General features: G+C 38.8%; 1 protein-coding gene across 2 annotated transcripts; it reads left to right on the top strand.

Annotated features, from left to right (window-relative positions):
* The first annotated feature begins 29,230 nt into the window (after positions 1–29,230).
* Positions 29,231–57,626, top strand: LOC143631931 (leucine-rich repeat receptor protein kinase HPCA1-like). 2 transcript variants are annotated; one of them, XM_077100546.1, is made up of 19 exons: positions 29,231–29,448; positions 29,518–29,635; positions 30,409–30,480; positions 30,562–30,636; positions 30,707–30,778; positions 31,577–31,738; positions 31,807–31,881; positions 32,370–32,441; positions 53,616–53,687; positions 53,767–53,835; positions 53,906–53,983; positions 54,371–54,442; positions 54,519–54,659; positions 55,017–55,498; positions 55,591–55,749; positions 55,969–56,105; positions 56,169–56,388; positions 56,676–56,911; positions 57,210–57,626. In XM_077100546.1, the coding sequence occupies exons 1-19, from the start codon at positions 29,370–29,372 to the stop codon at positions 57,624–57,626; spliced, it is 2,808 nt and encodes a 935-aa protein (XP_076956661.1). In that variant the 5' UTR covers positions 29,231–29,369. The 2 variants fall into 2 exon arrangements, with proteins under 2 accessions (XP_076956661.1, XP_076956660.1); XM_077100545.1 differs by having other exon boundaries at positions 29,231–29,635.
* The last annotated feature ends 14,463 nt before the right edge of the window (positions 57,627–72,089 follow it).

Here is a 72,089-nt window from a genome sequence, read left to right as displayed (position 1 = left end):
TTCTCACAAGCCTGGAGGGTTCTGGAAAAATATTGAAGCAATGATTAATACTAAACAAAGGTAACAAAAATAATCAAATCGCCAATAAAATGGATTTACATTAAATCGCCCCAAATTCGGTATCACTTTTCCCGCCATAATTTTGAGAGCTATAGACTTTCCAATTCCACTTGTTCCTGCCAACCAAGAAGTTGCCCGGGCATTGGGACAATCAACCTATAATTTGAAGTTTCAAAAGTCAGGTTGATCAAAAAACAGTTATTGTGCAAGATTTTAAAACTCTTGTGAATATTTAGTATGTCAAAAATACGAATTATATTATATATATATATATATATAACAATTGGTGTTTTGTATATGATGATATAGAGAAGGTTTTATACATTTTAACTTAGAAGTACAGTTCAAGCTACTTTCGAGTTTTGAATATAACGCGATTTGACTCATTTAACTCATTTATTTTCAAGCTGATTTTATATATTTACCCATTTGACCTGTTTTAAGTAGGCATGTAAACGAACCAAACGGGAAGTTCACTTATTCAATAAACAAACGAGCATTTGTTAACTTATGCTCATTTGTTTCATTATGTTCGTTAGTTTAATACTGTTTGTTCACATTCGTTAATATATACATTTAAGTGGTCACATAAAACTTGACAAAACAAAAAAAATACCAAATCTCAATAAATAAACGAAAATAATAATGTGTACATTTTCCTCTGTGGAGAGCAGCACGCAACCTAGAAAATAAATCCAAGTGGACCATCCTTCTTCTTTTTGTGTGACATTCTTTTAGTTCACCTAAATGCAACAATCAAAATAACAATTAGCTACGAACACACAAGATGTAAAAGCATTTCGATTGAAAAATGCAGATCGTTAAGTTGTCAAAAATAAACATATCATCAACTGCACATATTTGCGTGATGCAGATCGATATCGTTCCGTCTTAAACCATGTAAAAAGTATTGGGTCTTAAACATGAAGAACACTATATGATTGAATCGAACAACTTGATATTATTAATTTAGGCAATACATTATTGAAATTGTCATAAAGATCCTATGGAAACACCATAGTCAATGTCATGGAAACACAATACCTACATAATTTGCATATAAGTAGTCATAATGAGGTTTAGGAGATGGCGACAATGAATATATACAACAAATTTTAAATAAACTAACCGTCACGATCTGATACATATGACTCCGTGAAATTCTTGAGGCATCCTTTCATGAATTGTTACAAGCATCACCTATGCAAGTGAAAAAATAAATCTTGATATCCATGAAAAGTAAGTATTGCTTAAATATCTTTTAAAGTAAACATTCTTTCAACAATCCACACATAATAACATAGTAATAAAGCAAATTCGACATGAACTACACATTAAAATTATCTGTTAACTTCTTAAAAAATAATTAAAAATGTTTAAATACAAAACGAGCGATGAATCACTTTTAAAAAAATAACAAACCTGATTGTAAAGTCATTCGGTCCACGAAGGTGCTTTACAAATAGGAGAAACAAACCACTAACTCTGTCTCTATACTTAATCTGCAATAAAAAAGACTCATATGCCTAAAGTACCAAAAATATTCATGAGCAAAGTCTCACTGCAAAAAGAGTGGGGGGGGGGGGGGGGTCCTAAAACACAATTAAACCTAGAATTTAACAAACAAAAACCTTGCTGATTGGAATTTCAATTGTGAAATAAAGAAGATATATGACCTGCATTTGATATATTCTACAATCGTCCTACAAAATCACAATAATCTTCATCTATGGCAACATCCATTATTTCATGATAGCCAGGGAAGAAGAACACGTACGAGGCTTTCCGGATGCTATTGTAGGAGGCTGAAAATATCGGTCATACTTATTTCAAGTTATTTTAATTGCCAAGTGTTTTTTATTGAGATTGATTGGTGGTGTGAGGACACATTCAATGGAGGTTTACAAAAAGCCTCAATTGAAGTGGATAAAACCTATATTAATTAAATGATGGTAATAAAGAAGCTGGCCGGAGAAAAGCCCGTAACCGCAAGATTGAAGGGCGGTGAAAGAGTAATAAATATATTGGCGTCTCCTTTTTAGCTGTGTTAAATTACCATTTTGTCCATCTTATATGGTTTATATGTAATATAGATAATGATAATATATAACTAACAGTACGACATAATGCACATATGCATTTAATTATGCTATTTCCGAACCAATAATATTCATATTCAGATAGACAATGATACAGAGTCATTGTTAGACATCCTTTAACATGCTAAATATGATTAAACTTGTCCATGGTAAAATGTCTCAACATTTTCTAGATGCACTTTGATGGATTTATAAGCATATAATTACACATATACTCGAACTATAAGTCGAACAATAATCACACTATGTCAAGGCCTTTCAAAAAGAATTTTCTCTTTAAAAAATCATAAGTTTCTTTTTGTGATATGTACATCATTGTAAACTGTGATTATAATGACCTTTTAAGAGTGAAATTTTGATAAAAGTATGGCTAATTATATCCAACTTATCTCCCTCTTTTTCAAAATATCTCTTGAGTTGTGTCAAGCTCAATCCAAATAATTTAGTCCTTACGTAATAAGCATAAATCCATGCATTTACCAATCTATCATGGACTTCTTTCAACTTGACAAATGATGCATATGCATTCACTTTTCCAGATTTTTTGTTGCATAATTTGCTCATTAACACATCATTTTGTATCACATATAAAAAATCCATATTGTACAATTTATTTGTTTATTGAGATATTTTACTCATCACGTACATTCTCTTCTATGTGTATGCTTGTTGATGCAAATAATCAATTAATTTTTCAATTATTCAATTACCTTAGGAAACTCTTCAGAAGTTCCATTTATGTTCAACATATTCAATAATCGTAAAGTATTCAAATATGGCTCTATACACAACAATCATTGTTTTCTCGAGAACTTACTTTACATGATTTGAAAATTCAAATCCTTCATATATTTTCTTGTAAAATCTCAGTATCAATTGAATAACAAAATTTATTGGACGCATGTCAATTCTCTCTTTATATTACCAGACTGTTTAGTTATCGGAAAATCATTGCTTCCACAATTGGAGAATGTGTCTCCTCATATTTAATCATGGGTCTTTGCAAAATCCTTGTGCATCAATTTTGCCTTATATCACTTGATGAATTTTCATAACTCATTTACAAGACCCGTTTGTATCTAACACATTTTACAACTTTAGTTGTACGACTTCTGGTCCAAACAAACTTTCTGTTTTTTTAGAAAATTCAGCTCTGGTCTGTTTGCGTCTTTCCACTTTGGCCAAAACATTTTTCATAGACAGATTTAGAATCTTGATCATCATCATCATTTCAAGGGCTAATTATATATATAAATGAAAGTATAACGACGTCGACTTTATTTCGATTCCATATATCTTTATAGACATGATACAATATAATTTATTGAGAGCTCTTTGTTTTCAGGTACCTAAGGTTCTTTAAGAGCCATCATGTCTAATCTCATTCAAGAGACCTTTTATTAGCACCTCGACTTGACCATCTTCATTACTTGCTCCAATTACCGAGGAAATTTTACTTTTGAAATCGATTGGTCTACCATATTTTAGACGTGTTGTAGACTCATTATCAATATGTGATTGCCCTTCTGGGACACTAAGATCAATTGGAACATAAGTAGTTGGTTTATTTGACTTAATTAGTCACTCTTTTTAAGTCAGTGAACATGTCTGGTAATTGATTCGATAATCATTGCAAATGACTTATTCTTTGAGCTTCCGGTTCACATCATTTAATTTGAGGATTAATAATAATTCATTATAGCTCATATATCCAACTACTTTATATCTCCCCTAATGTCGGGAATGTTAATTCACTAAAGTGGAATAAGCCATAAACAAATATCTCACTAATGGCTCTAAGTATTTAATCATAGATAATATTTAATACTTAACATAAATTCTCAACTTCCTTTGTGGTCTCATCTTTGTGTTGTGGTGGATTAATTTCTATATATAATACACACCAAATATTTGATGATAATAATTGGTTCCTGACCAAAAACCAACTTTAATGGGTAGTAATTATTATAACTTATTGGCTTGATGTGAATTATGATATTGTATGTAATATACATGTACCCAAATGTAAACATGAATTGTTGCTCTTATAATCACTTGCTTTGAAATCAATTGTAGACGTTCAATAATTGTCTCACAACAAAAGCAATTTATTTGTGAACATAATCTGTTATACCCAAAAATAAATATGAAAGTCGAGAATATTGTGCTTGCTATCTCATTAGCTAAGCCACAAATCGCACAAACTTTAGGTTGTGAAATTGATAACTATTTAGACGATGCATCGATTTTGAAAACACTAAATGGTATCATGTTAGGATATGTGTATCATTTTCTCAAATCCATGACATTTAGGGATTCACACCCTCCTTCGGTTCGTAAATAATAATTCCCTTTGAGAGCAATATTGCATGTATTACTATGAGGAAGAATCTTTTGGTTCTTCAATAAATTTCACATCATTGGCTCGGTGTGGTCTAACAGGTCATGACATATAATTAATCAGGATCTATAAACTTCAGGTTTATGATCGAATATGTATTATGCTTCATCAATACAATTACATATATGAGAGAACATTGCGTTACCGTTTCAAACGGTCATGTTATACCGCTATTGTATCTTCGTATTTTGTTCTCTTGTATGATCAATCCATTTACCACTTTTGGTGGTTGTGATCTCGTTATTAACATGAATATAGTTAAATATCCGATGGTCAATCTTACCATTAACATGACTATCAATACAATATTATCAATGATCACAACGATCAGTACATGTCATATTCACTTCAATGAATGGAGTAAAATAAAAAAAAAACTTTTTTATCTCTGACACGTGATATGGAATTATCAAACATGTTATACTCTTTCAATAATATTGCTACTTCAAGATCATAATTGAGGTGCAACTTAGGGTATGTTTGGTATGACGTAATGGAATGGATGAGAGAATGGAATGGACATGGTAATAGAATAGAAAAAGGAATAAAATGAACCATTACTATTTCATTGTCATGTTTGGTTACCATGTAGGAATGTAATGATCATCCTTTTACCACCACCACTAGTAACAATAATAAATAGTATTAATAATATGAACATTCGTATTAACTCCTTTTTATTTTCCGAATAAAAATACTCGGAAAAATTTTGAATCACGTATGCGTGTTATGAAGCGTTGACTTGTAAAATACTTTTAATTATATTGATAATAACTCTAATATAAATAATGATAATATAATAAAATTAATAACAATAATATAACAACATGATAATGTAATAATGATTATAATATAATAATAATACAATAAATTGGATGTGGCTCGATAGAGCACTCATTCTACTAGTGAGAGGTAGAGGGTTCAAACCTCACTATCACCAATTTATATGGGAGATATGAGGGATGACCCTGGCTTGCCAGGGTTCGAGTCCTGATCTCACCCGGTTTTACCGGCTCCTCGCTGTCGTGACGTTTGGTGGGCGTGGGGTTGGGTTTTATCCGGTGAGTCCCTCAATATGTGGACCGCTAGGGGCTCCGTCCGTCCCGACTAGTGGCCGGCTTGGGCTACCTTTAGCCAATGGGGGCTGCGTACGGAGTACCCGACGTTACTTAGATGGCTGTTCAAAAATTAATAATAATAATTCAGGTATGATAATAATCATAATATTTTATTATTGTTGTTGTTGTTGATTCCATTCCTTGAAAGAATGAGAAAAAAAACACATACTCCTTAAAGAATGAAAATTCTATATTTGAAAGGAATTTCATTCATTATGGAATGGTTCATTCCATTACCACATGACAACCAAACATTGTTTTTTTTATATTTTTGAAATGACCCATTTCATTCCACCTCTCATTCCCTTCTACCAAACACTACATTACAGAAATTGCGACTAGTTTTTCCTCATAAATAATCTTCTCATAACATCAATTGAGAAGTAATTACATGTTTGAGTAATGCAAGATTATCGAGCTAATATGTATATCTTTCAATAATGATATTTAGGGAGTATGACACTCCAGGTGTCATATCAAGTATATATTTGTCATGAGAGTGTTTTGTACATAAATAAATAATGAAATACAGAGTACAAATAAACATATTGTCACATTGTACAATACATGATTATATAAGATGTCACCATATAAATGAGTTATAATAAACTTTATGAAACAAGATTTTTTTTATCACGTATAATCAAATATATATAGTTTATAGAAAAAATTACAAATTTTGTCCTTTTGAATTTGCTAAATTATGGAATTGGTCCTTTTTGGAAATGAGTTTCACTTTTTATCCTTTATTTGTATGTTTAGCTCGGTTTTAGTCCTTTACACTAACGGATGTTAAGTTTTTCAGTTAAATAATCATGTGCACTTCACACGAGTCATTTTAGTCTGTTCACCCTTTAAAGACTGTTTTTGTAATTAACACAACCTTCATCAATTCAAAATTTCAACATTCTTTTCAGGTTTTATAACACAATATTTACAATTTAAAACCCTTTTTCCCAAATATTTAGGGTTACCTCCTCACCATCGCCGCCACTTCCATCGCCGCCACCACAACTCTCCTACCACCCCACACACATGACCATCATACAACAAAAAGGGACTAGATGTGACACTCGTCAATTTCAGGTTAACTCCGTTAATCCAAACTCCGTCAATTCAAACTTAAGATCGAGTCTAGTTTCTGAAAAGTCCGAGTTTGTAATTTTTGGACGTATAAAAGTCGGTTTTTATTATTTTACAAAACTGTTGTGCAAGGCTGATTTGGGAGACCTGCTGTTAGGCTGTTGTGCGACAAAGATATCTCATAAACTACAAGACCAAATGGGTTGGTTCCACTTCTGGAAGAAAATACATTGAGTTAGTAACCTAACCCAATTGGTATTGCATTAATTGGATTTTTCATTAAACGGGAATAACAAATAACATTCTGTTGCGCATGATTTTGACTGCTGTGAGTTTTCTGTAATGTTTTGGTCTTTGTGAGTAAATTATGTGGAATAAAAATACAATAAAAATAGTTCTGGAAACCTAACTCATGTGTGCTTTTGTGAAGATTTTTGGTGAATTAATTGATATGTTATGATCTGTTGAATAGAGTAATCTTTTAAGTAGAATTCTGTCTTGATGAAACTAGCTGCTGAACTATATGAAAATACATGAAACGTGCTTGTTGCTAGATAATTGCTATGTTTTGACTAAATTGCCCTTGTGGGGAATAATTGCTAGTAATGTACACTATTAATACTTGACACGTAAGTAGTTGTTCACACTTGTAACGTATCACCAATGTGTTTGTTGAGACACACACAATTCACAAACGAAACACGAAACGTATTTTATGCATAGGTGTTATGTGCCGAGTCTAGAGACTCGATAATAGTTACAACACTCAGAAAATCTCATTGTTGTTTTAGAACGCTAGTGAGGATTTTCTGTGACGCGCATCACTTGGGTGACTTGTTTTGAATTCTTCGCAAACAGTGAGTTTCACGTCCCCTTTTAACTCTTTTAAACGCTTTTCACTTGAGGGAGAATACATACTCCGAAACGCTTTAGAATTTGTTATTAGATTATATATCACTTGTAAATGCTAAGTGGCAAACGAAACAACTGAAGTCCTTCACAACATCGAACCGTTTAGTATTGGATAATAGCGAGTCACTGTTGAGTAGTACTACTGGGTTTGACAAACCCCACCCAACGCTAAACTCGACTGGAGGTCGAGTGGGTGTAATCTTGGCTAACACATTACCATGGTCGGGATAGACCTGGTGGCAAGGCAATGGATAAACAGTCAGCTTTGGTGTCGAACACTTAGTAATACTTGCTTTATAGGCTAGCTACCTATAGATATATAATTGATTTAACATTATCTGGTAACACAAACGCAAAACGCAAAACGCAAACGCTTTATTTTATATAAACTTGTGAACTCACCAACCTCGTGTTGACACTTTTAGTATGTTATTCTCAGGTAGCCGAGGCGGGCGCGCGGTATAGGAACATGCATCATTGAACTCTAATGTTTTGCAAACTTGTTTTTCTTAAACTGTTATTAATTGGGTTTTAAGTCGTCCTGCGTGACGCAACACTTGGTTTATGAATTTACGCTTCCGCACTTATTTACACTTAAATGTTTTCGTGGTTTGAAAACTTTACTTATGGTTTGATTATAACTAATGATTCCGATCCTGTTAGTTCACACCCTCTGACGATAAAACTCCGTTAGTGGAATTTGAGGGTGTGACAGATTGGTATCAGAGCCATTGGTTATAGCGAACTAGAAATTGCATGCATACTAGACTATAACCGCAACGACCCATTAGTTATAATTATACGCACTGCATATATTTTGTTTAGTCTTTCGTTATCTCTATCTCTTTACCTTATTCACTCATGCGCGCGCATACACGACTTATCCTATAGGGATGTCGACGCCACCATCAACATCATCCGACCAGATGACTCATGCTCATGGAAAGGAACCGCAGCTACCTACCTCATCGCCACCCCGAGTAGTCCCGGAACTAGAAGCCCCTGCACCGAAGAGGTATCGCCTATCTGGAGGCATGTATGACGACGACGTTAGCTGGGATTGGTACCCGAGTCTGATCAGACGTATGGTCTATCGCGAACAAGTTCCCCCACTACCTCACCCGAGTCGTCCTGCTTACCCCCAACACCCTACCACCCATAACCGAACCTATAGAGCGTGTTCTCACAGCTGTTGTTTCCTGTTTAGAGCGTGACGCGGGTTTTATGTGCTCGGCGAGAGCGAACGTTTCCGGATTGATAAGAGATGGAACCGAGGCTATGGAGGAAATATCCCGCCTGACAGCGGCTATGAAGGAAGTGCAGGATACTAATGATCAGCAGATGAAGATTATGAGAAAAATGCAAGCAGAGATGATAGATTTGCAAGAGCAACTCCATGTGGCGAGAACCCGGACAGAGATAGCTCTAGAGCGTTGCGATCTCCTACAGACGCAAATTGCTCAGAACGCAGCAGAACCTGAGGAAGAACCTGAGGAGGAACCCGAAGAGGAACCGGAGGAAGAACCGGCTGAGCCAGAGGCACACTCAGAGGTGTCCTCAGACGATGACATCTAAGGATGATAACACCTAGATGGAGGGGTTGTCTCCATCCAAACTATTATTTTCTATGATTTTAAGGATTGGTTTTAAATACTTTGTAGCGAATACAATGGTTTTAATCATGAATTATTATTTGGATCATTATATGGTTGTGATGTGATGTTTGTTTCTTTTATTTTTTCCTTCTTACCTACCTTTTATTACATGTATGGTGTATTGCATATGAAACCGAGAATTCATGTCTAACATTTTATGCTGTGATTCTAGGAAATGGCTGGAAGAAACGCTGGGCACGGTCGCGGCAACATCAACTTAACCGCAGCAGAACTTCAAACCCTATTGAATGACCATGCGGCGGTAGCTCTAGCCGCACATGTTCAGAATCAAGCCGGAGTCCAGCTGGAACGTGTACTTTCAAGAACTACCTGGATTGCAAGCCCAATTCGTTTAAGGGCACTGAGGGAGGCATAGGTTTCCTGCGTTGGGCTGAGAAGGCCGATCAGCTTTCGAGATGTGTAACTGTCCACCCGCCAGTAGAGTCAAATTTGCTGCTGGAACACTGGAAGATTCTGCTCTCACTTGGTGGAACTCCAATGTGCTAATTCTTGGTTTGGAATTGGCGAACGCTATGAACTGGGAAGAGTTCAAGAATATGATGCGGGAAGAGTATTGTCCTGGAGAGGAAATCGCAAAGCTGGAATCTGAGTTTTGGTCGTTGATAATGGTGGGTTCCGAGATTGAAGCCTACACCACCCGTTCTCACGAGCTAGCAGTAATGTGTCCACGGATGGTAGACCCGCCGAGTAAGAGGATCGAGATGTATATCGATGGGCTGGTACCACAAATTCAGGGTATGGTGACGTCTTCCAAACCGGCTACAATTCAACAAGCGATCCGGTTGGCTCACAAACTGATGGAGCAGGCAGTGACCCAAGGTGCGTTACCACCTAGAGGTTCGACCTCTAAAACCCGTGAAAACCCGAGCACTGACAACAACAGCAACAACAACCCGAGTAATGGAAAGAGGAAATTTGACAACACCAGGTCCTCATCATCGAACCTCCCACAGCAACAACACTACCGTAAGCCCGAACTCACTCGGAACTTCAATAATCAAGGTTCCAACAATAACAACAACGGTGGCGGACAGGGTTCGAGCGGCTATGTTGGGAAACACCCGAAATGCAACAAATGCAACTATCACCATGCTGGGCCATGCGACCGTATCAAATGTCTAAGATGCGGAAAAATGGGTCATCAGGCCAAGGAATGTAGGGGAGACCTAGCGGCAAAGGGTGCTCCTAAACAACCTATGGTGACTAAAGGGTATTTCGAGTGTGGTCAAGAGGGTCATTTCAAGAAGGATTGCCCTAAACTAAAGCAGAATGAGAACAATGGAGGCAGCAGCGGTGGCGGAAGAAGTGGTAAGGGTAGAGCTTTCGTCATTGGGTCGGGCCAAGCCCGCAGCGATCCGTATGTGGTGACCGGTAAGTTTCCTGTGAACGACTGTTTTGCTTCTGTTTTGTTTGACACTGGAGCTGATAGGAGTTTTGTATCGAAAGAATTTAGTAAACTCTTAGACTTAACTCCAACCCCGTTAGATGCTAAGTTTCCTGTTGAATTAGCTGACGGTAAGTCTATAGAGACAACTCATGTACTTGCAGGATGTAAGTTGAAACTGTCGGGTCATACCTTTGATATCTACCTCATACCTTTTACACTTGGTAGTTTCGATGTCGTTGTCGGCATGGACTGGCTATCCGAGAACCGAGCGGAGATTATATGTCACGACAAGATAGTCCACATCACTACCCCTTCCGGCGAGATCATCTCGATACAGGGCGAGAGGAGCGGCATGACCACCAGCGTCATCACCCTCATGAAGGCGCAGAAATATGTACGAAAGGGTCATCCGGCAATTTTAGCTCATATTGTCGAGAAACCCGCGGAGGAGAAGCAAATCGAAGACATACCGATTGTGAGAGATTTTCCGGAAGTCTTCCCGGAGGATTTGCCTGGACTCCCACCTATTCGGCAAGTCGAATTCCAAATCGAATTGACCCCCGGTGCTGCACCCATAGCACGAGCCACGTATCGGCTCGCACCGGCAGAGCTTCAGGAGTTGTCCACTCAATTGCAAGATTTGTTGGATAAAGGTTTATCCGACCTAGCTCATCACCATGGGGAGCCCTTGTCTTATTTGTCCGAAAGAAGGATGGGACTTTCCGCATGTGCATCAACTACCGAGAGCTGAACAAGGTGACGATCAAGAACCGTTATCCCTTACCCCGAATTCATGATCTGTTCGACCAGCTTCAAGGATCGAGTTACTACTCGAAGATCGATCTGAGGTCTGGTTACCATCAATTAAGAGTGCGCGAAGAAGATATTTCAAAGACGGCTTTCAGAACTCGGTACGGTCACTACGAGTTTTCGGTTATGCCTTTTGGCTTAACCAACGCACCAGCCGTATTTATGGATCTCATGAATCGAGTATGCAAGGCGTACCTCGACAAGTTTGTGATTGTTTTTATTGATGATATCCTCGTCTACTCCAAGAACAGAGCTGACCATGAAGAACACCTGAGACTGATCTTAGAATTGCTAAAGAAGAAACAACTGTACGTTAAACTCTCAAAATGCGAATTTTGGCTTCGCGAGGTTCACTTCTTAGGACATGTGATCAATGAGAATGGTATCCATGTCGATCCCGGCAAAGTAGAGGCCATCAAGAACTGGGAAGCACCTAAAACTCCGACCGAGGTGCGACAATTCCTAGGACTGGCCGGCTACTACCGGCGTTTCATCGAGGGATTTTCAAAGATTGCTCAACCCCTCACCGCTTTGACTCACAAGGGTACTAAGTACAATTGGGGTGACGCCCAATAATCCGCTTTCCAACTGTTGAAAACCAAATTCTGTAGCGCCCCTATCCTAGCCCTTCCCGAGGGAACAGAAAATTTTGAGGTACATTGTGACGCATCGATACAAGGTCTCGGTTGCGTGCTGATGCAACTCGAGAAAGTTATAGCCTATGCCTCTCGACAACTACGGATTCACGAGAAGAACTACACGACCCATGACTTGGAACTCGGAGCTGTGGTGTTTGCTCTTAAGATATGGAGGCATTACTTGTACGGTACCAAGTTTACCATTTACACCGACCACAAGAGTCTCCAACATATCTACGATCAGAAGGAGCTGAACATGCGAGAGCGTTGTTGGGTCGAGTTACTTAAGGATTATGATTGTGCCATCAAGTACCACCCTGGCAAGGCCAATGTAGTGGCCGACGCTCTCAGCAGAAAAGAAACCGATAAACCTAGGCGAGTGCGAGCATTACAACTCACGATTCACGCCAACTTACCTGATCAGATTCGCGATGTGCAACTCGAAGCCTTGAAAGACGATAATCTCCTATCAGAACTCATGCGAGGCATGAACAAGCAACTTGAAACCAAATCGGACGGGGTCCGATATTTCGAAAACCGGATTTGGGTCCCTCGATACAGAGAGTTGAGAACTCTAGTGATGGACGAAGCACACAAGTCCCGATATTCCATCCACCCTGGCTCAGATAAAATGTACCATGACTTAAAGGCACTTTACTGGTGGCCAAACATGAAAGCCGACATTGCCACCTACGTGAGCAAATGCTTGACTTGTGCAAGAGTCAAAATAGAATATCAGAAACCATCTGGTCTGCTACAGCAACCGGAACTCCCAACGTGGAAATGGGAACACATTTCAATGGATTTTATCACGGGATTACCCAAAACACCGACGGGATGCGATACCATCTGGGTGATCGTTGACCGGTCGACTAAGTCTATACACTTCTTAGCAATCAAGGAATCAGACAAAATGGGAAGACTGACTCGCATCTATATGAAAGAAGTAGTGTCTAGACACGGAGTGCCTGTCTCAATCATATCTGATCGAGATTCCCGTTTCACTTCGCACTTTTGGAAGTCACTACAGAGCGCACTAGGCACCCGCCTTGATATAAGCACCGCATACCATCCTCAGACGGATGGGCAAAGTGAGCGCACCATTCAGACCTTGGAGGACATGTTGCGTGCATGTGTGCTGGATTTCGGGAAAAGTTGGAAACCTCACTTACCTTTGGTAGAGTTTTCGTATAATAACAGCTACCACGCAAGCATTAAAGCAGCGCCGTTTGAAGCGTTGTACGAACGGAAGTGTCGATCACCTCTCTGCTGGGCAGAGGTGGGTGATAGCCAAATCACTGGTCCAGAACTAGAACTTGAAACCTCTGAAAAGATTGTTCAAATCCGAAACCGCAAGGCAGCAGCACGAGATCGCCAAAAGAGTTACGCCGACAAGCGCCGAAAGCCTCTTGAATTTCAAGTGAACGACCAAGTATTACTCAAAGTCTCACCTTGGAACGGTGTGGTTCGCTTCGGAAAGCGAAACAAACTCAATCCACGATACGTTGGCCCTTACCGGATAACTGAGCGCATTGGTCCGGTGGCGTACCGACTGGATCTACCAACGGAACTCAGTAGCGTACACAATGTATTCCATGTATCCAACTTGAAGAAATGCCTTTCCGATGAAACCCAAGCAGTCCCTTTGGACGAATTGCAAGTTGATCAACAACTACGCTTCATTGAAGAACCAGTCGAAGTTTTGGATTGGGAAACCAAAACACTCAAGCACAGCAAAAATTCCAATCGATAAGGTTCGTTGGAACTCGAGACGTGGACCGGAGTTCACGTGGGAACGCGTGGAACAAATGATGAAAAAGTATCATCACCTTTTTGAAGGGTTGATCAAACACCGAAAACCACGAAACCCGTCAAACCGTCAGAAATCACCAGAGGTATGAATTAAATTTCGGGACGAAATTTCTTTCTACTAGGGGATGATATGACAAACTGAAAATTTTTCTTGCTTTTACAGACACCCATCGCGACCTGACTCAAATTTTCGGGACGAAAATTCTTTCAACATGGGAATGATTTGAAACTCGTCAATTTCAGGTTAACTCCGTTAATCCAAACTCCATCAATTCAAACTTAAGATCACACAAACTATAACGCACATCTCATTACATTTAAACTAGGGTTTTAAATGACGCTTGACAATCACTACATATGTAGTCTTTCGGGATTGCACCGAAACGCAAACGAGTTGACGCAAACCATTGGTGAATAAACGAAAAACATCCAAACAATAATTATTTGATAATTATGTGTTAGGCTTATGTGCTATTTGATAATATTTTATAGAACACTAACTCAAGATGCAAAAAGTCTATTATATGCTAGAAATTGATAAATTAGAAGCTTAAGGGGGTTAAGTGTAATATAACTAATTATATAAACAACTTATTATCAAACCATATCCCATTTCTCCCTCCCTCTCCTCTCACCCGACGGCAGCCCCCTTTCCCCCCTCTCCTCTCTTGCTCGGCCGATCACCACCACACACATACATATACAAGTTATTATTCAAGCTTGCAATGAAGGTTTAAAGTGCTAGCTAGGTAAATTACATCATCTCTAGTCTATTTCATTGATTTAATTGCATGATTAAACCTACAATCATAAACCCTAGGTGCTAAAAATGTTGTTTGTTGATGAACTAGGGTTTACATGCATGATTGTTAGTCATAGGTTAATTGTTTATTGAGTTTTGATGAAAACTGATGCGGGACAGATTATTGAATTCATGTTTGGACGACTGTAACTCGATGTTAATGTTATGTTTTAATGCGATGGTTGATTCTACAGTATACTAGGTCGAGTCTAGTTTCTGAAATGTCCGAGTTTATAATTTTTGGACGTATAAAAGTCGGTTTTTATTATTTTACAAAACTGTTATGCAAGGCTGATTTGGGAGACCAGCTGTTAGGCTGTTTTGCGACTAAGATATCTCATAAAATACAAGACCAAATGGGTTGGTTCCACTTCTGGAAGAAAATACATTGAGTTAGGAACCTAACCAATTGGTCTTGCATTAATTGAATTTTTCATTAAACTGGAATAAAAAATAACATTCTGTTGCGCATGATTTTGACTGTTGTTAGTTTGCTGTAATGTTTTGGTCTTTGTGAGTAAATTATGTGGAATAAAAATACAATAAAAATAGTTACGGAAACCTAACTCATGTGTGCTTTTGTGACGATTTTTGGTGAATTAATTGATATGTTATGATCTGTTGAATAGAGTAATCTTTTAAGCAGAATTCTGTCTTGATGAAACTAGCTGCTGAACTATATGAAAATACATGAAACGTGCTTGTTGCTAGATAATTGCTATGTTTTGACTAAATTGCCCTTGTGGGGAATAATTGCTAGTAATGTACACTATTAATACTTGACACGTAAGTAGTTGTTCACACTTGTAACGTATCACCAATGTGTTTGTTGAGACACACACAATTCACAAACGAAACACGAAACGTATTTTATGCATAGGTGTTTTGCCGAGTCTAGAGACTCGATAATAGTTACAACACTCAGAAAATCTCATTGTTGTTTTAGAACGCTAGTGAGGATTTTCTGTGACGCGCATCACTTGGGTGAACTTGTTTTGAATACTTCGCAAACAGTGAGTTTCACGTCCCCTTTTAACTCTTTTAAACGTTTTTCACTTGGGGGAGAATACATACTCCGAAACGCTTTAGATTTTGTTATTAGATTATATATCACTTGTAAAGGCTAAGTGGCAAACGAAACAACTGAAGTCCTTCACAACATCGAACCGTTTAGTATTGGATAATAGCGAGTCACTGTTGAGTAGTACTACTGGGTTTGACAAACCCCACCCAACGCTAAACTCGACTGGAGGTCGAGTGGGTGTAATCTTGGCTAACACATTACCATGGTCGGGATAGACCTGGTGGCAAGGCAATTGATAAACAGTCAGCTTCGGTGTCGAACACTTAGTAATACTTGCTTTATAGGCTAGCTACCTATAGATATATAATTGATTTAACATTATCTGGTAACGCAAAAGCAAAACGCAAAACGCAAACGCTTTATTTTATATAAACTTGTGAACTCACCAACCCCATGTTGACACTTTTAGTATGTTATTCTCAGGTAGCCGAGGCGGGCGCGCGGTATAGGAACATGCATCATTGAACTCTATTGTTTTGCAAACTTGTTTTTCTTAAACTGTTATTAATTGGGTTTTAAGTCGTCCTGCGTGACGCAACACTTGGTTTATGAATTTACGCTTCCGCACTTATTTACACTTAAATGTTTTCGTGGTTTGAAAACTTTACTTATGGTTTGATTATAACTAATGATTCCAATCCTGTTAGTTCACACCCTCTGACGGTAAAACTCCGTTAGTGGATTTTGAGGGTGTGACACTAGAAATCGGAATGTGTTTGGTGGTTGAGACTCATCGCCGGAAAACACAAAACGACAACCACTACTTCCTTCTAATCGTTCAGATCTGAAATGACACATACCAAATCATGCTTGATACGAACCAAATTGGAGGTTAACAACCAAATCAAACCTGAATCAGACATAACTAGGGCCTTAGTTCCGTTTTTCAGGTCAATCAGACAAAACAGTGATGGTGACAGGGGTTGATAGTGCGTGGATGAAGATGAAGGTTTGGTGGTGCTTGGCCACCGGAGATGACGGAACTTTGTTGATGCTCGGCTATAATGGGCAAAGGGGATTGGAGTTGGAGTCGGTGGTGTCGGGTGTCCGATGGATTTGCAGGTGTGGACTATCAATGTTGGGTTATTGATGACGACTCACGGCAGTGAGTTGGTCGTCGTAGTGGCGGTGGCTAGGGGTGGTGATGGTGGAAGAAAAAAGAGACTATTCTCTGGAAATGATACCATGGCTTTTTTAATAATAATATATATTATAAGTTTTTTAACCTTAGATATTACAAATGTTATTTAATAATAATAATAAAGAAATTCTAAATTGATAAAGGTTTTGTTAATTAGACAAATAGCCCTTCAAGGTTGTGTTAATTGCACATCGTGTGACTTAACTGAAAAACTTAACATCCGTTAGTGTAAAGGACTAAAACCGAGCTAAACATGCAAATAAAGGATAAAAGGTGAAACTCATTTTCGAAAAGGACCCAACCCATAATCTAGCAAATTCAAAAGGACAAAATTTGTAATTTTTTCTAGTTTATATATCAACATATCATGGTATAAATAATTACAGTTATACCTTACACATAAATTTTTGTTAGTGAAAAATAAACAAATACTACGTGATTGTTTCCAATAACATTGAACAAATGACTTCCTTCTTTTATATATAAGATTTCCGTTCAAAAAATAAAGAGGATTTAAAGAATCCCTATTTTCAACTTTCCATGTTTCAAATAAAGAAATTATTCAAATTTTTAAGAAACTAAATAAGTAGACAATAATTTTTCTTGATAACGATATTGACTAAGTCAAATTTATTAAATGATAATATAGCATTTTAGTTTTCTAAAGGGATTAAGATAAGAATAATATGCAAATAAATTTGAAAAGCATAGCAATTTGTATTCACAAAATCCCGTGTACGAACCAATGATCTATATTTGAGGATTTTAATTAGCCAACTGATAAACAGACTTTAATTACCGAGAGTAATGTCCAAAAATAAAGTTAATGTAAAGGAAATTGTTTTTATTGTCTCTTAACTATTTGTAGGTCAATAAAGGTTTTGATTTCATCAAATAAAACTGGGTCTTGATTTCCATATAATCGCTTCTTGGTAAGTGTGGGAATTTAATTACCATGTATTCAAATAAACAATAACTAATCTCATAGACAAATATTCGTAATTTATATTATTGTATAGATTGTTAAACGTATAAAATAATATCAAAAAATAAATGCGCAAACACATTATATAATTTAGTACTCTTATATAGTCTAATAAAGATATTCATAAACATTGTTTATATTTATCAATTTTTTTATATAATTGCAATCATATGAAATCAGCAAAGAATATTTCATAATATAAATATGAACAGTAAATATATTTAGCTATATACTAATAAATACCACAGAAAATATTTTTATATAATAACAGAAAATTCAGATTAAGGTTCATAACATATCGTTCTCACTTCAAAAGGCATTATAATAATACTGAAATATAAGGCATTATAGTAACACTAACAGTTAAGTTAATAGCAATGAACATACATCAACAAAAGATTTAATATTTGTCAAGTAAACACAAATTATTATATGTATTAACCGTAACATTAATAAACTATAATTTAAATGAAAGATTTAATATAAGGGAGGAAGTGATATTGGAACGTAAAGATTTTACCTGAAGAGTGTGAGTATTGATAAAAAATCTAATATAAAATTGATAAATCAAATTTTAAATCATAAATTCAATTACTAAATAAGTAAGTATATCTTGGTTCAACTCATAATTGTATAAAATGGATCACTTAGAGATAATAATTAACAATAATATGTTAATTAACAATACCTACTAACCTGATGTTGATGTAGTCCATGTTGATATTGTCCATATAAGAAGTTCTCTTAAAAAGATTAAATGAAAAATTATAGAGGAAGCAGTTGAAGCCGTTGGCTCGCAAAATTGATATTCCATCACAAGTTTGATGTTGTGAATTTGAATAAAAGTATTGATTAGTGATTTTAACATAAGTTTATACACATATTTGAATATATAGAAATAAAACTTACTTGTAGGATACTAGGATTGAACATACACTATGATTGATATAAATTGTAGAAGCTTTGTGCTGATAACGTGTTGTGAAACAAGCTTAATAGCTAAAGAATATGAGAAAGAGATTAGGGAGAAAGATGGAGATTTATTAATAATGTGTATATTACAAAGAGGTACAATGAGATGTATATATAGGATAGGAAAACTTGGGGAGAAAACTAATCTACATTAGGTATTGATAACCATAATATTAATATATTTATAACAACAGTGACTATCTAATTAAAGGTTTTTAGTTTTGTCATTGGAGGTCGTTGTAATGAAAGTAATGCTTGGTGATAGTGTATTAATTAAATAGGCGAGTCCAAAATGCAACTTATATATATATATATATATATATAGCAAGGTTAAAATAAGAAGTAAAACTATCCTAAGAAGTGTAAGAAGTTGTTTTTACCCTTAAAAAAATAAAACACACCGAACAAAAAACACACCGAACTAACAAAATAAAACACACCGAGCAAAAAACACACTAACAATATCCACCATCAGATGATCACATCCAACGCCCAATATTACTTCTCACACTTCTTACAAATAACTCACTTCTTATTCTAACCCCACCCTATATATATATATATATATATGCATTTATAATATAATATATTTTAACTTTTAAAGAGTGGCGTGTAAAAATATCAATTAATTATCCTTTCATTTGCCTTTAAGTTCATTCAGCTCTGGGCATCCAAAATAGTTCGTCGGACATGTTCTCTCTTACCTGACCCATTTTTTATTCGTTTCATTTTGTGCCCCCCCCCCACCCCACCCCCACCCTCCATAGCGAAAATTTATGGATCTGTCACTGAATACAATATTTATACTTTTGGCATGATGGTTGAAGGTGAGTTGCTCAAGTTTTTGTTGAATCCTCTGCGTGTGATCCACTCTTTGTTACATCATGGTTTTCATTTTTTTTGCTGTGTGATCGAGTCTTGGTTACATCATGTTTTTCATTTTCGGTAAGTTTTTTTCTATATGAGTTATTAGGTGGATTTGTGGTTGTGATGTTTTTCATTTTTGGTAAAAGTTTTTTTCTATGTGAGTTATTAGGTGGATTTGTGATTATGTGATGTTTTCATTTTTGGTATAAGTTATACGAGTGTCAATACTATAATGTGTTAACTTTTTTAGGTTTATTGTTATTACCTTTACGAACCTGACTGATACCTATTGAATTTGCCTCGTTGCACTGCCGCAACGCAGCTGGTTGATTCCTAGTTATTATTACTATTAAAACTATTATTATCATTATTAACCGACATAGTAACCGATAACTAATGAAGTATAATTACTGTTAAATTAAACAAAGATTTTGTTGTTTAAAAATGATCATTTTTAATACAAAACTATGTCAGTCTGGATGATTAGATGGATTGTCTAATCATTTAGATGGCTAGTCAAAAGATTACTTTGTCTAAAATTTCACATAAGTATTTGATGAACCATCTAATTTAAAGACAAACCGTTATAGAAAATGAGTATAGTATGAAGAATTCATTTTTAAAGTGTTTTTGATAAAATAAGTATTTTTTTTTCACGATGAAGAAACGTCTAGTTAATAAATGTAGGGTTATTTAGATAGATAAATGCTCTATATTGAGATATAATTTTGAAACGGGTTATCGAAAGTTGAAGGGGCTAAGTGAAAGTATTTTATTATGTTTATTTTGGTACGTTTATTTAGTATGGTAAGACTATTAAATATTATTTAGTTGCCTAGAATAAGTTGTCTTATCTTGCAAGTTGCTAGTTTATAAAATATATGGCTAGGGTTTATGTAATTTGAATGAGTCAAGAATCTATACTATATAATAAATAAAACTTTCTTATTGCCACATGTCATAATCATATTAATTTTTATAAAAATTTTCCCCCATCTCTCTCATATTAAATACATTTATCTTTATTATTAATAATTTTGTATTTTAAATTTTCATTCATCTCTCATATTAAATACATTTTTTTTCTTTTCAATCATTCAAACTCTTAAAAGACAAATTAACTATTGAAGTATTCTCAGTGTTTATGTTAATTCAAACAACTGATTTTTTAACCGGTTAAAGTATCAAACATGGTTCAAGTCAAAACAATTTATTATTAGAATGAGTTTCGATCCACGGGTTGGTTTTAAAAAGTAACTATTTACAACATTTTTTTTTAATTTTCTATTTAATCAACCCATCATTTATTTTAACTTCATCATCTTAAAAATCCACAAAAATATAAAAACTATACTACATGTTTTGGTTTTTCATGCTGTAAAGACAACTTCTTACATTTGGAATACAAATGTTAAACGTTAACACACTGTTAATCAGACGATGAATTGACTTTTATATCCTTATATTCTTCATATGGTATCTATCAGACATAAAATGATACGTTATAAGAAAATATTAGTTTCTTGACTTTTTAAATAACCTCAAAATATAAAGTTGTTAAGTCATAGATTAGTTCTAAAAGCTGATGTTGAATTGATGCTGATTAAAATATTAACTAGAAAATTGGTCTATGCAATGAAATTAAACTACATGTGTAAATACAATATGATAACCATGCTATAGAAGCCGAAATCATATCCGGAAATAATATTGGAACTCACAATTTTATTTTATTTTTTTTAAATCCTACACCTTTAGATAAAAATACTAATGTTAGAGAATGAAATTTTTACTTAATTTTTGGTTGGAATGAAGATTAACAAAAGCGAATGTCAATCATCGTGGATTGTTGGTTTGTTTTTTAGACAATTTGTTTTAACTCATGACCAGTTATTTGTTGCATTATCTAGAGTTAAAATCAGAAACAATGTGAAACTACTAATTTTTGAAAAAACAAGTAAGTTTACAAAAAAAACTACACATATTGTGTATCAAGAAATATTTAAAGATTTATAAATTTTCTATTTTCATATTGTATAGTGTGTAATTTATTATACCATATAATATATCTTTATATCTGTTGAACATATTTTTTTTGTATGTCATATTATGTTATTGTTTAGATAAATTTATTTATTCTAACACACGGGTAACTAACCTGGTTATAATAATAAGAAAGAGTCGATCTTGGTTCAGATCAAAATTTTGTGTTCGTGTTCTTAGGCCTGATTTCCAACAATTGGTATCAGAGCCAAGCTCAAGAAATCGATAATCCAACGGCGGCGATCGGTGACTTGTGGAGGAGCTATCAATCCGCGTATATCGGAAACAAGTGGATTCCAATCGGAGTTTCGAAACCAGTAACTATGAGAGCGGCGACAAGCAACGAGTAGGTTGTTGGTGTGGCGAGAATTCGGAAACGAGTTGGTTTCTGGTCGGTGTTGTTCCAAAAGGTTTTTACGAAGAAACGCGTTGGGTTTTTTTTTTTCTGTTACCGTCGATTGAAAAAGCAAACGGAAAAGAAAAGTCAATTGTCGGTTACGTACGTTTTCCATGTTTTACAAATTTTGTGGTGTTATGATTTTGTGATTTAATAATAATAAAACAAAAACAAAGTCACAAAAGTCAAAACTCAAGTAGAATTATGAGTTTTAATTCTTGAATTATATATTCTTCTTTCGGGTGGTTTATTTCTTTGGGGGAATTTAAGGAAAAATCAAGTTGGTTTGGATTTTTTTATTGGTTCTCAGAAGGTGTTTGGGATTGATTGATTGGTAAGGGTTCTTCTTGCAACGTGTTCTTCTTGAATTCATGTGTTAGAAAATCAAGTTCATGTTAAGCAAGTAGCAATAATAAATATGATCAGCAAGTAGGTCAGTCAGATCAGTAAGTGCGTTTGCGGCAAGAAACCTGATTAGCCAGTCGGTTAGCAAGTAGGCCGGAAATTAATTAGCAAGTTGGTCAGTAGAACGTTTAGCAAGAAAACTGGTTAGCAAGTTGGCCAGAGCAAGTTTGGATCAAGTAATCTGATCGAAAGCAAGAGCAACTAACCCAGCTCGGGTTATAGCAAAAGCAAGAACGAAGTAAGAAACCACAAGAGCAATAAAGCATGGCAGAAGACAAAGAACTTGGACCGGTTCGTGAGCAAGGCAATGCTTCCTTACAATGCCCTAAGTTGACAGAAACAAACTACACTCTGTGGGCAATTTTGATGGAGCAAATCTTGAAGGCTTATGGCCTTTGGGGAATGGTTAGTAAAACAGAAGAAGATGAGAAGAAGGTTGCTACAACAAAAGCAATGATTTTTCAAACACTACCGGAAGATATCTTGATGCAGGTTGCACAATACCCGAGTGCAAAAGAGGTGTGAGAATCAATCAAGGTTCGGTATGTAGGAGAAGATCGGGTTCAGAAAGCACGTTTATCAACATTAAGGAACGAGTTAGAGATGTTGAAGATGAAGGAGAACGAGACCGTGAATGAGTTTGCAAGCAAGTTAACTGGCATGAGAGCAAAGTTTAGAACTCTCAGTTCTAATCCCAAAGATAAGGTGATTGTAAGAAAGCTAATCAATTATGTTCTTAAGAAATTCCTACCAATCATAGACCTTATGGAACAATATTCAGATATTGATAGTATGTCTTTTGAAGAAGCTGTGGGGAGGATAAAGACCTTTAAAGAACGCTTTAAAACCCTTTATGAACTAGAAGAGAATCATCAAAGTAAGCTATTACTAACAAGTTCAAGTAATCCTAGGGTTGATGATCCTGAAAGTTGGCACTATGGAAAGAGAAGAGGTGGTGATCAAAACCGTGGTAGGGTAAGAGGTTTTGGTAAAGGAAAAAGAGGACATGGAAGAGGCATGGGACAAGGAAACAAAGACAAAAGTGGGTTTAGGTGCTATGAATGTGGTAAACTCGGTCACTTTGCATAAGAGTGCGCTATCTGGGATGAAAAGAAAGATGACAATAACGAAGAAGCAAACCTTGTTCGAGATGATCATGATCCGGCTTTGTGGTGAAGAATGAATTAGTCGATTTCAAGATTAAGGGGGAATATTGAGATATAATCTTGAAACGGGTTATCGAAAGTTGAAGGGGGTAAGTGAAAGTATTTTATTATGTTTATTTTGGTATGTTTATTTAGTATGATAAGACTATTAAATATTATTTAGTTGCATAAAATAAGTTGTCTTGTCTTGCAAGTTGTTAATTTATTATAAACAGATGGCTAGAGTTTATGTAATTTGAATGAGTTAAGAATTATAATAATAAAAAAGAGTCAATCTTGGTTCAGATTAAAATTTTATGTTCGTGTTCTTAGACCTGATTTCCAACATAACTATTATCATGACCTATCAAAAAGATGGAAAATGAATATTTTATTATTAATATATTATGTATCCATCAAACAGAAACTAACTTTTTAAACAATATTTGAACCTATGAAACTAGATCCATGATGGTCTAGTAGCATAAAAGTAGATCCTACTCTGATTTATTGAATTGATTTAAAGCTACGGTTTATTTATAGGTTTAAGAACATAAACAGTTACAAGAGTAAATGCCAGGTGAAAGGATAAACAAGGTGAATACATTTAGCGGTTAGTTTTTATATATTTTAAAGAATACTCTAAACAAGTTTCAAGAAATCTGAAAGATTCTTTACCCGTTTAGATTCATAATGTCGACTAAATTACACTAACTATACTAAAGTATGCTTTTGATGAATTGACAGTAGACTTTGCTCACCATGCCCTTAGGCGTCATGGCCCGGTGACGATACTGTTATGGGATGGTTTGGGTGCATGTTTGGAATGTTACGACATAGAGTTGCATAGTCCAGTTTAGTAATTACTAACTCCTGGATTATGTATCTTAAAATATAAGTTTGTGGATTACTTATCAGTCTATATAACATCTGTTAATTTATGAAATAATTTATGAATTAGGCTACATTCGTTACATAGGCAAACAATCATAATATCTAGTGGATAATCAATGTAAATGCAAGGTATATGTGAAATTCTGTTTTGGAGGCTGTCAGTAGCAACGAGCCAAAACAGTTGATTATTCAAGTCTCAAACACAGTTGAATAGTAAGAATGCCCACTTGTGTGTAGACATGTGCTACAAAGTTTCTACGTCTGACATAGACCATATGTAGTGAAGGAGTTCCTATATGGGTGTTGTCGAAGCACGAAATGAATCTGACCTGATCCATGACGATGTTTCCACGGATTTTCGAGATGAACGAACCACGTCTTGATCTTCTTCTCCGGCTGCTTGAGACTTGCAATGGTTTTTTGGGGGTGTGGAGGTGACTGCTAAGATATCCTGAGGATCTCTTGTTTACAGACACAAAAAAGTGGTGGTGGCTCTTATTGAGCATGACCCCTTGATAAGGAGGTGGAGACCTCCTTATATAGAGAGTCTCATGGCCACCATCATGGTACCCTAACGGGCCTAGCCCAGTTAGGGTTACCTCCACAAAACCCCCTCAGCCCAATAACATTGTATTAGTCCATATAATAAAATAAGCCAAACATAATAAATTTAGGACCGTAAAACCGGGTTTAGTACCATACCCCTACAAGCCCCCCCAAGTCCAGCGTTGCTCCTGGGCGCGCAAGCGTCTAGGTGGAGCGCTGGACTTTATGAGGTGTGTTAGACTATGAGGCGGTTTTTTCCCTTTTCTTTGGCCTTGTCTTTATTGTCTTTGAGTTTTGGGAGGTTTTCTTCATGATGGTGACATGTTGCGGTCCTTATGATGATGATGGTGCCCTGGCTTAAATAAGATATGGCACGCATCATAGTGGCGCGAGGCCTGATAAAAGATGGGGCGCGCATCTTGATAATAATGTAACATAACTTGCGCGCGAGGCAGCTTATGAGTTATGAGAATAATAAAGCCTGCGCGCGAGGCGACTTACGGATCTGTGAGTAATAAAAACTGCGCGCGAGGCAGCTTATAAGCTATAAGAATAATGAAGCTTGCGCGTGAGGCGACTTACGAGCTATAAGAATAATAAAGCTTGCGCGTGAGGCGACTTACGAGTTATAAGAATAATAACAGCTTGCGCGCGAGGCGTCTTATGAGCTGTATGAATAATAAAAGCTTGAGCGCGAGGCGTCTTATGAGCTGTATGAATAATAAAGCCTGCGCGTGAGGCGACTTACGGGCTGTAAGAATAATGAAGCTTGCGCGTGAGGCGGCTTACGAGCTATAATAATAGAGCTTGCGCGAGTTGCGGCTTATGAGCTATAATAATAATGAAGCTTGCGCGTGAGGCGACTTACGAGCTATAAGAATAATAAAGCTTGCGCGTGAGGCGACTTACGAGCTATAAGAATAATAACAGCTTGCGCGCGAGGCGTCTTATGAGCTGTATGAATAATAAAAGCCTGCGCGCAAGGCGTCTTACGAGCTCTAAGAATAATAACAGCTTGCGCGCGAGGCGTCTTATGAGCTGTATGTATAATAAAGCCTGCGCGTGAGGCGACTTACGGGCTGTAAGAATAATGAAGCTTGCGCGTGAGGCGGCTTACGAGCTATAATAATAGAGCTTGCGCGAGTTGCGGCTTATGAGCTATAATAATAATGAAGCTTGCGCGTGAGGCGACTTACGAGCTATAAGAATAATAACAGCTTGCGCGCGAGGCGTCTTATGAGCTGTATGAATAATAACAGCGCAAGGCGTCTTACGAGCTATAAGAATAATAACAGCTTGCGCGCGAGGCGTCTTATGAGCTGTATGAATAATAAAGCCTGCGCGTGAGGCGACTTACGGGCTGTAAGAATAATGAAGCTTGCGCGTGAGGCGGCTTACCAGCTATAATAATAGAGCTTGCGCGAGTTGCGGCTTATGAGCTATAATAATAATGAAGCTTGCGCGTGAGGCGACTTACGAGCTATAAGAATAATAAAGCTTGCGCGTGAGGCGACTTACGAGCTATAAGAATAATAACAGCTTGAGTGCGAGGCGTCTTATGAGCTGTATGAATAATAAAAGCCTGCGCGCAAGGCGTCTTACGAGCTATAAGAATAATAACAGCTTGCGCGCGAGGCGTCTTATGAGCTGTATGAATAATAAAGCCTGCACGTGAGGCGACTTACGGGCTGTAAGAATAATGAAGCTTGCGCGTGAGGCGGCTTACGAGCTATAATAATAGAGCTTGCGCGAGTTGCGGCTTATGAGCTATAATAATAATGAAGCTTGCGCGTGAGGCGACTTACGAGCTATAAGAATAATAAAGCTTGCGCGTGAGGCGACTTACGAGCTATAAAAATAATAACAGCTTGCGCGCGAGGCGTCTTATGAGCTGTATGAATAATAAAAGCCTGCGCGCAAGGCGTCTTACGAGTTATAAGAATAATAACAGCTTGCGCGCGAGGCGTCTTATGAGCTGTATGAATAATAAAAGCTTGCGCGCGAGGCGTCTTAGGAGCTGTATGAATAATAAAAGCTTGCGCGCGAGGCGTCTTACGAGCTATAAGAATAATAACAGCTTGCGCGCGAGACGTCTTATGAGCTGTAATAATAGTGGAACTTGCGCGTGAGGCGGCTTACGAGCTACTTTATGTCCCGCGCCACGCGCAGATGTTGCATGCGCGTACGCGTAGGCTTTATGTCCCGCGCCGCGCGCAGATGTTGCATGCGCGTGCGCGTAGACTGTGATATGTGTGAGCATGTGATGCGTAAGCATGTGTAATATGCATGAGCATATGTGATGCGTGAGCATATGTGGTGCATGAGCATGTGGTATGAGGATTCCCAACCCTTAAGTTTGGCGTGTCCATATGGGATATTATGAGGATTCCCAACCTTGAAGTTTGGCGCGTAGCCATATGGGATATTATGAGGATTCCCAACCTTGAAGTGTGGCGCGTAGCCATATGGGATATTATGAGGATTCCCAACCTTTAAGTCTGGCGCGTAGCCATATGGGATATTATGAGGATTCCCAACCTTTAAGTCTGGCGCGTAGCCATATGGGATATTATGAGGATTCCCAACCTTTAAGTCTGGCGCGTAGCCATATGGGATATTATGAGGATTCCCAACCTTTAAGTCTGGCGCGTAGCCATATGGGATATTATGAGGATTCCCAACCTTTAAGTTTGGCGCGTAGCCATATGGGATATTATGAGGATTCCCAACCTTTAAGTTTGGCGTGAGGCCTGATGCGCGCATGCACGGCGATGGAGTGGTGACTCGCGAGTGCGCGTGCATGGCGGAGGTCTCTTGCGCAAAACCCACATGGTGGTTTCCGCGGTGGTTTCCACGGGCGCTCACGCATGTCGGCGGAATGGTGACCCGCTGGCGAGCATGCGTGATGGCAGTCTTCTGCGCAACACCCACATGGTGGAGGTCTTTTGCGCGAAACCCACTTGGTGGTTCCCGCGGCGGCACATGCACGGCTGCGGAATGAGAATCTGCGGGCGCGTGTACATGGCGGCGGAAGTCTGGTAATTTCCGGATCTGCAATTTCAGAGTCAGATCTGCAATTTTAGACCTAAAATCCAGGTCTGTAATCTAGATCTAGATCTGTAAATTAGATCTAGATAGATCTGAAGCTCGGAGCAGATTTAAAACCATCACAGATCCGGAGACCTGATCATTCGAATCAGGCCGTTTCTTTTTGCACAGATCTGGAAGCCTCTTTTAGATCTATGGATCTTTTTGAGCTTTAAAAGAACAAGCCTTGAAGCCTTTTCCTGTAAACTTCCAGATCTGGGTTTTTCCTGGGAGAGATCTAACAGCCGAGATGAAGATCGAAGGGTAGTTCGTTGCCGTCCCACGGATGGCGCCAATGTCGAAGCACGAAATGAATCTGACTTGATCCATGACGATGTTTCCACGGATTTTCGAGATGAACGAACCACGTCTTGATCTTCTTCTCCGGCTGCTTGAGACCAGCAATGGTTTTTTGGGGGTGTGGAGGTGACTGCTAAGATATCCTGATGATCTCTTGTTTACAGACACAAAAAAGTGGTGGTGGCTCTTATTGAGCATGACCCCTTGATAAGGAGGTGGAGACCTCCTTATATAGAGAGTCTCATGGCCACCATCATGGTACCCTAATGGGCCTAGCCCAGTTAGGGTTACCTCCACAAAACCCCCTCAGCCCAATAACATTGTATTAGTCCATATAATAAAATAAGCCAAACATAATAAATTTAGGATCGTAAAACCGGGTTTAGTACCATACCCCTACAGGTGTTATATCCAATGTGATGTTACGTCACAATAGGGGCTTTATGGCTTAAATGGGTGTCCCCCCCAACCCAATAGCATCCTGGGGGGTGGTGTTCCCGGCGCGCATGGTTAAGCCACTGTTAGGAGGACGTAGAAACTTTGTAACACATGTCTACACACAAGTGGCTATTCTTACTATTCAACAAGGCGACACAGTTGATTATTCAACTCTCTTCCATTATATACTACTGTCACTTGAAATCTGCATTATTTGGTTTGTTTGGTTCTAGTTTTATTTCCAACAAAAATCTGCCATTACTTTAAATGATGGGTTCAAAAATTGGGAAAATATTTTCAATCTTATGCATAATCGTTTCAGTAATATCAGCTCAGGATAATGATCGTAAGTTTTTTGTTCATCACGTTTCAGTTATAGGTGAATACAAATCTTACTATACTCGTATTTTTTTAGTTGCAAATCTTCAGGCTCTGAAGGATGCTTGGTACAACATACCACCCACCTGGGATGATGGTTCCGATCACTGTAATTGGCTTGGCATAACCTGCACATACGATCGAGTTACCAAAATGTTAGTCGATCATTTCTTTTTACCAGAGTTGGCAATATGTATCAACTGGATAACTGGTTGTGTTGGCCACAATACGCTTAAATATGTTAATACTATTAATTAATGGGTTAAATATGGTAACAAAATAATTTTAGTAGAATTTAGCCAAAATTTTATTTTAGACATTGACAATACCCGGCAAAACACGTACATGTTTATGACACAATTGAACATGTTTAATAAATAACACACACTATGTTAATTTTATATTTTTTCTAAAAGGTAATTAAATTAGTAGGTTTCATTATTTCTCTTTCTTGATAAATGAAATATACAACTGTGTTAATGAAATAAGATATATGATAGTTAAACAAGTTGTATTCATGTTTGATAACAGTGTTAATCCATCGTCTCTGACTTATTAATTAAACACGATAAGATCTATTTTGACATTCCTTAACCATGTATAAGAAAGGAGTTTATAGTTGCCATCTTAGTTTTCACCAACATACGGATGGCAGTAAAACCCGAACCCAATGGGAAAACCTGAAACTCAACATATATGGGACAGGTAAAGTTTTGAAATTTTTTCTGGGTCTGGGTTGGGTATACCCAACGGGTATTTTGTCAAAATCCGATAAGAAACCAAAAACCCGACATGTGATTAACCGATAAATACCTGACGGGTATGGGTCTGAGAATACCTAAACCCGACCAAAACCCAGCTCATTGTCATCCCTACACCGAGGAACAAAAACAGAATTATGATACTTTTTTCTCTGTTATCATCTCAGCACCTTGCCAAGCATGGAATTGAGGGGTGAGCTCCCAGAACACATCTGGGACTTTACCCAATTACAGATTCTGTAAGTCCTAATATTTCGTCTGTCATACTTTTGATGGTTTGCTTCTCAGCAATCTCTTAGGATTGTTTTCTACATATGTAGAGATCTCTCTTACAATAAAGGATTGATAGGATCAGTCACATTTAAGGTCGAAAATTTGAGGAGATTAACACACTTGTAAGTAAATTGTCATTCTATATATGAAAACGAAGCAGTTTGCTACTTATATATAATCTTGTATTTTCAGATTCCTAGTTGGATGCAGTTTCACTGGTCCGATTCCAGACACCATTGGAAACCTTGAAAATCTTATCTCTTTGTAAGAAATTTTCTCCCGGGACCCATATACCAACTAATCGAATAATTATAATAATTAAATAATTTTCAAAATCACTGTTAATTAATGGAGGGGACAAAAATATTTATCGGATGAACTCAAATGGACCTTTTAGAAAGAGACGTTTTGGCCTCATCATGCACTACACAAATGGGTATTTGTCACCTCCCCTGATTCGTTAATAAGACCATGCACAGTGATAGAAGGAGAATGGGGGAGGAGTGTGTCACGTGGGTTGTGAGTACTTGTGACGCCTAGTTAACAAAAAGATTGATTTATAATTATCTAATAAACATCCAAACCCAACTCGAATAGGATGCTAGATGATTATAATTAACATAATAATATTATACTTGGCATGATAATTATCTCTAATAATTTAATCTATGCACATTTTTCTGTTTATAATTACCAACTGCACGTTTAATCTTTCATTGCCTTGCACGCTAAAAAAGATCGTAACCGAAATTCCCAACAATGCTAGATTCAAATCTGTTGAGCCATATTGAAATATGCTGTGCCAATTTAAACTTGTAATTATTTGATTCATTTGTAATTTTAAGAAGTCATTGGCTATTTTGTTAATTATATTGGTCAACATGGTTATTGTGGTGATTATCCCTTTAAAAGTAGTCCCAAACTGTACTGTTTTAAACTGTGGTCCCAATCTTTTCAACATAACACCGCACAAAGACAATAACGAAATACTTACTTTTAAGATAGTGATTCTTACTCCATATGCTTATATATGTCAATGACTTTATATTCGGCATTGCATAGATCTTTGAACTCAAACAGCTTCACGGGACCAATTCCCGCTTCAATTGGCAATCTTAGAAATCTTGATTGGTTAGATCTCACTTCTAACAAGCTCACAGGGAGCATACCAGTTTCTAAGGAGGGTACACCTGGTCTTGACATGCTAACTAATGCAAAACACTTGTATGTTTTCTTTCCACTTTTTTTTGCTCGTAAAACCGAAGGTCACTTACGTTTTTGTTGTTTCTCAGTCACTTAGGAGACAACCAACTTTCTGGGGATATTCCACCTGGGCTCTTCAACTCAAACATGACATTGATTCATCTGTATGTTTCAGTTGATCTTATTAACGATAAATACAAAAAAGGGTTATTGAATTTTAATAATCCCAACTTTGATCGATTGGACAGGATTAATCACAATTAAACTTATTTTTCCCTTCTGACATTAACTGAAAGCCAATCCCGTTAGTTTTTTTATGACGTGCCATACTTATGTGACAAAAACAATGACGCTGACCAACACTGATCCCACGCCCGCTGGGTGCCGACGGTGATTGTAGAATTGAATTAGTGTTGGTCCACGCCATTGTTTTTGCCACATAGGCAAACCACATCATAAAAAACCTAACGTGGTTAGCTTTAATTTAGTGTTAGATTGTTGGAGGGAAATAGGTTGAAAGTTGGAAACATTTCTGTTGACATTAATCTCGGTCAATAGGTCAAAGTTGGTATTATTAAAATTCAATAACCCAAATTTTTTTTATGTAAAAACATATATAATCATTAGAAGTCGTTTTTACTCGATCTATCAGGTTATTAGAAAACAACAGGCTTATGGGCGCAATTCCTTCCACCCTCAGCCTTGTCACGTCTCTTCAAGTTTTGTGAGTATCTTCTTTTAAATAACTTGTATCTTTGGATATATATGGAATAGGGGAGAAAATGAACAGGTTGAATAATGGGCACATCAAGTCATATGGTCCATTCGATTTCTGAACTAACAAATAAGTGACTCATGTGACCACGAATAAAGTCGTATGACCTTATGGTCCCATTCAAACTGGTGTACACTCACTACAAGAATGTTAATCAGATACGATGATTTTGCATCCTATAATGACAATATGTCGTCTCAAAAGTAAGGAAGCTATAAGTACAATTTGTCGTCATTATAGATGTCATCACTATAGGATTGTCTATAGCAATGACATGACATCGTCTTAGGGTTCATTAGTAACTTTCTTGCTGTATAGAAACAAATATTTGATAAACTCAATATCCATCCATTAGCGACGACATGTTATCGCCACAGTTATTTACTAAAAGTTATTTAGTGAAATAAAATATATTATTTAGAGACAGCATGTTATCGCTACATAGGTTTTAAATATTTCAATTTTTCTACAACTTTTACCAATTAAGTTTCTAGATTTTTAAGAAAATAAAAACTGAACCGAAACCGATAGATTTTCTAGATTTTTTACCTAGTAAAATTATACATCCTCAAATCACAATACGTTAAATTAAATAACAAAAAACTAAACATTAAATTAAATACCTTAGATAATAGAAATACAAGCCATGAATTGTTATAACCAATTACTCACTTTCTTCATCCATATACATAGTAGCTCGTAAGACACTAATAAATTCAAATAATCCATATATATCACAAAATTCAAAACAAAACATCAACCAAATACACAAAATTCAAAATAACATCACGATAATTTACTGATTTTGTTGATTTCCCAAGTCTAACAATTATTTACTTTATCTTCAATCATTTCATCATCTCATGTAAATACCTGCAACATGTATGAAAATAGATATCTGATCAACACAACGTTGGTGAGCAAAATCATAGTTCGATATATATAATAATAAAAATCAAATTCTCACGTGAACTCGAAAAAACAACAATTAACTTGAAACAATAACAAATAAAGTCTGTTCATCATGACACTAAGTCAAGCTTCTAAGACGGACGTAAGATCTTAATAATGAAGATGAGACCAACAACAATAAACTATCACATTACATTTAACAAATGATTGATCAATACATGTAAACGCATGTATTAGAATTGTGGTCGAGGATGTTAAGTAATAATGATAATGGGTTTTATAATATACATTTGTTTGTGAAACATTTTCATCATCAAACAATAATTTAATTTCTCTCCTTTTCATTTCTCCGTCGTCGGCCTGTCATCTCCATCACCGGATAACTTCCTATTACCACTCATTCATCAAGTTTGATGATTAAGAAGTTATTTCACAAATAAATGAGACGTTATAATTCGTTTAAGAGTTCTTCGGGTTTCATAAGAACAATGACCCATGCAAATTATTGTTTGAGTATAAAAATGTTTCACAAATAAATGAGATGTTATAGCTCATTTAAGGATTATCCAGATTTTGTGAGACCCATATCGACGAATTCGGGTTGAAGAAGCCTCAAATCACAAAACGCAGAGAAGCATCAAATTACAAATCACCGATAATTATATACGTCTTCCCTTCAAAATCAGTCTTGACTGGTTGTGGTTGTTCATTGTTTTTTTCTAAATTTTTGTTTTTCACATCCCTTGTGTTCATGGTTGACCTACATTGATAAACAAAATTGTAAATTCAGAAATATGAAAATTTATACAACATAAAGACAAGTAATTAACTAGAACAAGTAACTTACAAGACTCACAACCACTAGGGATCCTAGACAAATGCCTATGTGGAGGTCGTTCCCTACCATCTCCACCGTTCGAGTGTGAGTAATCATAATTTTAGTAATTAAAATGCAATATAATAACATATTATAGATACAAGTGTCTACAGATAAACTTGGTAAAAGGAATTGTATTATTGTGTATTGTGTTGTGTAATGAGAGAATACAATAGGATATATATATATATAGACTACATAGACTTAATTAGGGCCGACTAATATTGTTGTCTAATACATAGGCCCAATTAGGGCTGGCTATTATTGTTGTCTAATATTCCCCCGCAAGCTAAGGCCGGGAAGCAAGCCTTAGCTTGGACCGTAGAAGAAGAAATCGTTGTGACGATAATGGCTTGGTGAATAAATCTGCAGTCTGATCTTCTGTGGAGATGTAACGAACTGACAGTTTTCTCTGGGCCACCTTTTCTCGAACGAAGTGGAAATCAACCTCTACATGTTTGGTACGAGCATGAAAGACCGGGTTGGCGGACAGATACGTTGCACCAAGATTATCACACCACAAAGTTGGTACGGTCTTCTGAGTCACACGAAGTTCACCAAGAAGCGCCTGAAAACAAGTTAATTCAGCCACAGTGTCTGCAAGAGCTTTATACTCAGATTCTGTAGATGACCTCGATACAATGCGTTGTTTTCGAGCTGACCACGAGACAAGATTTGATCCCAAATATATAGCATATCCGGCAGGGGATCGACGGTCATCTGGACAACCAGCCCAATCTGCATCAGAAAATGCAGAGATAACATTATGAGAAGAGTCTGTATACGCATGAAGATGGTGATCCGAAGTGCATTGTAAGCGCAAGACCAAGGACGATGTGCCTTGAAGATATCTCAGAATTCGTTTAACTGCCGACCAGTGATTTTCAGTAGGAGAATGCATAAACTGGCAGACTTTGTTAACCGCAAATGTAATATCCGGTCGGGATAATGTAACATACTGTAGTGCCCCCACTATTTGGCGATACCGCACAGGGTCATCAAATGCCTTGCTGTCCCCAAGAGCAAGGTTGGCCGTAGTGGTGATCGGCGAAGAAACCGGTTTGGCATGAGATAATTTGGCCCGTTGAAGAAGCTCCTGAATGTACTTCTTCTAGGATAATATCAAATCACCGTTATCATAGTGTATTTCAACACCCAAGAAGTAGGACAAGGGACCCAAATCCTGAACAGCAAAAGTGTGACTGAGTTTACGCACAACATGATCAATGGCCTGGGGATTGTTCCCGGTTAAGATAATATCATCAACGTAGACTAACATGTATAAAATAATGCCAGGAGATGTGTAGACAAAAAGAGAAGGATCTGTGCGAGAACCATGAAACCCAAGTGCCTGAAAGGCAGATGAAAGCCTATGAAACCACGCTCGTGGAGCCTGTTTCAGGCTATAAAGAGACTTGTGAAGGAGGCACACATGATCTGGCTTGGTTGGATCAACAAATCCAGCTGGTTGTTTCAAATAAACTGTTTCCTTAAAATCACCATGTAGGAATGCATTTTGAACATCTAGCTGTCTCAAGGGCCATTTTTGTGTGACGGCTAGGGATAAAACAACCCGAATAGTAGTAGCTTTTACCACAGGACTAAAGGTGTCATGATAATCAATGCCAAGCTGTTGACTAAAACCTTTTGCAACAAGGCGTGCTTTGTACCTTTTAACCGCCCCAGTTTGATCACGTTTGAGTTTATATACCCACTTACAGTCAACAACATTTGTATACTTCACACGTGGAACTAACGTCCAAGTGCCATTACGAATCAAGGTTGAGTATTCTTCCTGCATAGCACGCTGCCATTGTGGAATGCTGCTGGAAACCGTGAAGGTAGGTGGTTCGGTGTCAGTGTAGTCAATGGTAGTGTGAAAAGCTGTGGGGTTGTATGGTTTGGTTGGTTTGGGATTCTGGCGAAGATTAGAGGGTTGGGGACGTGGGGGATTAGGTGGGGTTATGTCAGTGGCAGTATTAGGAGGTTGTGGGGCTGATTCGGGGTTAGGAGTGTGAGTGGAAGGTGGGGCATGTTCGGGTTCAGCCGCGGTAGGAGGTTCAGAAACAACAGAGGTAGGTGGAGTGGTGGTGGAAGGTGATTCGGTGGTAGTGGCAGCAGCGGAGCGGTTCCGACGCTGATAAGTTTGGGTGATAGGAGGTGTGGGAAGATTGATATTTTGAGCTTGAAGAGGGAAAGAAGGAGGATCAGGATAGAAGGAGACATAAGGATCCGGGGACTGTGAGGGCTGCTCATGTGGTTGAGGAGTGAATGGAAATGAGGACTCATGAAACCGAACATGTCGAGCAATATAGATTCGATTAGACGAAGGATCGTAGCATCGATAGCCATGATGTGAGGTGCTGTATCCAAGAAACACACATTGGGTAGAACGAAAGTCCATTTTGTGTTTGTTATATGGACGTAAGTGAGGGTAGCAACGAAACCCGAATACCCGAAGAAAGGTGAGGTCCGGTTTGTGTTTGAAGACAAATTCAAATGGTGAGGTATTCTGATTATGACGAGACGGCATCCGATTGGTGAGGTATACTTCTGTGTGAAAGGCAAAGTGCCAGAAGCGTTGTGGGACATGAGATTGGGCTAAAAGAGTAAGCCCGGTTTCAACAACATGGCGATGGCGTCGTTCAACAGTGCCATTCTGTTCGCTCATGTGCGGACAGGAAAGGCGGTGAATGATGCCCTGAGAGGTGACAAAGGTTGAGAGACTTCGAAATTCCCCACCCCAATCAGTCTGAATAGCCTTAAGCTTTGTTTGAAACTGTCGTTCAACCATAAGAATAAATTGTTTGAAGGTGGGAAGAACATCAGATTTGGCTTTTAAAGGAAACAACCACATGAAACTAGAAAAGTGATCAACACATAAAAGAAAGTAATGGTGTCCATCATAACACGCAACAGGTGCTGGTCCCCACACATCACAAAAGACAAGATCAAGTATATTAGAACTTTTAAAAACTGAAGATGACAAATGCAATTTAGATGATTTTCTAATAGAACAAGAGTCACAATCAAAAGAAGAACATTTATTTGATAAAGGTAAATTATAATGAGATAACAAAGATTGCAAAAGCTGGGAATGTGGATGCCCGAGTCTTTGATGCCATGTCTGGGTAGAAGCACGAACAGTAGAAAAAGAAACTTTGGGAAGCGACCGAATGTTTGGTAGACGAATGGTGTAGAGACCACCGCTACTGGGGCCCGTGAGGAGGGTAGTGCGGGTAAACATGTCCTTCACAGCAAAAAAAGAAGCGTGAAATTCAAAATAAACATTGTTATCACGACAAAATTGTTGTATAGAAAGTAGGTTACGTTTGATTTCAGGAACATGTAAAATATTGGTTAGGGAAAAGGTTTTAGTAGGACAGTAAAGTTTAGAGGATCCAATATGAAGGATAGGTAAACCCTCACCGTTGTCAACATGTAGATTGTCGGCTCCATAATATGGTGAAGTACTGTCAAATCCTAAGAGATCAGATGCAACATGATGGCTTGAACCTGTATCAGGTAGCCATGATCCCGAAGCTTGTGAGCGATAATCGGCAAAGTTAGCTGAAGGTGGTGGGCGTCTCAAAGTAGATGGGTCCTGATTGGGGCATTGAGACGGGATGTGCCCAATACCGCACCTGACACGTGTGCCAAAAACAGTATTTTGATAAGAAGCCCAAGGAAATTGACTCTTGCGTGTACCTCCATTATTTTGATTCCGGTTGTTGGAATAGTCAGTTTGGGAGCGATTGTAGTTCCCACGACTCCGACCATTGCGGTTTTGACCGCAGCCACGAGTACCCCCTCCACGGTTGGTGTAAAAGGCCTGAGCAACAGCTCCTTGGTGCTGAACCTGGAGGCCAAGCTGCTGTAGCAAGCTGGAAAGGGCCTGAGTTTGTTCCGAAGACTGCGTCGGTGCTGCTATAGTGGAGGATGGTGGAGTTGGGGCATCCGTGAAAGCATGTGCTGTAGCAGCAGCCACATATTTCTTGACAACATAATCATGATCAGCCAATAAACTATAAAGATCTTTAAACATGACGGGTGGCTGTCGGTTGAAGACAGTGGATTTGAAGTTGTTGTATTCTTCTCGTAAGCCAGAAACAACAAGCATGACAATGTCTTTGTCCTTCATAGGCTCACCGATATTGGCCAGAGCATCAGAATACTCCTGAGATCTAGTAAGTATGCTGAAATAGACTCATCGCCTTTCATTTCAAGTTTCATCATCTGAGCCTTCAATGTATATTCCCTGGAAGCTGTGTGTGGTGCATAGGCGTGTTCAAGAGAGAGCCAAAGATCATGGGCTGTAGTGCCTTGAACATGGGAAAAAGATGCTTCAGAGATAGTAGATAGGATCAACATACGAACATGAGCATCATTGGATACCCAGGCCGTATATTATGGACTAAGCATGGGCTGCGGTGAGTCTTCTTTATCTTTGTCCTTGGAGGTAGTCGCTGCTGGAAGAAACTGCTGAGGGCAAGAAATCGAGCCATCGACATATCCAATAAATCATTAGTAATCAAGAATGGCTGTAACATAGTCTTCCAGAACCCATAGTTGGTAGGGGATAGCGTAAATCCGGACTTGTGTGAATTGTGTGCTGTCTTTTATGGGGCAGAAAAAGCAATTAGAGCCATGAAACAAAAGAAAAAAAAAAGGAAAATTGGATCTGCTGATGTAGGGACTGCTGTAGCAGTGGACATAATAGGATTAGGGTTAGAACCGAAAAGGCTCTGATACCAAGATAAACTTGGTAAAAGTAATTGTATTATTGTGTATTGTGTTGTGTAATGAGAGAATACAATAGGATCTATATATAGACTACATAGACCTAATTAGGGCCGGCTAATATTGTTGTCTAATACATAGGCCCAATTAGGGCTGGCTATTATTGTTGTCTAATATCTACATACATTACTAATTGAGCGTAAAGCATCACTAATATAATATATGTTAGCAAGATCATCATCTTTGTTATCCTCCTCATCTAAAGTGTATCTACCTTCATATTCTACGACATCAACATTCATTGTTCGCAATTGGGGGGAAAATGTTAGCAAGCATACTAAGTCGATAAACAAGTTACCATCTTTAAAGCTTGGTGCTTGAACATACAAGGGGTTAAAACTTTAGTCACCGCCTCCAAATCCTATGTTGACAACCATGTTATAATCAAATGGTTTGAGTGTCTAACAACATATCTATCTCTTCAACTGGACAGGTAGTCAGGTACACAGATAATTCTAAAGTATTCAATGATGAATGAAGAGGTATGTACCCGCCTCAACACCGAGCAAGGCGGGTCAACCCACAAGATAAAGACATTATAAAGGCACAAAGCCAAAACCTATGCGCATGGCGCATACAAAACATGCTCAGGCATCATATGCCCAGGCACCACACATGCTCAGGCATCATATGCCCAGGCACACATATGCTCGCGCATCACATATGCGCGCGGCGCATATCACATGCTCGTGCATATCACATCTGCGCATGAAACATCTGCGCGTGAGAATAAAGAGAAGACCTCGCGCATCCTCAGGATTGGCGCATATCACACATGCACATAATCGACCTCGTCCTTATCCAAATCAGGATTAGGGCAACCTTGATTGTGCACGTCAGACAACCTTCCAGAAGGTATCTTTTTAAGGAGTAAGAATATGCTGATGTTGACAGTTGCCAAATGAAAGGTCGACAACTCAGCATGACACATGTGCTACCACGTGATTACAACCAACGAGAAAGCGCCAGGTGTCCCAGAGGACACGTGGCGCAGTGCGATTGGAGGAGGCCAACGAGGCTGAGCCCAATCAGTGGAAACCCTAGCACTATAAATACAGCATCAACTCCACTTTGATGGGCACATTCATACTCAATCATTGACAGTTACAAGCAGTGATATCACATTCAATCATATTGAATTACATTCACTCACAGTCAGTTACATACAAACACACAGTCACACAATCATACAGTATTCAGCTATTAAGCAATACTCTCCAGATTCCCTTACTCACACATTATTATCTTCTCCTACACATACTTATTCTCACGCCGGAGGGTTACCCCAAAGAGGACCCCTCTGTCCCTTTCTGAGGGGTAAGTTAACGGCGTTGTTCATTTTGTAGGTGGAAGAACACGGATCCAGAAGAACCATCGGTGAAATAGTACAATCAAAACCCGAGGAAAGTAGATCTGCTACCAGTGAGTAGATCCACGTTTCTTCATTGGCGCCATCCACTGTTACAAACGGCAATCAGATCTCATCAGATCTACATAAAAAAAATCAATCACCAGGGTTTCTGGCGTTCGTAACGCTGATCAAGCTCTGGAGGATATTGAACGTGAGGGTGTCAATGAGGGACAGCAGTTTCTGAGGGTGCCGCGTGATTCTACGCGCGCCACCAGTAACCGTCCCTTTATCACAACCCCTCACGGCCAGACTGAAACTCCTCCAGACGATCTCACGTTACAAAATCTTGCCGGCGCGAAACTGAAAGGACCAATGGGTCCAGAAGAAGAAGCAAATGATCCGAATGAATGGCTTATAAACGAGCAGCGGCGTCTACTGGAAAAGTACAATGAAATGGTCAAACAGAAAAAGCTAGCCGACCAAACACAAAGGCAAGCGTTTGATAAGCAGACTACAAAAAGGGCGCGCGCGCCGGAAGACGGACATTCTGTTCACACTGCACACACTGAGTTCAGTGATGAAGAAGTGCATTGCATGAGGAAGACGCGAGATACTCATGCAGGAGGCTCACAACTCCGCGCGCCTGTGAACATGGCGCCTGGAGCCAGAGCAGATCTGGATCTGCACATGCCGTACAGCCCGCCAGTGAGGGGGCAAGTGGACGTAACCACGCCATACAGGCCGGCCATCTTAATGAAGCACTCAAAATTTACTGAGCGCATCGCTAAGGCCCCCATCCAGCACAAGACCAAGATGCCAAGTGGTCTGGGCAAATATGATGGCACAACAGATCCAGATGACTTTTTGCAAGGTTTCTATAACACGTGAAACCTAGAGAGCTGGACGATGCCAACATGGTGTCACATGTTTGCCCGCTGCCTTACGGGCGCGGCGCGTGTCTGGTTCGAGAGCTTGCCGACTGGGCAAATTGATGGGTTCGAGGAACTATTGGAAAAGTTCCAAGCCCACTTCGTACAGCAGCGCAGACACACGCGCGATCCTGATGACATCATGCACTGCGTGCGCAGGAATGATGAAACGATTGAGGACTACATCACTCGTTTCAATCAGGAGTCTCTGGCAATCGGGGGTATAACTGAGCAACTCCTGCGCGTGGCTTTTATACAAGGCGCGCGCAGTGATCAACTCCGCCGAGCTCTCGTAAGCAGAGATGGTATGCCCACCACTTGGGCAAAACTAATGGAAGCATCGCGAGTCTTCGCGAGAAATGAAAAGCAGATTGCCCAAGATAGGGCAAGAGAAAGAGCGCATCAGGCTGAATCACCGCGCAGCAAAGAGAAGAGGGCCAAACAGAACTCTGTATGGTCCAGGTTGCAACCAACAAGTTTTTCTTCCGCAGAAAAGCAAACGCAACCAAGCTCACCCCAGCCCCAAAAAGATGTTCGTAATCGCGGGGAAGGTGACAAGAGGGAGGGCGGCAGAGATCCTAGCAGACCTCTGCCGAGAATATGGACTCCCCTCACTAAAACACCTTCACAGGTGTTAAGTACTGAGAATGTCCAATTCAAGCCCCCCAAACAACTACACTACAAGGGACCGCAAAACAGTGGCAAATACTGTGAATTTCACAGGTCCCCGGGCCACAACACCGACGCATGCCATCATTTAAAGGATGCGATCGAGAAGGATGTAAAAGCAGGCAGGCTGGCTCACTTGATGAAAAACCCAAGAATAGAAGATGAGCAACTGGAAGGAGCCTCTGCCAGCAAGAAATACAAAAGAATCTGTGTGGCTGAGGGGGGACGACAAGGGCAGACATCAAAAAAGAGAAGCGCGCAAATCCACGGAGATTGGCGCAAGCAGCAAGTTATCTTCCCAAGAATCAGGGGAGGCCCTTCAATCAGCATCCCTCTCGTCATCACCACACACATTGCTCATTACGAAGTGTCAAAGGTCCTGGTGGACACTGGAAGCGAATCTGACATTATGTATGAGCAATGTTTCAGAAAGTTAGACCCGGCAGACCAAGCGCGGCTCGAGATGGTGAACGCACCAATTTGTGGTGTTTCAAATGAAATCATCCATCCCCTAGGTCAAATTCAGTTTGAACTAACTATGGGGGATGATGAGCACAAGCGAGCCGAAGTTGTCAACTTCTTGGTCTTGCCCACCACGTCATGCCACAATATGATCCTGGGTAGGGGAACGATTGCCCAATTTAATGCTGTACCGTCGCCAGCGCACGGCGCATTGGGGTTCCCTACACCAACAGGCGTAACATTTGTTTACCGCGATCATTTGTGCGCAGTGACAAGTACGCCGCGGGAAGGGAGAATGAAACTTCCAATGGCGGACAATGCGCCAGAGAAGTGGATTTTAAACCCAAAATTCCCAGAGCAAACGGTCACAATTGGCGCTACCATTTCAGACGAAACGAGATTGAGAATGAAAAGGTTGCTCACAAAATACACGTCGGTCTTCGCGTGGCAACACTCCGATATGACTGGGGTCCCGCGAGACTTGGCGCAACATTCTCTTAACACGTTCAAGTCGGTGGAGCCAATTGCTCAGAAAAAGAGAATCATGGGGGATGAAAAGGCGAAGGCCATGAATGAGCAAGTTGAGGACCTGTTGCGCGCAAACATCATCCGCCCGATCCGATACCAGACGTGGGTAGCCAATCATGTGATGGTAAAGAAAAGCAACGGGTCATGGAGGATGTGTATTGACTTCAAGGACCTCAACAAAGCATGTCCGAAAGACTGTTACCCCCTCCCAAACATCGACGCAAAGGTGGACTCCGTGGCGCCATTCAAGCTCAAATGTTTCCTGGATGCCTACAAAGGCTATCACCAGATTCAAATGGCGCCACAAGACGAAGACAAGACTGCCTTCAGAACCGACAAGGGTGTTTTTTGTTACACAAAAATGCCCTTTGGTTTAAAGAATGCGGGCGCCACTTATCAGAGACTTATGGATTCGGTTTTCAGTGAACAAATCGGAAGAAATCTAGAAGTCTACGTTGATGATTTGGTGATCAAGAGCAGGGAGGAGAGACAAATGCTCAAAGACATCGAGGAAACTCTTCAGCGCTTAACGGAAGTCAACATGAAGCTCAACCCGAGCAAATGTACTTTCGGCGCGGAAGAGGGGAAATTTCTTGGTGTAATGGTCACTAAGGATGGTTTCAAGGTGAACCCTGAAAAGGTGGAAGCCATCCTTGACATGCCTTCACCATCCACCATGAAGGAGGTTCAGAAGCTGAATGGTAGATTGGTGTCAATCAACAGGTTCCTAGCGAACCACGCCAACAAATCTACCCCATTCGTTAACACTTTGAGGAACTGCTTGAAGAAGAGCCAATTCAGGTGGACGCCTGAGGCTGAGCAAGCTTTCAGTGAGATAAAAGAATGTCTCATAAAGCTGCCCGCGCTCACAGCTCCACTTCCTGGCGAAACCCTTACATTGTACTTGTCAGCTGGAGACCGCGCCATCGGCGCAGTATTATTGGTGGATCGAAAGGGGATCCAAACGCCAATATACTATGTGAGTCAGGTGCTGACAGACCCTGAGACGCGCTATTCCATCATGGAAAAGTTAGTTTTGTCACTAACACACGCGTCGCGAAAGCTTCATAGATACTTCAATGGTCATCCTATTGAAGTTCTGACAGGTTACAACATCCAGCAAGTCTTGCGACGCCCCGCGCTCTCCGGAAGGCTGACAAAGTGGGCGCTGGAATTAGGTGAACACACGATCACCTATAAGCCCCGTCCAGCAATAAAGGGTCAAGTTTTAGCGGATTTCATCACGGAAATCCCAGAGGGAAAGATTGAAGAAGCTCAGCGCGAGGTAGACCCTCCGCGAGCAAATGATGAAGAAGATGTTTGGAGGCTATTCACTGATGGAGCCTCCAACAGCGAAGGGTCCGGCGCAGGCCTCAAATTGGTGGACCCTGATAATCATGAATATACTTATGCTATTAGGTTGGACTTCAAGAGTACCAACAATGAGGCTGAGTATGAAGCCCTGCTGGCTGGTCTGCGCATTGCGCGCAAGTTTGGAGTTAGAAGGCTAGAGGCCCATGTTGATTCTTACTTGGTAGCTGCACAGGTCAATGGCCTTTATGATGCCAAGGAGAACACCATGCCTCTTTATCTAGAGCAGGCGAAAAAGCTCGTTGAGCAGTTTGACTTCTTCAAAATCATACACATCTCGCGCAGCGAAAACAAGGCCGCTGACGCGTTGAGTAAGATGGCATCAACTAATTTTGATCACTTCGGCAAAGATGTCAGGGTGGAAGTGATGAGCAACCCGTCAGTGCAAACGCAATCTGTCCTTGTAATTCATACAACCCCTTCATCCTGGATAACTCCAATAATGGAATTCCTGAAGGAGGGGAAGTTACCGGACGATCGCGCACAGGCGAGAAAGATAAGACACAAGGCGCAGAACTATGAACTACTTGATGGTACATTATATCGACGCTCTTATCTTGGACCGCTCATGAAATGCCTGGATGCTGAAGAAGCAAGCTATGTGATTAGGGAGATTCACGAAGGAATCTGCGGAATACACGCTGGCCCGCGCATGGTGGTTGCCAAGGCAATGAGCTCAGGCTACTATTGGCCAGGCATGTACTTGGATGCGCTAAAAGAAATCCAAAAATGCAAGGCATGTCAGAGCTACGCGCCAAACACCATGCGGCCAAAGAACAACATGATTCCAGTGACCTCCGCATGGCCTTTCCACAAATGGGCCATTGATATTGTGGGGCCCCTGCCGCAAGCGCAAGGGCGAGTGAAATTTTTGGTAGTGGCGGTAGACTATTTCACAAAATGGGTTGAGGCCAAGCCACTAGCAAAAATCACAGCTGAGGCGATGAAGCAATTTATCTGGAGCCACATCATTTGCCGTTTTGGCCTTCCTATGGAAATTGTGAGCGACAATGGCAAACAATTCACTGACAGGAAGATATCCAGCTGGCTCAAAGAATTGCACATCAACCAAATCTTCACTTCGGTCTACCACCCTCAGGGGAATGGCCAAGTGGAGCGCGCGAATCAAAGTTTGTTAAATGGGCTGAAGAAAAGGTTGGAGGGAGAATCCCATTCTTGGGTCGAAGAGTTACCTAATGTCCTGTGGGCGCACAGGACATTAAGCAAAACTAGCAATGGCGAATCCCCGTTCAGCCTAACCTATGGGACAGAGGCTATGATCCCAGCAGAAATTGGATGCCCATCCCATAGGGTACTCATGATGAGCAAGACTGATAACGAGCGCGAAAGAAGATTGGACCTCAACTTGCTTGAAGGGCGCAGAGAAGCGGCTATCATCAATGAAGCCAAATACAAGAAAAAGCTGGAAAAATATTATAATCAGCGCGTTAAAGAATGCCACTTCAAGAAAAATGATTTTGTCCTTCGAAACAATGAAGCTAGCCGCGCAATACCCCCAGGAAAAATGTCCCCCAATAGGGAAGGACCTTATCAAATCTCAGAAGAATTGGGGAAAGGCGCGTACACTTTAAAAGATTTGAATGGAAAAAAGATACCGCGCGCGTGGAACGCAGCACAACTTAGAAAATGCTTCATGTAAAAATTCAAATATGTAATCAAGGCTTTTAAGCCATCATGAATGATGATTCGCGCTATCTTTCAATATTTGTTCTATTACCTTTGCATACATGTTTCACACTTCCTTTATTAATTTGGAGCAATATGACAACACTATATTGACTTCAAAACAAAATAAAACGAAGTAAGACATACATGCGCAAGCCTTAGCTCAAACGCGTTAACGAGTCTTAACTCTAAAACGTCAGGGCCTTAGCCCAAACCTACGAGCCTTAGCTCAAACACGTCAACGAGTCTTAACTCCAAAAACGTCAGGGCCTTAGCCCAAAACAAAGAGCCTTAGCTCAAAACACTCACAAACATCCATCTTACTTCCCGCGCAGCCTGATCATAAAAATCCCTAAACACAACTAAGGCAAAGTACATGCCAAATCATAGTTGTTAAGGTCTCAGGTCGAGGTCGCGCGCGGAATCATAGTGGATATCTGAGTAACACATGCTGACATGTAATGGCTAAAACTCACAATTCCATATAAAAACGCGCGACAACGACGCGCAAAAAAGGAATAGTGAAAAGTCATCGCGCGTGTCAGCATAAACAAGATACTGCGAAACCACTTACAAAATAGGACTATGGTTAAGTAAATAATTTCCTTACAACCTTGTTCTTATTTTAACGTGCAAGCATATCTTATATCTATACAAGCAAACATGAAGAGATGAATGGAAATGCGCAAGATGTGAAAAAGGGAAAAGAAATTTCATTCCATAGCATTGAAATTTACAAGTGTGATGAGTTACAAATTACAAGTATAACAAAAAACAAAAAAAAAAAAAAATTTTAGAAAGATGAAGGGCTTCTCAAGTCTCCACGTCGACGTCAGCCACTTCATCACCCTCATCATCTCCCGCAGCATCTGGCGGGGCCCGCTCCTTATCTCTGAACTGACCATAGTCAAGTTCTTCCTCCTCAATGGAGTCTTCTATCACGACGGTGTCAGGAGCAGATTCTTTCGCCGCGCCAGAGCCGCTGGCAGGGGCAACATCCCCCGCGCCACCATCATCGCCACCAGCCCCCTCGCATTCATCGAGCAACTTCTTTAGCGCGCCGAGGTCGGGCTGGTCAGCAAGCGCAGCTATCTGCAAATCATTAGAAAAGTATTGAGTACAAAACACTTGGAAAATTAATCAAGAAAAATTCATTAAGGTCAAGGTACCTGCACAAGGATGGGGATGGGAGTATTCATATATTTCTCCCCCACCGCGGTTATGTCCGCGCAGGCCGCGTCGCTCTTGTAAGGGTACTCGGATGGGTTCTTCTTCAACATCCCATATTCATACCCATCCGTAAACCCTTCAGCTCGACCCACCAGGCGCGCGGCAGCATTGCAGTCCATCACAAGGGCCTGAAACTCGCCAGAATATTTCATCGCCAAAGCGCAACGAGTCATGCCCTGTGACACCAGCCATTGGCGATCCTGCGCGAGGCCAGCAACAGACGTCTCGAGGGCAGGAACCTGGGAGTTTAATAACTCAACAGTTTCCTTGGTCTTTTTTAGCTCCTCTCTATCAGACGCTGCTGCCGCCAAAATTTTTTCTTTCTCCGCCTGCGCAGCATCAAGTGCTTCCCGGCTAGACGCTGCCGTCGCCAAGGCCTCATCTCTATCGGCCTGCGCGGCCGCCAAATACTTCTTCAGGCGCGCAACCTCGCTCTCCAGTGATGATTTCTCAGTGATACTCTGGACGATAGCTTGGTCACGCGCCTCCGCCTCCAGTTCCAAGTCACGCACTCTCCGCGCGTACTTGGCAACTTCGGCCTCCGCCACCTGCTGCTTCTCCCGCGCAGCTTGGAGCTCATTCCCGCGCTTAATAAAGGCGGTGTTGGCACTTGCTCGGTTTTCGCTGAGCTCCGCCTGGAGTTTCTCAGCTCGTGCGCGAGCATCAGAAAGGTTCCAGGCAGCCACCTTAGCCTCTTGCTGGGCTTCCACAAGAGCATCGCGTACTTTAATATAATCACGATGAAGCTCTTGGGAGGCAGAAAAGAAGGCCGACCCAGTGAAAATGTGATCGTTGAGCAAGTCAGCGCGAGTACGCCCCTCCTGATACCTCCTTTCAGTAGGAGGCACGGCATGAGCCCAGAAGTCCTCGCATACACCCATGGATTGGAAGGAACTGTCTTCGTTAATATTCCATCTCGGGCGGTAAACGTGGTCACCTTCCTGCAAAACACAAGAAATGTTCTAAGTCATAAAAACATACTTATATGGAAGTACGCGCAGCGGAGCAATAAATTAAAACATACCTGCGGGGATGAAGCAGAAAAGTCAGCGCCAGCCCCACCAGAAGTATGCGCTGCGAAGTCTTGTGGCATCGCAGGGCTGGCACGGACTCCGAAGGAGTCTTCAGCTTGAGCTCCCTCATCCTCCTCATCTTCTTCAATAGGCCTCTTCTCCTGCGACCTGGAGGGCCCCAAACCAGCCTCGCGGAGAGGGCTGCGCGTAGGAGGAGGCGAGGGAGGTCTCGACGCCGCCAGTTCGGCGCGCAATACGGCTTCCTGCTCCTTTGTGATCCCAATAAGGGGAGACTCAGCACTAGCAGGAGCAGGAGCAGAACCAGCGGCGCCGGCAACGGCGCCAGGAGTGTCACCAGCAGATTCTGCGCCAGCTACAACTCCTATGAACAAATCAATAACAAAAAATGGTTTATGATTTGATCAAAACAAAAAATTCAGAAGACAATGGCGCAAAACATACCTTCGCGCAATTCTGTTCGCGCGGCGAACATCGCCATAAAGTTCATTCTACCCTTCTCTGAGGGTAGAACAGGGGACTTCGAAGCAGACCCCGGCGCAGCCTCAGCACCTTGTGGCGCCTGCGGCTGATCTGCTACCGTCGCCGGTCCTGCAAACATTCAAAGGCGAAAAGATTTAATAATAATTCAATCAGAATCCCCCTCATTGAACCATTATGGGTAACCAAAGTATACCTTTCGCAGGCGCGACACTGCTTCTCTCTTCAGCCGCGCGAAGGGAGGAGGTCACGCCACCATACCTCAAGTGGACAGGAGGCCTGCCCACTTTCACAGGCAGGGAAGCTAAAGAAACCTTGGTGGTAAACACCTGGGTTTCCTCAGGTCCCTTCGTTTGAGCATGGGGATGAGCGACAGGGGTGTCATCTTTCTTCTGTCTCTTACTGCCCCCTGCGCCAGATTTCCCCTTAGCTTTGCGCTTTAGTAGGGGCGCCTCCTCTTCCTCCTCCTCCTCTTCCGCGAGCTCCAGCTCGTAGTTTTCGAGCGCATCTGCAAATACAAGCAACAGAATTGTTAATAAACTTTGGTATTCTAAAGGAATAAGCATAAGTGTGAAGGCTTACCAGGCGCGTCGCTATCAAAGTCAAATTCCAGATCCACAGGGATGAACATGTCATCGAAGCGATTTGGGAACCCCACCTCCCCAGCGCCCAGCGGGACGGAGCCACCCTCCACTTGATCGTCGTAGGCGGCGTGGAAAAAGTCTTTGGTTACTGCGCAAAAACAAGACAAATAATATCAGCAAAGGCAAATTTTATTAACGCGGAAATAAAGCAATGCGATAACTTACGCAAGCCGTCCACTTGGATGACAGGCTCCGCCGCGCTGTCGGTCCACAGCTTACTCATGCCGACCCCCACCAGCGCCTCCTCGCGAATTTTCTTGGCGGGGGATGGTTCGGCGGTCAGTTTCTTAACCCAGGCGCCGGTTGGGTTCTTAATAACATCCGCATCCGCGGGCGCAGAATCGATCGCGCGCATCGTCATGCGGATGGGGATTACACCAGCCCTGATGTAGAAGAACCTCTCAGACCAGTCATGAAGGCTCTTGAATGACACGGTGCTGCACTTAACCTTCTGACTGCGAGGAATAAAGGAGATCCAAGAATCTTGGATCTTGGGCTTGTAAAAAAATTGAAAGCGCCGAGGGGTGGGCTCCTCGCGCTGTGATTTGCACATGAACTCGAAATGAGTCATGCGCACAAGTCCAAAAGGATGGACTTGGGATATATGAATCCCGAAAAAACGTAACACCGCGCCTACAAACCTTGTCATCGGAAGACGAAGGTTGCAGTGGGTGAAAAAATGGGTGTACAGTGAAATATAGCCGGGAGGCGGGTCCGCCGCCGTTTGCCCGGCCATAGGCAACATGCAGCCAAACACAGGGAGAAAACCCTGTGACGAGATGAGGCTGTCGAGATCGGCCTGCCTCAGTTTGCAGGGGATTTCATTCCACCTTTTCGTGGCCTTGGTCCTCCCTACTTCCTCCGATGTGGTCTCAACAACCCTCTTCCCCTTGCCCTTTTGCTTCAATGTCGACATCACCACAGATTTCACACGACGTCTTCGAGAGGCAACAGAGGTGATTGAGGGGTTAGAGGAGTCTGAGCTATCAGACATACAATAATAACAGCAACAGATAACAGGGTATTCTGAAGCAATAACCAGAAAATCGAAAAGATAGAAGCTTTGGAGAAAACAACAATGAAGATGAAGATAAAAATTTTTGCTAAGGGCCTGCTTTTATAGGCCCAGGAGAGAGAAAAGTGGCAACTGATCGGATTTCACGCGCCCCCACTCGCAGGCATAAGCCAACGAGGGCGCGGCACGTGTCCCTAACACTGTTGAGGGGACATAAAAACGTAACGGACCTGCCACGGAGCAGAGACGCGCCCCCACTCGCAGGTGCAAACCAATGCGAGCGCGACACGTGTTCCAGATAGCTTTGCGAGGGGACATGAATGGCAACTGTAGCACCTCGAGCACACGAAACGTCTGACACGTTTACGGCGCACGTCACCACCAACCAACCACGTGTTTGGACCCTTCGTTTCAACCAAATGGATAGAACTTCGCGCAACGATGGAAACAACCAAGAAAACGACAAAACCCCATTAAAAAGACCAAATCAGTAAGTCTAATATCTATCTTACCGCGCTAGCGCGAGATAAGACACACATTAGACTGGGGGGGCTTGAAGAGGTATGTACCCGCCTCAACACCGAGCAAGGCGGGTCAACCCACAAGATAAAGACATTATAAAGGCACAAAGCCAAAACCTATGCGCATGGCGCATACAAAACATGCTCAGGCATCATATGCCCAGGCACCACACATGCTCAGGCATCATATGCCCAGGCACACATATGCTCGCGCATCACATATGCGCGCGGCGCATATGCGCGCGGCGCATATCACATGCTCGTGCATATCACATCTGCGCATGAAACATCTGCGCGTGAGAATAAAGAGAAGACCTCGCGCATCCTCAGGATTGGCGCATATCACACATGCACATAATCGACCTCGTCCTTATCCAAATCAGGATTAGGGCAACCTTGATTGTGCACGTCAGACAACCTTCCAGAAGGTATCTTTTTAAGGAGTAAGAATATGCTGATGTTGACAGCTGCCAAATGAAAGGTCGACAACTCAGCATGACACATGTGCTACCACGTGATTACAACCAACGAGAAAGCGCCAGGTGTCCCAGAGGACACGTGGCGCAGTGCGATTGGAGGAGGCCAACGAGGCTGAGCCCAATCAGTGGAAACCCTAGCACTATAAATACAGCATCAACTCCACTTTGATGGGCACATTCATACTCAATCATTGACAGTTACAAGCAGTGATATCACATTCAATCATATTGAATTACATTCACTCACAGTCAGTTACATACAAACACACAGTCACACAATCATACAGTATTCAGCTATTAAGCAATACTCTCCAGATTCCCTTACTCACACATTATTATCTTCTCCTACACATACTTATTCTCACGCCGGAGGGTTACCCCAAAGAGGACCCCTCTGTCCCTTTCTGAGGGGTAAGTTAACGGCGTTGTTCATTTTGTAGGTGGAAGAACACGGATCCAGAAGAACCATCGGTGAAATAGTACAATCAAAACCCGAGGAAAGTAGATCTGCTACCAGTGAGTAGATCCACGTTTCTTCAATGAACATCTTCTACAGCCTTCAATTATCGTAGTTTGGGTAGGACCAGAAATAAAACACTTGTTTAGTTTGTGTTGTTAAAATGTAGTGTTAATCATCATACCAATCACTATTAACATAACATTTGACGAATGATGTCACTAATAACGATATTGTCTTTCTTAATCAATCGTCCCTTACCTGATGTATTGAACCATATACAAAAAAAGATTACAAACTAGTAACCAATTAAATAGTTCAACCCAGTAATTTGCTCTAGTTAACCGTAAAGTGGTGTACCACCTTTTCCGAATAGGACAGTACCACTGTTCAGAGTAAGGCGTTTGAGAACACGATCGTGTACCACAAATCTAACACCGTTGACTATGCAAGTAGTGCAAGAATATGCTTTAAGGGACCATGTACCGATGACATTGATTCATTATACAGTTGAGAGACTTATCTAGCTACTATTAAGACATGATGAAAATTTCGTTTTACATTTCTTTCAGGAAAAAATATTTAAATTCCTTGTATGATGGACAAACATAATATTCAAATTATACAAAACAAAAACTAGATTAATAAAAAAATAAAAATGCTACATAAGTAGCTTTTAAATTCACCGTTACAGTTGTCATGTACGTTATCCTCATGATTTTTTGGCATCTTCATAAATAAAAGAGGATGTAAGGGGAAACCAAATCTGAACCGGTGGCTGATTAATCGGTGTTTATCCGGTGATTTAGGAGAAATCCAATAAACAAGGGGCGGTTGATACAGGTGACAACGGTGGTTGATGCATGAGAGGGAGGTTAATGATGATTAGTGGTAATCGGAAGTTAACTAATGATGGATAGGCCATGATAGACCGACAATGGAGATGAAAAGATTACACAAATAAATGAAATGTTATAATCCGTTTAAGGGTTATCCGTATTTGATGAGACTTATAACCCGCGCAAATTATTGTATGATGATTAAAAGTTTTTATAAAAAAATGAGATGTTATAACGCGTTAGCTATTCGGGTTTGATGATACCTATGACGTGCTTATTTTTTTAAAAAAGCATAAAAATTCATCATTTAAAATTGAACTATATGTTTTAACTCAAAATATTTCCTTACAAACATAAAATAAACTAAATTAAACAAAATTTTAACTATACCTTCAAAGTCTTAAAAAAAAAAAATAAATTAAATATCAATAACTTTGACGTGATGTTATTGGGACAAGTTATCGATACTCGGAAAAATTTTGTGACGACAAGTCGTTGCCTAGGTGTTGCTAGTAAATGATGAAATCCCTAATAAATAAATAACGATGTAGGCATTTCGTCCCTACATGATTTTCATTTGACGGCTAATTTGTTCCCTCTCCTACTCAACCTATGGCTTCACCATGTCGTCGCTATAGGTGATGCAAAAAAGGAAAAAAAAATCGCTTCACCCCTGCCGTCGCTACAGGTGATCTATGCCGACAACAAATGTAGTCTTTAAAGGGTTTGTCATACCAAATCAAAATTCTTGTATTGATATAATAGAGATGGTGTTTCTATAGCATGTCCCTTTATATTAATCTGCATTTTAACTAGGAACTGAATGCCTTGTTTTGAATCAGACGACTTGACAGGAACTCCTTGAGTGGGAATGTCCCGTCAAACATAAACAATCTTACCAATCTTCAACAGATGTAAACTCCACAACATACCTCAAACACTATAATTTAATTTAACATTTCACATTTGATGTTTGACAAACTGTTTTTATAGATTCCTGTCACATAATAAACTGACTGGCCCTCTACCCAATCTCACAGGCATGAACGTCTTGAACTCTATGTAAGTCGTATCAAGACATTGTTGCATAAGCTTGTTCAAAATAACAACTCACTTCCTCACACATTTGCAGTGATTTCAGCAATAATACTTTTGATTATTGGTCCGGGGCACCGTCATGGTTTTCAACTCTAGAGACTCTCACAACCATGTAAGCAAACTGATTCAGACTAAGACATCTTACATATCTCACCCAATCAGTCCAACACGCCTTTTGTTTTCAGTTTTGTTTTTTAAATTAGCGACTAATTTTGCAACGAGTTTTGTTTAATATCTCACCCGATCAGTTCGTAGTTCCTTTAATTTCACTTTTTGTTTAGCTACTATTTTTGCAACTAAGTTTGTTTTCAGTCGTTATATTTTAGACAATTTTGTTTTGGTCGTTAGTTCACTAGCAATTTTGTCAAGGTTGATAAGTTTGCGACCTTTTAATATTGTATCTCTAATGCTGCCCACTCATAAATTTGGGTCACATTTGTTGTTTTACATGTAATAGTGCAAACCGATAACTTATTTATCCTCAAATGTATCTACGCAGTAAGATGAACCGCACAAATCTTAGAGGAGAACTGCCTGCTGCTTTGTTCAGCAAGCCTCAGTTGCAAAATGTGTTAGTACCTCTGCTTGTTGAACGTTTTAATATTTACATGCTACTGTTGGATTAACTCAAAAAGTTTTTCTGACAGTGATTTAAGCCACAACTCGATAAATGGCACCTTAAATATTAGCTCAAATCCTAGCACACAACTTCAACTTGTTGATCTTCGAGATAACCAAATAGACGACTTCACCCAACGAAGTATATATAAAGAGAGTATTGGTTTAATGTAAGTTTCGGAACGACATACCATTTGCATGTGTCTTTTATATAAGTGACAAAATGAGCGAGCTGGATAAAAATTAGTTTTGTTAAATGTCATAATGGGTTGAGGTTGGATGGGTCACGGGTTAAACCCTAAACATTTTCTATTCTTTATTTTTCTTAAATGGTTTCCAGTTTAGGTACTATTGCTACACATACTACTTAATACAATAATAATTTTTTATTTTTCTCATTATGGCATTTTGGGTTGTTCGATGTATTAAAATCCTACTTTAGACATTTTTTTATTATGTTTAACATTTTCTTAATGGTTTTGTATTTGCTTGTTTATTTGACTGAAACTTGTAAATTATGATTGCAGACTGGTCGATAATCCAATATGTAGGGAATATGATGTGACAGACAAATTTTGTTCCCCTCAAACAAATATTACTACATATTCGACACCATGGAACTACTGCCCGCCTCCTTCATGTGGTCTGGGTCAGGTTTCAAGTCCCAACTGTCAATGTGCATGTCCATACATAGGATCAATTTTCTTTAAAGTTCCATCCTTTTCTTCGCTAGAAAACTCCACTATTTACATTTCCCTTCATGATTCACTGATGACATTCTTTCATGAAGCCGGTCTACCTGTAAATTCATTGTCGTTACAGAATCCAAGAAGAAATATGGATGATTATCTTGTGATTGATCTTAAATTTTTTCCATATGGGGAACCAAGTTTTAATAGGACAGGGATTCTTGGGCTCGCGTTCGCATTTAGCAATCAAACATTCCAACCCCCAAAAGAGTTCAACATCTACTATTTCATTCCTGAACCTTACAGTAACTTCTTGAAGGGTAATGTGTTTCTGTATCCATTTTAATTAAACTCATACTTTTGTTAAAGTGTTTTTCAACTTGTGTTTCTATTTCTTTACCATTTTGCATAGATAATGAAAGTACCAAACACAAGTCATCTAAGGCTGGAGTTATCACAGGGTCAGTAGTTGGTGGTTGTGTGCTTGTCGTGCTATTTGTTCTTGCAGGAATGCATTTTTTTCGTCAGAAAGAACGAGCTGAAAGACCACCACAACAGAGTCAACAGTTTGGTAAATATGGTCATAATTGCACTGTGACAACTTAAAAAATATGCATATTTCTCCTAACACATTAAATCTTCATAAAAAATATTTGTACTTAAATGATGTAAACACAAAAAGTTTAAATGAAACCCGACTTATAATTACATAAACAATGTAATTTTTAATATTATTGTTTGAACTATAATGGCATCTTATGCTCATACCAAATTGGTAAAATACTTGTAGCGCTATGGGACTCAACCAGCAGCGGTGGTGGTGTTCCTCAGTTGAAAGGAGCAAGATCCTTCACCTTTGAAGAACTTCAGAATTACACCAACAACTTTTCACCGAGTAACAACATTGGAAAAGGCGGATATGGAATGGTGAGTGCTTTTAGTAAATTATACCCAGATTTGTACATGCGAATGATCAAAAATGTTGTTTAGGTATATAAAGGAAGTCTTCCGAATGGGCAGCCAATAGCAATCAAAAGAGCTCAAAAAGGATCATCTCAGGGTGGGCTAGAGTTTAAAACTGAGATCGAGCTTCTTTCAAGAGTTCATCATAAGAATGTGGTCGGTCTCATCGGATTCTGTTTTGATCAGGGTGAACAAATGCTGATTTATGAGTATATCGTGAATGGTACCCTCAAGGATAGTCTTTCTGGTACTCATATTTAACGTTTTTTCTTCTATTTATGTTTATGTAACTACCAACTAAAAAATGTTAAGAATAGTCAATATAGTGTTTTCTTGCCCAACAAAAGAGAGCTACTATAAAAAGCAATCTACTTGGGACATTACCAATCTATGTGAGAGTATTGATAATGGGGTTCTTTACTTTTACAAATTATTTATGCCTTTAAAAATTGTACCGGTACAGCTATTTTACATAGCTAAAGGTACAGAGTTTATAGCAGTCTCAATTTATTAGGTCGAAACGAATTTACACAGGGGGGTCGGGTATTAGGTTGGACTGGATGCAGAGGCTTAAAATAGCACTTGGAGCGGCAAGAGGTTTGCAGTATTTACATGATCATGCTGATCCCCCGATCATACATAGAGACGTTAAAACAAACAATATCTTACTCGATGAACAATTAGTTGCAAAAGTTGCCGATTTTGGACTATCCAAGCCATTGAGTGATGCAGATAGGACTCATGTAACCACTCAAGTAAAAGGGACCATGGTTAGTAACTCTTTTGTATAATGTGTGCTCCTTTTAGTATTTCATTTTTATTCATCCATAATCCATAACATAGTATATTCAACGAATGTATAGTTCGAAAATGGACAGTTTGGGAGTGGGATTAGGCTATCCGATTTTATGAATTATATAAGTATTGTGGATAACTTTTGACGTATTGCACATTGGTTGATCTTGCTTTAAACTGTTTTCCTTTTACAAATTAGAGAAGTAGACTCATTCATATAAACAAGTGCAATTTCCATCATTTAATGACTTGTTAGCGTATTGATGAATGTAGGGTTACATGGATCCCGAGTACTATATGACTCAACTTTTAACTGCAAAGAGTGATACTTATAGCTTTGGGATTGTGATGTTAGAGCTAATAACTGCAAGAAACCCAATCGAGAAAGGCAAGTACATTGTGACGGAAGTGAAAGAATCAATGAAAAAGAATCAAGAACTATATGACCTACAAGATATCCTTGATCCGGTTATTGGTTTGAGTAGCCCACTCAAAGGTTTGGAGAAGTTTGTTGATATTGCTCTTAGGTGTGTTGAGGATACCGGAAATCAGCGACCAACAATGAGTGAAGTCGTGAAAGAGCTGGAGTACATAATGGAAATGTTGGTACATAGCTCCTTGTCATTATCAACTTCTGCAAGTTACGGAGGATGGAGTAAAGATTATAGTAATGATAGCCTTTTATATTAAGCGAAGGTTCTTTACCCTCAAAGTTGCATTCAAATTAACATTCCTTGTATTTGACTAAGGTGATGGATATATATATAGGAAGATGATCAACATAAAGCTTCTTCTTAGAGAGAAAACTAGAGAACTAATAAAAAATTATTTTTAATTTAATTAAAAAAAATATTTTTTATTTTTTTTATTTCATCCTTCTTATATGGTGTTATTCTTCACTAGAAAAAATATAAATATGAAAAAAAAAAACTCGTAGTGCACATATGCAATACACTGACTTTTTTGTTATTGCATATGTGCACTATTGTGTATTTTATTTGTGCAATAGTGTTGAATATCATATATACAATTGTTTGTAATTTATATGTGCAATAGTATTATATTATATGCAAAATTATAAAAAATCGATATAGTGCATATATGAATTAGTGTTGGATTACATATATGCAATAGTGTGTATTGCATACAAGCAATGGTGTTGTATTTCCAAAAATTAATAGTGTGTATTCATTCTATAATACAATTGTGTTGTATTATATGCACAATAAAAAAAACTATTGCACATATGCAATAAACAATATTGCACATATGCACAACATCGACAATTTTTTTAGAAGCAATATCAACTAGTTAGAAAGATGAAAGAAAAAAAAATACAAAATATGTTTTTTTAAAAGTTAAAAATAATTCTTTATTAGTTCTATAGTTCTCTCTAAATCCAACCCCGATATATATATATATATATATATATATATATATATATATATATATATATATATATATATATATATATATATATATATATATATATATATATAGATGATGGTTCGGGAGAGAAGTTATCTTAATGCGAGAAGTGTGAGATGTAACATCACGAAAATAACAGATCAAAAATGCCCAATTTCAAAGTCCAAGAACTAAACTTGAAAACTTGTTTTTCTGTCTGATCACGATACGCGCTACCTTGAGACCCAACGTCATCGCGTATCGCGATGACGTGGTCTGACAGCAGACACGTGCCCCACCACGTGTCCCCACGTGGCATTGAGTATCTAGCCACGTGACAAACCTATGAGGTGATACGAAAGGCCTAGTCGCGATACGTGATGACCTCCAAGTAGGCCCATCGTGTATCGCTATCCAATAAAGTAATATTAATAGATCCGTTAACCCATCGCGATACGCGATGGTTACTTGGCAAGATCCATCGTGTATAGCGATGGGTTAGCTGATCAACGCATCAGCCCTCATTCTCACTTCACAACTCAAGTCTCTCTCTCTAGAAATCAATTTCTCTCTACCTCGTAAAGCGTGCCCCGACCCTACCTCGAAATCCGTGCCGAAACCACGAAGTTTGCCGAAGAAGCCCGACGACCGACATGCCTTAATTTATGCGCAATAAGGTGTTGATTAAGATTATTCAAGAAACGTTAAAGCGTTGAAGTGCTGCTCGAGAGTCTAGGGAATATAAGCTACCCAAGGTATGGATAATACCCGAATAAGATATTAATATAATATTAAAAGGCTTAGACCCCAGTCGAGGTTATACTCGATGCCCCGGGAATAAACCAAAAGAAAATATAACAAAGAAAATATAAATAAAGGGATAAAGAAATAAATATAATTCTTTGTTATCAATAAAGTATTAAGTGTTATTTAAATGATTTTAAATAATAATAAAGAAATGAAGTATACGTTTTTTCGAGAAGAATAAACGCAGTGTAAGAAATATAAATGATAATTTAAACTATAGGTTTGCATATCTTTAAATAAAAGAAAAGTGGTATTGAACTAAAGGGTCGAATAGAAAATGTAATTGAGGTAAAGATTATACAAAAGAGACTAAAGGTCTTAAGCTAGATTAAAGATCTAGTAATAACAAAAAATTATACTCGTACTAATAGTCCGAGATAGCTCAAGAAAGATTAACCGATCAGTGAAGTGAAGCTGATTCTTTCAAGGTGAATACGCCCAACTTTTATAACTTGTATTATCAAGTCAAATAAATGAATTACACGATATTACGCATCTCTAAAGCATTATGAACAAAAGTAATCGCTGGCCCTAAGGCTGTCGTATACTTTTGTTTGGATCCTTACATATGTGGTAGACGGTGGGCACACCGCGCCATACCTGGTTATATGCCTCGCCACGATGGGCCGGACCTAAGTTATGTCCGAGAGAGGGTAATCATGTGTATATTGATGGTAGATAAGTAATCTCGAACGTTGCGTTGTTTGCTGAGCGGTTCGAATTGAACTTAAGTTTATAATTGTGTTTTATGATTTAACTTGATTATTCCTAAGCCACGATGGGCCGAGACCTAATTTATGTCTCGATGGGTAATTAAGTAAATAGAATATTTTATGCGTTAGCTTATTCACCAGCATGTGTTGTTGACGTATTTTTAAACTGTTTTTGCAGGTAAAGAAGATTAGATGCTTGGCAAGACGAAGTGACATCTAGGCGATCTAATGGCTCATATGATTTTGTTGAAACTTTAAATGTGTAAATGGTGGTTTGTTAAATAGGTAATCATTTTGTAAACATTAACCAGGAACTTTTAAATCCCGTGTTTTGATAATATGTAAATATAATTATTTTAATCCACGCAAATATTTTCGCATTAAAAATGTAACTCTAATTTATTTAAAACGGTACCAACTGTTGGTCGCACGCCCATCCCTAAGATGGGCTTGTGACAGGTTGGTATCAGAGCAATCTATCTTAGCGAATGAGCTATTACTTAATAATACCTAAGCTTCGATCCAAGTGAATAAGAATTTCTATTATTTGGTTTATATAATTAGGGATAAGATAGGCCGGTAAAATTTTTCTATCCCTCCTCAATCTAAACCACCCATAGATGTCATTCAAGAAAATGATGGAAAGCTTTGTGCGTGACGCAAGGAGAGTTGGATGCCCCGAACCCATTCCAAAGGACAACATGAAGGAAGACTACTATGAAGCTTTCTTTAACCAAGATCATTCGATTGAACGACCCACACCGGTGTATTTTCCCGGCACTGAACAACTACCGATCAATCTTTCAATAAATCCACCAATGCAAGAGTATGAACCCCCAAGAACCTCAAGTTACCATCCGTCAAGCATCCCGGAGTATCATCCATCCAATATTCCGATGTAACATCAATCCAACATCCCGACATATCATCCATCCAATGAATTGCTAGTCAACAAACAAATCAAGGTGGAGTCTGAGTCCGACTCTTCCGACTGGATGCAATGCTACTCCGATCAAAGACAATGGCACACTAGAACTTCAGCTTACAACTCTGTCTATTCTTGCCCCAACACCTATGATGGTCCTTCCCAAAAGCTGAAAATGAGAGTCATCCAACCATAAGAAAGGTATCACCCGGGCCCTTTAGTGACTGAAACTGCAAGGTTTATGGAAGAAGAAGATCCAGAATAAGAAGATCTGAAAGAAGAAGAAGACCCTGAAGAAGAAGAGGAAGATCCAGATGAGAAGATGCCTGAAGCAATAACAATTCTAAGAGAGGAACCATCATGAAACTCCAAATGTGATGCCCACTAGAAAAAGAATGTATGTAACCATTCTTCCACATGAGTCCATGCTATAATTCTGAAGACCCTTATGTGCAATACATTCAAAGAACCAAGAACCAGTTTCCACCAGATTTCCCACCTTTTCAAGGAAGAATTCCTTCGATTTTAGAACAAGCTAATGAAATCCGTCAACAAGAGGCAACTGCAAAAGCATTTTTCAACCATCCATTTGAAGCACCCTCATCGCCGTATCCAAAAAATCACTATGAAATTGTGATGATGGGTAACCGTGACCCACCACCACAATATGGATACCCAAACATCATACCGCAATTTCAAGAGGAACATCTTGATCGAGCTCTGCATGAGACTGATGAACTGAGGAAAAAAGTAGCTAAAGATGGAAACAAAAAGAAGAAGATAGGAAACAAACTTCTCCACAAGTGCAACAAAGTGAAGAAGATAGTCAATAAGTTCATGAAAGATTAGAAATGTCTATGGTGTTAATGAGATGTATCTATAGTTTGTAAAATAAGTAATGTGTGAAAAATAAGAACGATAATCGTTCTAGTAAGGATGGGGATATATATATATGTGTGTGTGTGTGTGTGTAATATGATAATATATATATATATATATATATATGTCTTTATGATATATATATATATATATAATATATATATATATATATATATATATAACTGTGTTTAAAGAAAAGAATATAATTATTTTAGAAATGTCGAATCAAGAAAATCCTCATAACACGGAAGCTTCTCAAAAAGGGGAAGATAACCGCGCTCAAAATGAACAAGACCAAAGAATACCTGAACAATACATGAAACAAATGCAAGAGATGATAACTAAAGCCATGATAGCCGAGTCACACATTAGAACCCAATCTACGCAAACTTACTCTACCGAACATTCTCAAAGATCCAAAAATCCAAATCTCGTCCTAATCCGTCTCACCCCGAAGAAAGTGTACAGGAATCAAATTTCAGAGGAGATTTAATCGAAAGTTTAAAAATCTCAAAATTGAAAGCTGTTTGTTCAAGGACTTCAACAACTTCTGTCCGATGCATGAAAATGATCAAATTCAATCCAAATTTCTTAATCATAAAGTCATCGGAACCAATTTTCGTGAGTACAACACCAAATTTCACGAGTACTGTAGACTCATGCCCAAGCTGGTGACGCCTGCATTCAACAAAGTAACCCGATACATATAGGGACTCCCGCGAGAAATTTGCGACTTGGTGAGGTCTCACTTACCTCAAACGTTGATTCCTCTATGGATCTAATCCGAAATAAGGAGGAAGACAAGTGCAACAAAGTGAAGAAGATAGTCAATAAGTTCATGAAAGATTAGAAATGTCTATGGTGTCAATGAGATGTATCTATAGTTTGTAAAATAAGTAATGTGTGAAAAATAAGAACGATAATCATTCTAGTAAGGATGGGGATATATATATATATGTGTGTGTGTGTGTGTGTAATATGATAATATATATATATATATATATGTCTTTATGATATATATATATATATATATATATATATAACTGTGTTTAAAGAAAAAAATATAATTATTTTAGAAATGTCGAATCAAGGAAATCCTCATAACACGGAAGCTTCTCAAAAAGGGGAAGATAACCGCGCTCAAAATGAACAAGACCAAAGAATACCTGAACAATACATGAAACAAATACAAGAGATGATAACTAAAGCCATGATAGCCGAGTCACACATTAGAACCCAATCTAGGCAAACTCACTCTACCGAACATTCTCAAAGATCCAAAAATCCAAATCTCGTCCTAATCCGTCTCACCCCGAAGAAAGTGTACATGAATCAAATTCCGGAGGAGATTTAATCGAAAGTTTAAAAAGCTCAAAATTGAAAGCTGTTTGTTCAAGGACTTCAACAACTTATGTCCGATGCATTAAAATGATCAAATTCAATCCAAATTTCTAAATCATAACGTCATCGGAACCAATTTTCGTGAGTACAACACCAAATTTCACGAGTACTGTAGACTCATGCCCAAGCTGGTGACGCCTGCATTCAGCAAAGTAACCCGATACATATAGGGACTCCCGCGAGTAATTTGCGACTTGGTGAGGTCTCACTTACCTCAAACGTTGATTCCTCTATGGATCTAATCCGAAATAAGGAGGAAGACAAGAAGGTGGTATCATCAAGTGACCACAAGAAAGTTGGAGGTGCCCGATTCAAGGACAAGGGTGTGGAGCAACGTAAAGCTGGATCCAATTCCAACTACAACCAATGTAAAATATGCAAGAAATACCACAAAGGTAGATACCACTTCGCTCCATCTACAACTGTTTGTGACTTGTGTCACAAACCCGGCCACGCAACGACCGATTGTTGGAAGAAGACGATGACTTGCTACAACTGCAAGAAAATGGGTCACCTTAGCTTTGAGTGCCCTCAAGAACAAAACCGCTACTGGAGGTGCGGGTGGAAGTGGTCAGAAGAACGAGCCAAAGAAGGGAAATGCTCGAGTCTTCGTTCTTGACACAAAGAAAGAGGATGACATGCTGCAAAACATCATCGGTACGTTCTTAGTTAACGACACGTATGCTAGAGTTTTATTCGATTCAGGTACCAATCTAAGTTTTATGGATTATAACTTTTGTAGTCTATTAAACGAACCTCTAAAGAAATTGCATAAACTTTAAGCATCGAGACCGCTAGTGGTGAAATCGTTAAAATCTCTGAAGCCTAAGAAAACGGAAAAATCTTATTAGCTGGTTACGTAGTACCTACTCAATTATAGCCCATGACCCTTGCCGGTTTTGACATAGTACTTGGTATGGACTGATCAACCAACAATTATGCCCGTATCATTTGCAATAGCAAGACCATCGAACTTCGAGCCCCTGATAAACGAACCATTCGAATTGAAGGGGGCAAAGACGCTGGCCAAGTTAGCATAATTTCCATGATTAGGGCTAATAAATGTTTAAATCAAGGATGCTTAGCGTTCTTGGCCTACGTCACCGATGAATCCAAAACATAGGAGATAAAGGATGTGCCTATTGTCTCTGAATTCTCTGATGTCTTTCCCAAAGACCTGCTAGGAATTCCTCTCGATCGAGAAGTCGAGTTTAGAAATGGCCTTATGCCTGCAACAACTCCAATTGCTAAAGCCCCAAATTGTATAGCTCCAACCGAAATGAAAGAACTGAAGAAACAATTAGACGAATTGCTCGAGAAAAGATTCATCTGTCCAAGATCACCGTTGGGAGCGCCAATTCTGTTTGTCAAGAAGAAAGATGGATCTATGTGAATGTGTATCGATTACCGAGCCTTAAACAAAGTAACCATCAAGAATCGATACCCTTTACCTCGAATTGACGATCTGTTCGACCAATCGCAAGGAGCAAGCTACTTCTCTAAGATAGGTCTTCGTTCTGGTTATCATCAACTCAAGTTCAATACGAAGATGTTCCGAAAACCATGTTTCAAACAAGGTATGGGTATTATGAGTTCACGGTCACGCCTTTTGTCTCACTAATACCCCAACCACGTTTATGGACATGATGAACCGAATTTGTAAACCTTACTTAGATAAATTTGTTATCGTATTCATCGACGACATACTTATTTATTCTAAGTCAAGGGAAGATCATGAAACACATCTCTAATATTGCTTGAATTGCTTAGAAACGAGAAATTGTACGCCAAGTTCTCTAAATGCGAATTTTGGCTTCACGAAGTGAAATTTCTTGGTCACATCATAAACGTGAATGGAATTCAAGTAGATCCCACAAAGGTTGAAGCCATCTCAAAGTGGGAGATTCCAAAGTTGTAAACTGAGATCCGAAGTTTCTTAGGTTTGGCCGGCTATTATCGTAGGTTCATTGAAAATTTCTCCCGAATAGCCATTCCTCTAACCTCATTAACTCGTAAGAACATCAAGTATGAATGGGGAATCAAACAACAAGAGGCGTTTGATATATTCAAACAAAAACTCACCAATGTACCTATACTGGCCTTTCCAAAAGGTACCGAGGATTTTGTTGTCTTTAGTGATGCGTCCCATTCAGGTTTAGGATGCGTACTAATGCAACGAAATAAAGTAATTGCTTATGCCTCTCGTCAACTCAAGGTACACGAGAAAACCTACACAACTCACGATCTAGAGTTAGGCGCCATAATATGGAGGCACTATCTCTATGGGGTCAAATTCATCGTGTACACCGATCATAAACGTCTAAAGCACGTCTTCGAACAAAAAGAACTCAACATTCTGTGAAATCGTTTATCCTAATAATTCCGAGCCCCACATCTTATCCTCCATTTCTTTCTTGACGCACACAAAAATCGTTGAGACTCAATAATACAAAAATGAAGTATACGTTTCTTCGAGAAGAAGAAACGTAGTGTTAGAAATATAAATGATAATTTAAACTAAAGGTTTGAATATCTTTGAATAAAAGAAAAGTGGTTTTGAACTAAATTGAATAGAAAATATAATCGAGGTAAAGATTATACAAAAGAGACCAAAGGTCTTAAGCTAGATTAAAGATCTAGTAATAACAAAAGGTTATACTCGTATTATAGGTCCGAGATAGCTCAAGAAAGATTAACCGATTAGTGAAGTGAAGCTGATCCTTTCAAGGTGAATACGCCAAACTTTTATAACTTGTATTATCGAGTCAACTAAATGAATTACATGAGATTACGTATCTCTAAAACATTATGAACAAAAGTAATCGTTGGCCCTCAGTCTGTCGTGTACGTTTGTTTGGATCCTTACATGTTATTGTGTAGATTATTACTATAGCTTGTGTAGATTATTAGTATGATAAGTGTAGGATATTAAATATAATTTAAGACTCATAAATAAATCTAAATGTAAGATGATGTGCAAGGCTCCGGTTCTGGTGCCATACTTTAGCGTCGGATTTACTCATAAACACAGTTCTACAAATCAGAGTTAATTAAAACTTTCGCGGAAACGTTAACTTTAATCATTTGATATAAAACATTTGATCTTTTCTTTAAAATATAACATACAACATTATATTTAAAACAACATTTCTTCCATCTTCAGATGCCAACTGTTCAATCCATGTCATGTGTCATCCTCATGCTAGCTTGTTAAACATAATTACATGCGTGCATACTAAAAGTCAGCTACGCTGAGTGAGTTCTAGTTAATCAGGCAACATACAATGCATTCTCATACAGTCACGTATACGTATCCGAAGATACATATTAATTCTTAGCCGAACTTCATTCCTGACACTTTAGAATTATCCGTATGAGGACCATTGCATAATTATCTATTAGAAGAATAATTACTATTATTCATAGAAGTAACAACCTGTATCATCCATAGAAGGATCCCTAGATATTATCCATAGAAGGATCCTTAAACGTTACCCATAGAAGAGACCATATATACTAGAAGAAACTCTATACCTGATCCATAGAAGGAACCATATACATTATCCATAGAAGGTACTCCATAGAAGGAACACATACTCAATTACATAATATCTGTATAAGGAATGCTAATAAGGTTCACAGTTCTTGTTTACGCTATCACATATCGAGTCTAGGTCCCATAGTAGTTTAGATGGATTTGCCATCCTAACTTACTATGCCGAACGTAGATCTCACATACCACTCATGTACCTGGTTACACATACCTCACGTATATGATAATTACATCGTAGCATACGGACATTCTAGGCGTTCTTCACATCATTCATCTAACAATCGTACTCCTTGACAATACGTGCAATATTCGAAGATCGTTCAAGTGCCGACATACATTCATTTATTACATTCATACATTCTATCTTATGTATCATATATAGCATACACTTACCACTTAAGGTAAGTGTATTAACATTCATATTGAGTATGCACACAGCCCCGAAAACATAACAAGGAAATGGGGCTAGAAACTCATGTGTCTCCTGTTTCTTTCTGAGTTAATAGTGATTCCTTTCTTTAGCTGAGCTCGGCTAACTGTATATCATTTATATGTGTTAATTAACTAACCCTAAACCCATTATTTAAGTATCACTAGGAACTATTAAGTCTGGTTTATTCTAATCAAATTCTCAGTTTTATTCGAAGGGCCCTTGTATTCGAATAGACTTGTATTCGAACAGACTTGTATTCGAATTTGAACTTGTATTCGAATCAGAACTTGTATTCGAAGTAGAACTTGTATTCGAACAGATTTGTATTTGAATTAGAACTTGTATTCGAATTTGAACTTGTATTTGAATTAGAACTTGTCTTCGAATTAAAACTTGTATTCAAATTAGAACTTGTATTCGAACAGACTTGTATTCGAATCAGAACTTGTTTTCAAATGAGAACTTGTATTCGAATTAAAACTTGTATTAAAACATGCTTGTATCCGAATTAGAACTTGTATTCGAATTAGAACTTGTATTTGAATTAAAACTTGTATTCGAATTAGAACTTGTATTCTAATTTGAACTTGTATTCGAATTAGAACTTGTATTCGAATTAGTACTTGTATTAGAATTAGAACTTGTATTCGAATTAAAACTTGTATTCAAATGGAATATTCGAATTCCATTTCCCATTCGAATACACCCACTATAGGTTATTAATGCCTTTATTATCCTTTTCACCATTTTTTTAGTATCCACTCTCATATTCCAGTGTTATGTCATCTTTTAAGTATTTTTTTTCCCTTTTCAACTAAGATCTAGTCCATTTAACCATAAAGCTTGAACCTTTATTGTTTCTAAACGTACCTAGACTAGATCTACGGTTTCTAAGTGAACCGCATGTACCCGCAAGTTTATTAATTCCACTTTTAACATCAAGTTTACATTTTTAGGGTATAAAATACCCGATTTACTATCCTACCAAGTTTCATGCAAAACCGACTTCGTTTACCCGTCCTTTTTACGAACCGAACATTACTAGTTTTACCCGAAACGAACCACTAACCCGTTTACTATCAAATTCATTACTTTATCAATAATCACGACCCGATCTATCATCCTACCAATTTTCATGTAAATCCATACACGAAAAGTAAACCTTTTTAACAAAAATGTACCTTTGATGTTTATAATCGAAATCACTCGAATAGACCAAAATCATATAAAACGAACTCGGAAATGAGTGATTCAAGAGAAAACGGAATCGTCTCGCCTCGATCTACAAACCCATCAGCTCCCCTTCTCCGGAAACCGCCACTATAGTCGCCGAAACAACTGAACAGTCGCCAGAATCTTCATTTTTGAGCTGCTACGGTTTTGCTGATAAAAACTAGACTTACTGACTTCTGATCGATGATCTAATCGGTGGAAATATTCATTTAAATACCATGAACACTCAGTTACAATTTGAGACCGATCCGACGGTTAGATCTTTGTGTCTTTGTGGGTGGTTTTCTAAAAAACGGGAGTTGGAGAAGTGTGTGTTTTGTATGGTGGAGGCTATGGTGTAGAGATGGATGAAAATGGAAAGAATTAGGGTTTAAGGGGTATTTATACTCTCTTAAGCCCATGAACCTTAGGCCCATATTCCCGTTTTGATCCATAATTAATTCCATTTTTAAAGCATACCATCTTCTATCTTTAATATTATCTTATTACTATTATTATTATCCTACTAACTCAAATTAATTCTTCTGATGTAAATAATATATCAAATATTATTCATGAAAATTTCAGGATGTTACATGATGAGATAACAAAGAATCTTTATGTTTTTTTTAATTTAATTAATAATAAATTAATTAAAAAACATAATAAAAGGTTTCTAGGAATTCATATAAGAATAAAAATGAATGGCAATATATGTAAAACTTAATTAACATATAAATAAATAATAAAATAACATAAAAATTAGTGTTTAAGTTGTTGTATAAAACAATGATCATGGGGCTTATATGCTTAAATAGTATGAATTAATTCGTAGATTCAATAAAAAATGATTTGTATTAAATAAAAACGTTAGATGGATAAAGGTTAGAGGCACAATTAAATTAAAAGGAAAAAGATAAATAGATCTGTAACATTTTCATAACTAAAACTTTTCAAAACAAAACTTTGACAGGCTTACAAATGTACCCTTGCATTTAAAAATAACATAATTTAAAAAGAAAAAATATATGATTGGTTAAAATTATTTCTCACACTTCTCACACTAAAGTGATTTCTCTCCTGAACTTAAGCATATATATATATATGTATATATATATATAGAGAGAGAGAGAGAGGGAGGATAGAAGAGCCTTTTACTCAAAACTTAAATTTTTAAGAGTCTTAAACTATCCAAGGTCCTTACCATAGTCACATGGATCATAGTACATAAACTGGTATGCAGTTCATGTATTTCTAAACTTCGGTATGAGTGGGGGTAAGTTCATTCGGTACGTGGTACGGCGTACCACAAAATACGGTAAATTCCAATTTAAACACATTTCATAATAATATCAGCAACATTTCATAATTATACTGATCAGAAAATTTTAATTTAATTGACTATATCGTGTTCCCAAATTCATTTGACTGCATTGCTATTGAATTAATAATACGGATTTCTCAAAATTCAATTGATTACATCGATTATTGAGTTGACTATACGGCTTTCTATAATTAAATTTATTGCATCGCTAACTGAATTAACTACACGGCTTTCGATAATTCAATAGATTGCATCGCTAATTGAACTATATATACTGTGTACCCAAATTCAGTTAACACTGTTTTTTTGAAAATTCAATTGAAACTGTTAATATAAAATATTAAGACTTTGCAATTCAATTGGTTTAGTGTGAAATTGTTTTTGGGTTTCGGTAAGTGAATTTAACGATACCAAATACCAAATTTTTCACTGGAAAACAAATCAGATTCACTGGGAATAAGATTTGTATGAAAATAGCAAGATTCATGCAATAATAAGAACCGTCAATTTCACTGTTCGGGTCGCCTACCATGAGCGATCGGTATGATTTGGTACTGCAATTCGATATGAACGACCTAGTATAAAGATTATGGGTGGTGTAGTGTTTCCTGTTACTATGATTCTAACCCTAGTTCCATTTTAGTATCCCACCCCTTTCTTCTTCTCTTCAATTTAGGATCCTGTTTAACATCCCAATTCAAAATTACATAGCTCCCTTGGAACCGCCTCTGCCTTTGAGAAAACAACAGCAGCATCCATAGAAACAATAAGCAACTCACTCCAGTTTCCAGAGTTCTGCCTCCCCCGCCACCTCTTAGCTTATCTATGCCCTAAACTATTTGTCGATACACAGACCAGTAACTCGTTGCTATGACACATCATATTAATCCTTTAAATAACATACCATAACTCCTGACACTTGATCTTACTAGACTCACCATGTGACAACTCTCAATTTTCAAGTTAACTCCGTTAACTAAACCCCGAATAGAGTTAAGCCAAAGTTTCAACCGGGTTACGGTTTGGGTGGAATAGTTTTTTTTGTCACAACTCTAGGTCATTTCTACACATTCAAAGTATATCACTGTGAGCTCGTTACGGGAAGGAAAAGATTGGGGGTTGGGGGTCTTTTCGTAACCACCCTCCAGCGTGAGAATCAGTACAATTTCTGTTTATGAAAGTACCGGAAGTATATGTGTATAAATGGGACAGTGTGTGTGTGTGTGTGAGTGCACCTATTTGTCCACTGTACGAGGGTAATTGTAGCCGAGAGTGAAGGAGAATAACTAAGTAGATTTTCACTGCCAAAAGAAACTTCCATTCACCTAAAGTAACACTTGGCTATATCTGACTGAGTGTAACAGTTGGCCATATGCAATGCCGTTAGAGAATTTCCCGTTGGTGAACTCTTGGCTTGAATTTCTTTCTCTATTTGGAAGTACATCACATTACACACACAAATACATCACTTGTTTTTCTCTCAAAGCACACACATACACATATATTGTTCGGTGAATCAAGTTTAAAGAATAGTGTGACATTCATGACAAAACGAGGTATACTATATTCATTACGTAACAAGTAAACGATAAATCGGTTAATTCGTAGTGCTTAAACGAGTAACCGACCGATACTAATTATGACCCGTATACATACTGAGGGGTCATATACGAGTTATATATATGTTATAGAGGCTAACATATTGATATTTAGGCCCCAGTACGTTTAAAACTCTTTAAACGAAAAAGGTTTCGTTTATCGATACGCTATAAGCTTAAACGCAATCGTTAATATCAAAACAAGCATTGTAGCATCCGTTAAGCCGAAAAAGATTTATAAAACACTTATATGACATGTTCTAAGCAATCCGTGAAAATATTTTGGAATTTTACAACGAGTCAGTACGTTTTTCTTATTTTACAAAAATAAGCTGAAAAACACTCGTTTTTACGCTATTTCTCACACCCGAATTAATTTTCTTGTGAAAAACCGAACCCGAACAAAATTTGAAGTGGGCTTTTCATGTTTGGGCTTGTATAATCAAATTAATGGGCCAAAACAGCCCATTAAGGGCCCTCCAAAGATTCCGATCGCCAGCCACCAAACATCACATTTCTTTTATATAACTTACACCTTAAGTATTCTTATTCATTCTAATTCATAACATTTGAAGTCCAAGCAGCTCCAACCTCTGCTCTATCAACCCTCCTTCAAAACTCTAGGTATCTTGATTATTTCATCATTTTTAACTTGATTTCATTAAGTATAATTAACTTATAAACATGTTTTAGTTAGTTTTAAACATGTTTAACCATCCAAAAACCCTAAAAATCAAGTAAAACCATGTTTTGATGTTAAACATGTTTACAAACCAGGAACATATACTTTTTTGGTCAAAAACGCGGATTAGAACATGAATACAACGTTTTTACGGCTAGAAAGTTCGGTTTGAACCCAAAACCGAAACCCTAATTATCAAGGCTGTTACATGGATGATTT

This window comes from Bidens hawaiensis, unplaced genomic scaffold (genome assembly GCF_021521415.1).
Source record: "Bidens hawaiensis isolate Kalapana, Puna unplaced genomic scaffold, B.hawaiensis_p1.1 tig00006270_1, whole genome shotgun sequence".
Lineage (NCBI taxonomy): Eukaryota > Viridiplantae > Streptophyta > Magnoliopsida > Asterales > Asteraceae > Bidens > Bidens hawaiensis.
This window is presented reverse-complemented; position numbering and strand designations above follow the sequence as displayed.

Bases quoted from the DNA above. Each gene is read 5' to 3' on its own strand.
- LOC143631931 (XM_077100545.1), top strand. From the start codon at position 29,370: ATGATGGGTTCAAAAATTGGGAAAATATTTTCAATCTTATGCATAATC. The intron at 31,739-31,806 runs GTATGTTTTCTT...GTTGTTTCTCAG, and splicing joins CTAACTAATGCAAAACACTT to TCACTTAGGAGACAACCAAC. The intron at 54,443-54,518 runs GTTAGTACCTCT...TTTTTCTGACAG, and splicing joins AAGCCTCAGTTGCAAAATGT to TGATTTAAGCCACAACTCGA.